The sequence below is a fragment of the Symphalangus syndactylus genome, chromosome 7, assembly GCF_028878055.3.
Source record: "Symphalangus syndactylus isolate Jambi chromosome 7, NHGRI_mSymSyn1-v2.1_pri, whole genome shotgun sequence".
NCBI classification, from domain to species: domain Eukaryota; kingdom Metazoa; phylum Chordata; class Mammalia; order Primates; family Hylobatidae; genus Symphalangus; species Symphalangus syndactylus.
In genome coordinates this window covers 145,019,688-145,091,776 of record NC_072429.2, presented here as the reverse complement: position 1 = coordinate 145,091,776, position 72,089 = coordinate 145,019,688, and positions in this window count along the sequence as shown.

Sequence of the window (72,089 nt, the reverse complement as noted above, 5' to 3'; positions counted from 1 at the left end):
ATGTCCAATTGCAGTTTCTACAGAAAGAGTGTTTCAGAACGGCTCAATCAAAAGTAAGGTTCAACTCTGTTAGTTGAATGCACAGAACAGAAAGTAGTTTCATACAATGCTTCTGTGTAGTTTATATTTGAACATATTCTTTTTTCCACTATTACCCACTTAGCGCTACGAATGTCCAGTTGCATTTTCTACAGACAGAGTGTTTCAAAACTGCTCAATCAAAAGTATGGTTTAACTCTGTTAGCTGAAAGCTCAGATCAGAAAGAATTTTCACAGAATGCTTCTGTGTAGTTTATGTTTGAATATATTCCTTTTTCCACTACTACGCTCTTAGCGCTCCAAATGTCCAGTTGCATTTTCTACAGAAAGAGTGTTCAGATCTGCTCAATCAAAAGTATGGTTTAACTCTGTTAGCTGAATGCACAGAACAGAAAGAAGTTTCACCGAATGATTCTGTGTAGTTTATATTTGAAGACATTCCTTTTTCCACTATTACCCTCTTAGCGCTCCGAATCTCCACTTGCATTTTCTACAAAAAGAGTGTTTCATAACTGCTCAATCAAAAATATGTTTTATCCCTGTTAACTGAATTTACAGATCAGAAATAAGTTTCACAGAATGCATCTGTGTAGTTTTTATTTGAAGATATTCTTTTTCCCAATGTAGGCCTCTTAGCGCTTAGCATGTCCAATTGCAGTTTTTACAGAAAGAGTGTTTCACAACGGCTCAATCAAAAGTAAGGTTCAACTCTGTTAGTTGAATGCACAGAACAGAAAGAAGTTTCATACAATGCTTCTGTGTAGTTTATATTTGAACATATTCTTTTTTCCTCTATTACCCACTTAGCGCTACGAATGTCCAGTTGCATTTTCTACAGACAGAGTGTTTCAAAACTGATCAATCAAAAGTATGGTTTAACTCTGTTAGCTGAATGCTCAGATCAGAAAGAAGTTTCACAGAATGCTTCTGTGTAGTTTATATTTGAATATATTCCTTTTTCCACTACTACGCTCTTAGCGCTCCAAATGTCCAGTTGCATTTTCTACAGAAAGAGTGTTCAGATCTGCTCAATCAAAAGTATGGTTTAACTCTGTTAGCTGAATGCACAGATCAGAAAGAAGTTTCACCGAATGATTCTGTGTAGTTTATATTTTAAGACATTCCTTTTTCCACTATTACCCTCTTAGCGCTCCGAATCTCCACTTGCATTTTCTACAAAAAGAGTGTTTCATAACTGCTCAATCAAAAATATGTTTTATCTCTGTTAACTGAATTTACAGATCAGAAATAAGTTTCACAGAATGCATCTGTGTAGTTTTTATTTGAAGATATTCTTTTTCCCAATGTAGGCCTCTTAGCGCTTAGCATGTCCAATTGCAGTTTCTACAGAAAGAGTGTTTCAGAACGGCTCAATCAAAAGTAGGGATCAACTCTGTTAGTTGAATGCACAGAACAGAAAGAATTTTCACAGAATGTTACTGTGTAGTTTATATTTGAATATATTACTTTTTCCACTATTACCCTCTTAGCGCTCCGAATGTCCACTTGCATTTTCTACAGAAAGAGTGTTCAGAACTGCGCAATCAAAAGTATGGTTTAACTCTGTTAGCTTAATGAAAATATCAGAAATAAGTTTCACACAATGCTTCTGTGTAGTTTTTATTTGAAGATATTATTTTTCCCAATAGAGTCCTCTTAGCGCTCAGAATGTCCAATTGCAGTTTCTACAGAAAGAGTGTTTCAGAAAGGCTCAATCAAAAGTAAGGTTCAACTCTGTTAGTTGAATGCACAGAACAGAAAGAAGTTTCATACAATGCTTCTGTGTAGCTTATATTTGAACATATTCTTTTTTCCACTATTACCCACTTAGCGCTACGGATGTCCAGTTGCATTTTCTACAGACAGAGTGTTTCAAACTGCTCAATCAAAAGTATGGTTTAACTCTGTTAGCTGAATGCTCAGATCAGAAAGAAGTTTCACAGAATGCTTCTGTGTAGTTTATATTTGAATATATTCCTTTTTCCACTACTACTCTCTTAGCGCTCCAAATGTCCAGTTGCATTTTCTACAGAAAGAGTGTTCAGATCTGCTCAATCAAAGGTATGGTTTAACTCTGTTAGCTGAATGCACAGATCAGAAAGAAGTTTCACAGAATGATTCTGTGTAGTTTATATTTGGAGACATTCCTTTTTCCACTATTACCCTCTTAGCGCTCCGAATCTCCACTTGCATTTTCTACAGAAAGAGTGTTTCAGAACGGCTCAATCAAAACTAAGGTTCAACTCTTTTAGTTGAACAAACAGAACAGAAAGAAGTTTCACACAATTCTTCTGTGTAGTTTTTATTTGTAGACATTCTTTTTCCCAATATAGGCCTCTTAGCGCTCAGAATGTCCAATTGCAGTTTCTACAGAAAGAGTGTTTCAGAACGGCTCAATCAAAAGTAAGGTTCAACTCTGTTAGTTGAATGCACAGAACAGAAAGAAGTTTCATACAATGCTTCTGTGTAGTTTATATTTGAACATATTCTTTTTTCCACTATTACCCACTTAGCGCTACGAATGTCCAGTTGCATTTTCTACAGACAGAGTGTTTCAAAACTGCTCAATCAAAAGTATGGTTTAACTCTGTTAGCTGAATGCTCAGATCAGAAAGAAGTTTCACAGAATGCTTCTGTGTAGTTTATATTTGAATATATTCCTTTTTCCACTACTACTCTCTTAGCGCTCCAAATGTCCAGTTGCATTTTCTACAGAAAGAGTGTTCAGATCTGCTCAATCAAAATTATGGTTTAACTCTGTTAGCTGAATGCACAGATCAGAAAGAAGTTTCACAGAATGATTCTGTGTAGTTTATATTTGGAGACATTCCTTTTTCCACTATTACCCTCTTAGCGCTCCGAATATCCACTTGCATTTTCTACAGAAAGAGTGTTTCAGAACGGCTCAATCAAAACTAAGGTTCAACTCTTTTAGTTGAACAAACAGAACAGAAAGTAGTTTCACACAATTCTTCTGTGTAGTTTTTATTTGTAGACATTCTTTTTCCCAATATAGGCCTCTTAGCGCTCAGAATGTCCAATTGCAGTTTTAACAGAAAGTGTGTTTCAGAACGGCTCAATCAAAAGTAAGGTTCAACTCTGTTAGTTGAATGCACAGAACAGAAAGAAGTTTCATACAATGCTTCTGTGTAGTTCATATTTGAACATATTCTTTTTTCCACTATTACCCACTTAGCGCTACGAATGTCCAGTTGCATTTTCTACAGACAGAGTGTTTCAAAACTGCTCAATCAAAAGTATGGTTTAACTCTGTTAGCTGAATGCTCAGATCAGAAAGAAGTTTCACAGAATGCTTCTGTGTAGTTTATATTTGAATATATTCCTTTTTCCACTACTACGCTCTTAGCGCTCCAAATGTCCAGTTGCATTTTCTACAGAAAGAGTGTTCAGATCTGCTCAATCAAAAGTATGGTTTAACTCTGTTAGCTGAATGCACAGATCAGAAAGAAGTTTCACCGAATGATTCTGTGTAGTTTATATTTGAAGACATTCCTTTTTCCACTATTACCCTCTTAGCGCTCCGAATCTCCACTTGCATTTTCTACAAAAAGAGTGTTTCATAACTGCTCAATCAAAAATATGTTTTATCTCTGTTAACTGAATTTACAGATCAGAAATAAGTTTCACAGAATGCATCTGTGTAGTTTTTATTTGAAGATATTCTTTTTCCCAATGTAGGCCTCTTAGCGCTTAGCATGTCCAATTGCAGTTTCTACAGAAAGAGTGTTTCACAACGGCTCAATCAAAAGTAAGGTTCAACTCTGTTAGTTGAATGCACAGAACAGAAAGAAGTTTCATACAATGCTTCTGTGTAGTTTATATTTGAACATATTCTTTTTTCCTCTATTACCCACTTAGCGCTACGAATGTCCAGTTGCATTTTCTACAGACAGAGTGTTTCAAAACTGCTCAATCAAAAGTATGCTTTAACTCTGTTAGCTGAATGCTCAGATCAGAAAGAAGTTTCACAGAATGCTTCTGTGTATTTTATATTTGAATATATTCCTTTTTCCACTACTACGCTCTTAGCGCTCCAAATGTCCAGTTGCATTTTCTACAGAAAGAGTGTTCAGATCTGCTCAATCAAAAGTATGGTTTAACTCTGTTAGCTGAATGCACAGATCAGAAAGAAGTTTCACCGAATGATTCTGTGTAGTTTATATTTGAAGACATTCCTTTTTCCACTATTACCCTCTTAGCGCTCCGAATCCCCACTTGCATTTTCTACAAAAAGAGTGTTTCATAACTGCTCAATCAAAAATATGTTTTATCTCTGTTAACTGAATTTACAGATCAGAAATAAGTTTCACAGAATGCATCTGTGTAGTTTTTATTTGAAGATATTCTTTTTCCCAATGTAGGCCTCTTAGCGCTTAGCATGTCCAATTGCAGTTTCTACAGAAAGAGTGTTTCAGAACGGCTCAATCAAAAGTAGGGATCAACTCTGTTAGTTGAATGCACAGAACAGAAAGAATTTTCACAGAATTTTACTGTGTAGTTTATATTTGAATATATTACTTTTTCCACTATTAGCCTCTTAGCGCTCCGAATGTCCACTTGCATTTTCTACAGAAAGAGTGTTCAGAACTGCGCAATCAAAAGTATGGTTTAACTCTGTTAGCTTAATGAAAATATCAGAAATAAGTTTCACACAATGCTTCTGTGTAGTTTTTATTTGAAGATATTATTTTTCCCAATAGAGGCCTCTTAGCGCTCAGAATGTCCAATTGCAGTTTCTACAGAAAGAGTGTTTCAGAAAGGCTCAATCAAAAGTAAGGTTCAACTCTGTTAGTTGAATGCACAGAACAGAAAGAAGTTTCATACAATGCTTCTGTGTAGCTTATATTTGAACATATTCTTTTTTCCACTATTACCCACTTAGCGCTACGGATGTCCAGTTGCATTTTCTACAGACAGAGTGTTTCAAAACTGCTCAATCAAAAGTATGGTTTAACTCTGTTAGCTGAATGCTCAGATAAGAAAGAAGTTTCACAGAATGCTTCTGTGTAGTTTATATTTGAATATATTCCTTTTTCCACTACTACTCTCTTAGCGCTCCAAATGTCCAGTTGCATTTTCTACAGAAAGAGTGTTCAGATCTGCTCAATCAAAGGTATGGTTTAACTCTGTTAGCTGAATGCACAGATCAGAAAGAAGTTTCACAGAATGATTCTGTGTAGTTTATATTTGGAGACATTCCTTTTTCCACTATTACCCTCTTAGCGCTCCGAATCTCCACTTGCATTTTCTACAGAAAGAGTGTTTCAGAACGGCTCAATCAAAACTAAGGTTCAACTCTTTAGTTGAACAAACAGAACAGAAAGAAGTTTCACACAATTCTTCTGTGTAGTTTTTATTTGTAGACATTCTTTTTCCCAATATAGGCCTCTTAGCGCTCAGAATGTCCAATTGCAGTTTCTACAGAAAGAGGGTTTCAGAACGGCTCAATCAAAAGTAAGGTTCAACTCTGTTAGTTGAATGCACAGAACAGAAAGAAGTTTCATACAATGCTTCTGTGTAGTTTATATTTGAACATATTCTTTTTTCCACTATTACCCACTTAGCGCTACGAATGTCCAGTTGCATTTTCTACAGACAGAGTGTTTCAAAACTGCTCAATCAAAAGTATGGTTTAACTCTGTTAGCTGAATGCTCAGATCAGAAAGAAGTTTCACAGAATGCTTCTGTGTAGTTTATATTTGAATATATTCCTTTTTCCACTACTACTCTCTTATCGCTCCAAATGTCCAGTTGCATTTTCTACAGAAAGAGTGTTCAGATCTGCTCAATCAAAAGTATGGTTTAACTCTGTTAGCTGAATGCACAGATCAGAAAGAAGTTTCACAGAATGATTCTGTGTAGTTTATATTTGGAGACATTCCTTTTTCCACTATTACCCTCTTAGCGCTCCGAATATCCACTTGCATTTTCTACAGAAAGAGTGTTTCAGAACGGCTCAATCAAAACTAAGGTTCAACTCTTTTAGTTGAACAAACAGAACAGAAAGTAGTTTCACACAATTCTTCTGTGTAGTTTTTATTTGTAGACATTCTTTTTCCCAATATAGGCCTCTTAGCGCTCAGAATGTCCAATTGCAGTTTTAACAGAAAGTGTGTTTCAGAACGGCTCAATCAAAAGTAAGGTTCAACTCTGTTAGTTGAATGCACAGAACAGAAAGAAGTTTCATACAGTGCTTCTGTGTAGTTCATATTTGAACATATTCTTTTTTCCACTATTACCCACTTAGCGCTACGAATGTCCAGTTGCATTTTCTACAGACAGAGTGTTTCAAAACTGCTCAATCAAAAGTATGGTTTAACTCTGTTAGCTGAATGCTCAGATCAGAAAGAAGTTTCACAGAATGCTTCTGTGTAGTTTATATTTGAATATATTCCTTTTTCCACTACTACGCTCTTAGCGCTCCAAATGTCCAGTTGCATTTTCTACAGAAAGAGTGTTCAGATCTGCTCAATCAAAAGTATGGTTTAACTCTGTTAGCTGAATGCACAGATCAGAAAGAAGTTTCACCGAATGATTCTGTGTAGTTTATATTTGAAGACATTCCTTTTTCCACTATTACCCTCTTAGCGCTCCGAATCTCCACTTGCATTTTCTACAGAAAGAGTGTTTCAGAACGGCTCAATCAAAACTAAGGTTCAACTCTTTTAGTTGAACAAACAGAACAGAAAGAAGTTTCACACAATTCTTCTGTGTAGTTTTTATTTGTAGACATTCTTTTTCCCAATATAGGCCTCTTAGCGCTCAGAATGTCCAATTGCAGTTTCTACAGAAAGAGTGTTTCAGAACGGCTCAATCAAAAGTAAGGTTCAACTCTGTTAGTTGAATGCACAGAACAGAAAGAAGTTTCATACAATGCTTCTGTGTAGTTTATATTTGAACATATTCTTTTTTCCACTATTACCCACTTAGCGCTACGAATGTCCAGTTGCATTTTCTACAGACAGAGTGTTTCAAAACTGCTCAATCAAAAGTATGGTTTAACTCTGTTAGCTGAATGCTCAGATCAGAAAGAAGTTTCACAGAATGCTTCTGTGTAGTTTATATTTGAATATATTCCTTTTTCCACTACTACTCTCTTAGCGCTCCAAATGTCCAGTTGCATTTTCTACAGAAAGAGTGTTCAGATCTGCTCAATCAAAATTATGGTTTAACTCTGTTAGCTGAATGCACAGATCAGAAAGAAGTTTCACAGAATGATTCTGTGTAGTTTATATTTGGAGACATTCCTTTTTCCACTATTACCCTCTTAGCGCTCCGAATATCCACTTGCATTTTCTACAGAAAGAGTGTTTCAGAACGGCTCAATCAAAACTAAGGTTCAACTCTTTTAGTTGAACAAACAGAACAGAAAGTAGTTTCACACATTTCTTCTGTGTAGTTTTTATTTGTAGACATTCTTTTTCCCAATATAGGCCTCTTAGCGCTCAGAATGTCCAATTGCAGTTTTAACAGAAAGTGTGTTTCAGAACGGCTCAATCAAAAGTAAGGTTCAACTCTGTTAGTTGAATGCACAGAACAGAAAGAAGTTTCATACAATGCTTCTGTGTAGTTCATATTTGAACATATTCTTTTTTCCACTATTACCCACTTAGCGCTACGAATGTCCAGTTGCATTTTCTACAGACAGAGTGTTTCAAAACTGCTCAATCAAAAGTATGGTTTAACTCTGTTACCTGAATGCTCAGATCAGAAAGAAGTTTCACAGAATGCTTCTGTGTAGTTTATATTTGAATATATTCCTTTTTCCACTACTACGCTCTTAGCGCTCCAAATGTCCAGTTGCATTTTCTACAGAAAGAGTGTTCAGATCTGCTCAATCAAAAGTATGGTTTAACTCTGTTAGCTGAATGCACAGATCAGAAAGAAGTTTCACCGAATGATTCTGTGTAGTTTATATTTGAAGACATTCTTTTTCCACTATTACCCTCTTAGCGCTCCGAATCTCCACTTGCATTTTCTACAAAAAGAGTGTTTCATAACTGCTCAATCAAAAATATGTTTTATCTCTGTTAACTGAATTTACAGATCAGAAATAAGTTTCACAGAATGCATCTGTGTAGTTTTTATTTGAAGATATTCTTTTTCCCAATGTAGGCCTCTTAGCGCTTAGCATGTCCAATTGCAGTTTCTACAGAAAGAGTGTTTCACAACGGCTCAATCAAAAGTAAGGTTCAACTCTGTTAGTTGAATGCACAGAACAGAAAGAAGTTTCATACAATGCTTCTGTGTAGTTCATATTTGAACATATTCTTTTTTCCACTATTACCCACTTAGCGCTACGAATGTCCAGTTGCATTTCCTACAGACAGAGTGTTTCAAAACTGCTCAATCAAAAGTATGGTTTAACTCTGTTAGCTGAATGCTCAGATCAGAAAGAAGTTTCACAGAATGCTTCTGTGTAGTTTATATTTGAATATATTCCTTTTTCCACTACTACGCTCTTAGCGCTCCAAATGTCCAGTTGCATTTTCTACAGAAAGAGTGTTCAGATCTGCTCAATCAAAAGTATGGTTTAACTCTGTTAGCTGAATGCACAGATCAGAAAGAAGTTTCACCGAATGATTCTGTGTAGTTTATATTTGAAGACATTCCTTTTTCCACTATTACCCTCTTAGCACTCCGAATCTCCACTTGCATTTTCTACAGAAAGAGTGTTTCAGAACGGCTCAATCAAAACTAAGGTTCAATTCTTTTAGTTGAACAAACAGAACAGAAAGAAGTTTCACACAATTCTTCTGTGTAGTTTTTATTTGTAGACATTCTTTTTCCCAATATAGGCCTCTTAGCGCTCAGAATGTCCAATTGCAGTTTCTACAGAAAGAGTGTTTCAGAACGGCTCAATCAAAAGTAAGGTTCAACTCTGTTAGTTGAATGCACAGAACAGAAAGAAGTTTCATACAATGCTTCTGTGTAGTTTATATTTGAACATATTCTTTTTTCCACTATTACCCACTTAGCGCTACGAATGTCCAGTTGCATTTTCTACAGACAGAGTGTTTCAAAACTGCTCAATCAAAAGTATGGTTTAACTCTGTTAGCTGAATGCTCAGATCAGAAAGAAGTTTCACAGAATGCTTCTGTGTAGTTTATATTTGAATATATTCCTTTTTCCACTACTACTCTCTTAGCGCTCCAAATGTCCAGTTGCATTTTCTACAGAAAGAGTGTTCAGATCTGCTCAATCAAAATTATGGTTTAACTCTGTTAGCTGAATGCACAGATCAGAAAGAAGTTTCACAGAATGATTCTGTGTAGTTTATATTTGGAGACATTCCTTTTTCCACTATTACCCTCTTAGCGCTCCGAATATCCACTTGCATTTTCTACAGAAAGAGTGTTTCAGAACGGCTCAATCAAAACTAAGGTTCAACTCTTTTAGTTGAACAAACAGAACAGAAAGTAGTTTCACACAATTCTTCTGTGTAGTTTTTATTTGTAGACATTCTTTTTCCCAATATAGGCCTCTTAGCGCTCAGAATGTCCAATTGCAGTTTTAACAGAAAGTGTGTTTCAGAACGGCTCAATCAAAAGTAAGGTTCAACTCTGTTAGTTGAATGCACAGAACAGAAAGAAGTTTCATACAATGCTTCTGTGTAGTTCATATTTGAACATATTCTTTTTTCCACTATTACCCACTTAGCGCTACGAATGTCCAGTTGCATTTTCTACAGACAGAGTGTTTCAAAACTGCTCAATCAAAAGTATGGTTTAACTCTGTTACCTGAATGCTCAGATCAGAAAGAAGTTTCACAGAATGCTTCTGTGTAGTTTATATTTGAATATATTCCTTTTTCCACTACTACTCTCTTAGCGCTCCAAATGTCCAGTTGCATTTTCTACAGAAAGAGTGTTCAGATCTGCTCAATCAAAAGTATGGTTTAACTCTGTTAGCTGAATGCACAGATCAGAAAGAAGTTTCACCGAATGATTCTGTGTAGTTTATATTTGAAGACATTCCTTTTTCCACTATTACCCTCTTAGCGCTCCGAATCTCCACTTGCATTTTCTACAAAAAGAGTGTTTCATAACTGCTCAATCAAAAATATGTTTTATCTCTGTTAACTGAATTTACAGATCAGAAATAAGTTTCACAGAATGCATCTGTGAAGTTTTTATTTGAAGATATTCTTTTTCCCAATGTAGGCCTCTTAGCGCTTAGCATGTCCAATTGCAGTTTCTACAGAAAGAGTGTTTCACAACGGCTCAATCAAAAGTAAGGTTCAACTCTGTTAGTTGAATGCACAGAACAGAAAGAAGTTTCATACAATGCTTCTGTGTAGTTTATATTTGAACATATTCTTTTTTCCTCTATTACCCACTTAGCGCTACGAATGTCCAGTTGCATTTTCTACAGACAGAGTGTTTCAAAACTGCTCAATCAAAAGTATGGTTTAACTCTGTTAGCTGAATGCTCAGATCAGAAAGAAGTTTCACAGAATGCTTCTGTGTAGTTTATATTTGAATATATTCCTTTTTCCACTACTACTCTCTTAGCGCTCCAAATGTCCAGTTGCATTTTCTACAGAAAGAGTGTTCAGATCTGCTCAATCAAAATTATGGTTTAACTCTGTTAGCTGAATGCACAGATCGGAAAGAAGTTTCACAGAATGATTCTGTGTAGTTTATATTTGTAGACATTCCTTTTTCCACTATTACGCTCTTAGCGCTCCGAATCTCCACTTGCATTTTCTACAGAAAGAGTGTTTCAGAACGGCTCAATCAAAACTAAGGTTCAACTCTTTTAGTTGAACAAACAGAACAGAAAGAAGTTTCACACAATTCTTCTGTGTAGTTTTTATTTGTAGACATTCTTTTTCCCAATATAGTCCTCTTAGCGCTCAGAATGTCCAATTGCAGTTTCTACAGAAAGAGTGTTTCAGAACGGCTCAATCAAAATTAAGGTTCAACTCTGTTAGTTGAATGCACAGAACAGAAAGAAGTTTCATACAGTGCTTCTGTGTAGTTCATATTTGAACATATTCTTTTTTCCACTATTACCCACTTAGCGCTACGAATGTCCAGTTGCATTTTCTACAGACAGAGTGTTTCAAAACTGCTCAATCAAAAGCACGGTTTAACTCTGTTAGCTGAATGCTCAGATCAGAAAGAAGTTTCACAGAATGCTTCTATGTAGTTTATATTTGAATATATTCCTTTTTCCACTACTACTCTCTTAGCGCTCCAAATGTCCAGTTGCATTTTCTACAGAAAGAGTGTTCAGATCTGCTGAATCAAAAGTATGGTTTAACTCTGTTAGCTGAATGCACAGATCAGAAAGAAGTTTCACAGAATGATTCTGTGTAGTTTATATTTGGAGACATTCCTTTTTCCACTATTACCCTCTTAGCGCTCCGAATCTCCACTTGCATTTTCTACAGAAAGAGTGTTTCAGAACGGCTCAATCAAAACTAAGGTTCAACTCTTTTAGTTGAACAAACAGAACAGAAAGAAGTTTCACACAATTCTTCTGTGTAGTTTTTATTTGTAGACATTCTTTTTCCCAATATAGGCCTCTTAGCGCTCAGAATGTCCAATTGCAGTTTCTACAGAAAGAGTGTTTCAGAACGGCTCAATCAAAAGTAAGGTTCAACTCTGTTAGTTGAATGCACAGAACAGAAAGAAGTTTCATACAATGCTTCTGTGTAGTTTATATTTGAACATATTCTTTTTTCCACTATTACCCACTTAGCGCTACGAATGTCCAGTTGCATTTTCTACCCACACAGTGTTTCAAAACTGCTCAATCAAAAGTATGGTTTAACTCTGTTAGCTGAATGCTCAGATCAGAAAGAAGTTTCACAGAATGCTTCTGTGTAGTTTATATTTGTATATATTCCTTTTTCCACTACTACGCTCTTAGCGCTCCAAATGTCCAGTTGCATTTTCTACAGAAAGAGTGTTCAGATCTGCTCAATCAAAAGTATGGTTTAACTCTGTTAGCTGAATGCACAGATCAAAAGAAGTTTCACCGAATGATTCTGTGTAGTTTATATTTGAAGACATTCCTTTTTCCACTATTACCCTCTTAGCGCTCCGAATCTCCACTTGCATTTTCTACAAAAAGAGTGTTTCATAACTGCTCAATCAAAAATATGTTTTATCTCTGTTAACTGAATTTACAGATCAGAAATAAGTTTCACAGAATGCATCTGTGTAGTTTTTATTTGAAGATATTCTTTTTCCCAATGTAGGCCTCTTAGCGCTTAGCATGTCCAATTGCAGTTTCTACAGAAAGAGTGTTTCAGAACGGCTCAATCAAAAGTAAGGTTCAACTCTGTTAGTTGAATGCACAGAACAGAAAGTAGTTTCATACAATGCTTCTGTGTAGTTTATATTTGAACATATTCTTTTTTCCACTATTACCCACTTAGCGCTACGAATGTCCAGTTGCATTTTCTACAGACAGAGTGTTTCAAAACTGCTCAATCAAAAGTATGGTTTAACTCTGTTAGCTGAATGCTCAGATCAGAAAGAATTTTCACAGAATGCTTCTGTGTAGTTTATGTTTGAATATATTCCTTTTTCCACTACTACGCTCTTAGCGCTCCAAATGTCCAGTTGCATTTTCTACAGCAAGAGTGTTCAGATCTGCTCAATCAAAAGTATGGTTTAACTCTGTTAGCTGAATGCACAGATCAGAAAGAAGTTTCACCGAATGATTCTGTGTAGTTTATATTTGAAGACATTCCTTTTTCCACTATTACCCTCTTAGCGCTCCGAATCTCCACTTGCATTTTCTACAAAAAGAGTGTTTCATAACTGCTCAATCAAAAATATGTTTTATCTCTGTTAACTGAATTTACAGATCAGAAATAAGTTTCACAGAATGCATCTGTGTAGTTTTTATTTGAAGATATTCTTTTTCCCAATGTAGGCCTCTTAGCGCTTAGCATGTCCAATTGCAGTTTCTACAGAAAGAGTGTTTCACAACGGCTCAATCAAAAGTAAGGTTCAACTCTGTTAGTTGAATGCACAGAACAGAAAGAAGTTTCATACAATGCTTCTGTGTAGTTTATATTTGAACATATTCTTTTTTCCACTATTACCCACTTAGCGCTACGAATGTCCAGTTGCATTTTCTACAGACAGAGTGTTTCAAAACTGCTCAATCAAAAGTATGGTTTAACTCTGTTAGCTGAATGCTCAGATCAGAAAGAAGTTTCACAGAATGCTTCTGTGTAGTTTATATTTGAATATATTCCTTTTTCCACTACTACGCTCTTAGCGCTCCAAATGTCCAGTTGCATTTTCTACAGAAAGAGTGTTCAGATCTGCTCAATCAAAAGTATGGTTTAACTCTGTTAGCTGAATGCACAGATCAGAAAGAAGTTTCACCGAATGATTCTGTGTAGTTTATATTTGAAGACATTCCTTTTTCCACTATTACCCTCTTAGCGCTCCGAATCTCCACTTGCATTTTCTACAAAAAGAGTGTTTCATAACTGCTCAATCAAAAATATGTTTTATCTCTGTTAACTGAATTTACAGATCAGAAATAAGTTTCACAGAATGCATCTGTGTAGTTTTTATTTGAAGATATTCTTTTTCCCAATGTAGGCCTCTTAGCGCTTAGCATGTCCAATTGCAGTTTCTACAGAAAGAGTGTTTCAGAACGGCTCAATCAAAAGTAGGGATCAACTCTGTTAGTTGAATGCACAGAACAGAAAGAATTTTCACAGAATGTTACTGTGTAGTTTATATTTGAATATATTACTTTTTCCACTATTACCCTCTTAGCGCTCCGAATGTCCACTTGCATTTTCTACAGAAAGAGTGTTCAGAACTGCGCAATCAAAAGTATGGTTTAACTCTGTTAGCTTAATGAAAATATCAGAAATAAGTTTCACACAATGCTTCTGTGTAGTTTTTATTTGAAGATATTATTTTTCCCAATAGAGGCCTCTTAGCGCTCAGAATGTCCAATTGCAGTTTCTACAGAAAGAGTGTTTCAGAAAGGCTCAATCAAAAGTAAGGTTCAACTCTGTTAGTTGAATGCACAGAACAGAAAGAAGTTTCATACAATGCTTCTGTGTAGCTTATATTTGAACATATTCTTTTTTTTACTATTACCCACTTAGCGCTACGGATGTCCAGTTGCATTTTCTACAGACAGAGTGTTTCAAACTGCTCAATCAAAAGTATGGTTTAACTCTGTTAGCTGAATGCTCAGATCAGAAAGAAGTTTCACAGAATGCTTCTGTGTAGTTTATATTTGAATATATTCCTTTTTCCACTACTACTCTCTTAGCGCTCCAAATGTCCAGTTGCATTTTCTACAGAAAGAGTGTTCAGATCTGCTCAATCAAAGGTATGGTTTAACTCTGTTAGCTGAATGCACAGATCAGAAAGAAGTTTCACAGAATGATTCTGTGTAGTTTATATTTGGAGACATTCCTTTTTCCACTATTACCCTCTTAGCGCTCCGAATCTCCACTTGCATTTTCTACAGAAAGAGTGTTTCAGAACGGCTCAATCAAAACTAAGGTTCAACTCTTTTAGTTGAACAAACAGAACAGAAAAAAGTTTCACACAATTCTTCTGTGTAGTTTTTATTTGTAGACATTCTTTTTCCCAATATAGGCCTCTTAGCGCTCAGAATGTCCAATTGCAGTTTCTACAGAAAGAGTGTTTCAGAACGGCTCAATCAAAAGTAAGGTTCAACTCTGTTAGTTGAATGCACAGAACAGAAAGAAGTTTCATACAATGCTTCTGTGTAGTTTATATTTGAACATATTCTTTTTTCCACTATTACCCACTTAGCGCTACGAATGTCCAGTTGCATTTTCTACAGACAGAGTGTTTCAAAACTGCTCAATCAAAAGTATGGTTTAACTCTGTTAGCTGAATGCTCAGATCAGAAAGAAGTTTCACAGAATGCTTCTGTGTAGTTTATATTTGAATATATTCCTTTTTCCACTACTACTCTCTTAGCGCTCCAAATGTCCAGTTGCATTTTCTACAGAAAGAGTGTTCAGATCTGCTCAATCAAAATTATGGTTTAACTCTGTTAGCTGAATGCACAGATCAGAAAGAAGTTTCACAGAATGATTCTGTGTAGTTTATATTTGGAGACATTCCTTTTTCCACTATTACCCTCTTAGCGCTCCGAATATCCACTTGCATTTTCTACAGAAAGAGTGTTTCAGAACGGCTCAATCAAAACTAAGGTTCAACTCTTTTAGTTGAACAAACAGAACAGAAAGTAGTTTCACACAATTCTTCTGTGTAGTTTTTATTTGTAGACATTCTTTTTCCCAATATAGGCCTCTTAGCGCTCAGAATGTCCAATTGCAGTTTTAACAGAAAGTGTGTTTCAGAACGGCTCAATCAAAAGTAAGGTTCAACTCTGTTAGTTGAATGCACAGAACAGAAAGAAGTTTCATACAATGCTTCTGTGTAGTTCATATTTGAACATATTCTTTTTTCCACTATTACCCACTTAGCGCTACGAATGTCCAGTTGCATTTTCTACAGACAGAGTGTTTCAAAACTGCTCAATCAAAAGTATGGTTTAACTCTGTTAGCTGAATGCTCAGATCAGAAAGAAGTTTCACAGAATGCTTCTGTGTAGTTTATATTTGAATATATTCCTTTTTCCACTACTACGCTCTTAGCGCTCCAAATGTCCAGTTGCATTTTCTACAGAAAGAGTGTTCAGATCTGCTCAATCAAAAGTATGGTTTAACTCTGTTAGCTGAATGCACAGATCAGAAAGAAGTTTCACCGAATGATTCTGTGTAGTTTATATTTGAAGACATTCCTTTTTCCACTATTACCCTCTTAGCGCTCCGAATCTCCACTTGCATTTTCTACAAAAAGAGTGTTTCATAACTGCTCAATCAAAAATATGTTTTATCTCTGTTAACTGAATTTACAGATCAGAAATAAGTTTCACAGAATGCATCTGTGTAGTTTTTATTTGAAGATATTCTTTTTCCCAATGTAGGCCTCTTAGCGCTTAGCATGTCCAATTGCAGTTTCTACAGAAAGAGTGTTTCACAACGGCTCAATCAAAAGTAAGGTTCAACTCTGTTAGTTGAATGCACAGAACAGAAAGAAGTTTCATACAATGCTTCTGTGTAGTTTATATTTGAACATATTCTTTTTTCCTCTATTACCCACTTAGCGCTACGAATGTCCAGTTGCATTTTCTACAGACAGAGTGTTTCAAAACTGCTCAATCAAAAGTATGGTTTAACTCTGTTAGCTGAATGCTCAGATCAGAAAGAAGTTTCACAGAATGCTTCTGTGTAGTTTATATTTGAATATATTCCTTTTTCCACTACTACGCTCTTAGCGCTCCAAATGTCCAGTTGCATTTTCTACAGAAAGAGTGTTCAGATCTGCTCAATCAAAAGTATGGTTTAACTCTGTTAGCTGAATGCACAGATCAGAAAGAAGTTTCACCGAATGATTCTGTGTAGTTTATATTTGAAGACATTCCTTTTTCCACTATTACCCTCTTAGCGCTCCGAATCTCCACTTGCATTTTCTACAAAAAGAGTGTTTCATAACTGCTCAATCAAAAATATGTTTTATCTCTGTTAACTGAATTTACAGATCAGAAATAAGTTTCACAGAATGCATCTGTGTAGTTTTTATTTGAAGATATTCTTTTTCCCAATGTAGGCCTCTTAGCGCTTAGCATGTCCAATTGCAGTTTCTACAGAAAGAGTGTTTCAGAACGGCTCAATCAAAAGTAGGGATCAACTCTGTTAGTTGAATGCACAGAACAGAAAGAATTTTCACAGAATGTTACTGTGTAGTTTATATTTGAATATATTAATTTTTCCACTATTACCCTCTTAGCGCTCCGAATGTCCACTTGCATTTTCTACAGAAAGAGTGTTCAGAACTGCGCAATCAAAAGTATGGTTTAACTCTGTTAGCTTAATGAAAATATCAGAAATAAGTTTCACACAATGCTTCTGTGTAGTTTTTATTTGAAGATATTATTTTTCCCAATAGAGGCCTCTTAGCGCTCAGAATGTCCAATTGCAGTTTCTACAGAAAGAGTGTTTCAGAAAGGCTCAATCAAAAGTAAGGTTCAACTCTGTTAGTTGAATGCACAGAACAGAAAGAAGTTTCATACAATGCTTCTGTGTAGCTTATATTTGAACATATTCTTTTTTCCACTATTACCCACTTAGCGCTACGGATGTCCAGTTGCATTTTCTACAGACAGAGTGTTTCAAAACTGCTCAATCAAAAGTATGGTTTAACTCTGTTAGCTGAATGCTCAGATCAGAAAGAAGTTTCACAGAATGCTTCTGTGTAGTTTATATTTGAATATATTCCTTTTTCCACTACTACTCTCTTAGCGCTCCAAATGTCCAGTTGCATTTTCTACAGAAAGAGTGTTCAGATCTGCTCAATCAAAGGTATGGTTTAACTCTGTTAGCTGAATGCACAGATCAGAAAGAAGTTTCACAGAATGATTCTGTGTAGTTTATATTTGGAGACATTCCTTTTTCCACTATTACCCTCTTAGCGCTCCGAATCTCCACTTGCATTTTCTACAGAAAAAGTGTTTCAGAACGGCTCAATCAAAACTAAGGTTCAACTCTTTAGTTGAACAAACAGAACAGAAAGAAGTTTCACACAATTCTTCTGTGTAGTTTTTATTTGTAGACATTCTTTTTCCCAATATAGGCCTCTTAGCGCTCAGAATGTCCAATTGCAGTTTCTACAGAAAGAGTGTTTCAGAACGGCTCAATCAAAAGTAAGGTTCAACTCTGTTAGTTGAATGCACAGAACAGAAAGAAGTTTCATACAATGCTTCTGTGTAGTTTATATTTGAACATATTCTTTTTTCCACTATTACCCACTTAGCGCTACGAATGTCCAGTTGCATTTTCTACAGACAGAGTGTTTCAAAACTGCTCAATCAAAAGTATTGTTTAACTCTGTTAGCTGAATGCTCAGATCAGAAAGAAGTTTCACAGAATGCTTCTGTGTAGTTTATATTTGAATATATTCCTTTTTCCACTACTACTCTCTTAGCGCTCCAAATGTCCAGTTGCATTTTCTACAGAAAGAGTGTTCAGATCTGCTCAATCAAAAGTATGGTTTAACTCTGTTAGCTGAATGCACAGATCAGAAAGAAGTTTCACAGAATGATTCTGTGTAGTTTATATTTGGAGACATTCCTTTTTCCACTATTACCCTCTTAGCGCTCCGAATATCCACTTGCATTTTCTACAGAAAGAGTGTTTCAGAACGGCTCAATCAAAACTAAGGTTCAACTCTTTTAGTTGAACAAACAGAACAGAAAGTAGTTTCACACAATTCTTCTGTGTAGTTTTTATTTGTAGACATTCTTTTTCCCAATATAGGCCTCTTAGCGCTCAGAATGTCCAATTGCAGTTTTAACAGAAAGTGTGTTTCAGAACGGCTCAATCAAAAGTAAGGTTCAACTCTGTTAGTTGAATGCACAGAACAGAAAGAAATTTCATACAGTGCTTCTGTGTAGTTCATATTTGAACATATTCTTTTTTCCACTATTACCCACTTAGCGCTACGAATGTCCAGTTGCATTTTCTACAGACAGAGTGTTTCAAAACTGCTCAATCAAAAGTATGGTTTAACTCTGTTAGCTGAATGCTCAGATCAGAAAGAAGTTTCACAGAATGCTTCTGTGTAGTTTATATTTGAATATATTCCTTTTTCCACTACTACGCTCTTAGCGCTCCAAATGTCCAGTTGCATTTTCTACAGAAAGAGTGTTCAGATCTGCTCAATCAAAAGTATGGTTTAACTCTGTTAGCTGAATGCACAGATCAGAAAGAAGTTTCACCGAATGATTCTGTGTAGTTTATATTTGAAGACATTCCTTTTTCCACTATTACCCTCTTAGCGCTCCGAATCTCCACTTGCATTTTCTACAGAAAGAGTGTTTCAGAACGGCTCAATCAAAACTAAGGTTCAACTCTTTTAGTTGAACAAACAGAACAGAAAGTAGTTTCACACAATTCTTCTGTGTAGTTTTTATTTGTAGACATTCTTTTTCCCAATATAGGCCTCTTAGCGCTCAGAATGTCCAATTGCAGTCTCTACAGAAAGAGTGTTTCAGAACGGCTCAATCAAAAGTAAGGTTCAACTCTGTTAGTTGAATGCACAGAACAGAAAGAAGTTTCATACAATGCTTCTGTGTAGTTCATATTTGAACATATTCTTTTTTCCACTATTACCCACTTAGCGCTACGAATGTCCAGTTGCATTTTCTACAGACAGAGTGTTTCAAAACTGCTCAATCAAAAGTATGGTTTAATTCTGTTAGCTGAATGCTCAGATCAGAAAGAAGTTTCACAGAATGCTTCTGTGTAGTTTATATTTGAATATATTCCTTTTTCCACTACTACGCTCTTAGCGCTCCAAATGTCCAGTTGCATTTTCTACAGAAAGAGTGTTCAGATCTGCTCAATCAAAAGTATGGTTTAACTCTGTTAGCTGAATGCACAGATCACAAAGAAGTTTCACCGAATGATTCTGTGTAGTTTATATTTGAAGACATTCCTTTTTCCACTATTACCCTCTTAGCGCTCCGAAACTCCACTTGCATTTTCTACAGAAAGAGTGTTTCAGAACGGCTCAATCAAAACTAAGGTTTAACTCTTTTAGTTGAACAAACAGAACAGAAAGAAGTTTCACGCAATTCTTCTGTGTAGTTTTTATTTGTAGACATTCTTTTTCCCAATATAGGCCTCTTAGCGCTCAGAATGTCCAATTGCAGTTTCTACAGAAAGAGTGTTTCAGAATGGCTCAATCAAAAGTAAGGTTCAACTCTGTTAGTTGAATGCACAGAACAGAAAGAAGTTTCATACAATGCTTCTGTGTAGTTCATACTTGAACATATTCTTTTTTCCACTATTACCCACTTAGCGCTACGAATGTCCAGTTGCATTTTCTTCAGACAGAGTGTTTCAAAACTGCTCAATCAAAAGTATGGTTTAAATCTGTTAGCTGAATGCTCAGATCAGAAAGAAGTTTCACAGAATGCTTCTGTGTAGTTTATATTTGAATATATTCCTTTTTCCACTACTACGCTCTTAGCGCTCCAAATGTCCAGTTGCATTTTCTACAGAAAGAGTGTTCAGATCTGCTCAATCAAAAGTATGGTTTAACTCTGTTAGCTGAATGCACAGATCAGAAAGAAGTTTCACCGAATGATTCTCTGTAGTTTATATTTGAAGACATTCCTTTTTCCACTATTACCCTCTTAGCGCTCCGAATCTCCACTTGCATTTTCTACAAAAAGAGTGTTTCATAACTGCTCAATCAAAAATATGTTTTATCTCTGTTAACTGAATTTACAGATCAGAAATAAGTTTCACAGAATGCATCTGTGTAGTTTTTATTTGAAGATATTCTTTTTCCCAATGTAGGCCTCTTAGCGCTTAGCATGTCCAAATGCAGTTTCTACAGAAAGAGTGTTTCAGAACGGCTCAATCAAAAGTAAGGTTCAACTCTGTTAGTTGAATGCACAGAACAGAAAGAATTTTCACAGAATGCTACTGTGTAGTTTATATTTGAATATATTCCTTTTTCCACTATTACCCTCTTAGCGCTCCGAATGTCCACTTGCATTTTCTACTGAAAGAGTGTTCAGAACTGTGCAATCCAAAGTATGGTTTAACTCTGTTAGCTTAATGAACATATCAGAAATAATTTTCACACAATGCTTCTGTGTAGTTTTTATCTGAAGATATTTTTTTTCCCAATAGAGGCCTCTTAGCGCTCAGAATGTCCAATTGCAGTTTCTACAGAAAGAGTGTTTCAGAAAGGCTCAATCAAAAGTAAGGTTCAACTCTGTTAGTTGAATGCACAGAACAGAAAGAAGTTTCATACAATGCTTCTGTGTAGTTTATATTTGAACATATTCTTTTTTCCACTATTACCCACTTAGCGCTACGAATGTCCAGTTGCATTTTCTACAGACAGAGTGTTTCAAAACTGCTCAATCAAAAGTATGGTTTAACTCTGTTAGCTGAATGCTCAGATCAGAAAGAAGTTTCACAGAATGCTTCTGTGTAGTTTATATTTGAATATATTCCTTTTTCCACTACTACTCTCTTAGCGCTCCAAATGTCCAGTTGCATTTTCTACAGAAAGAGTGTTCAGATCTGCTCAATCAAAAGTATGGTTTAACTCTGTTAGCTGAATGCACAGATCAGAAAGAAGTTTCACAGAATGATTCTGTGTAGTTTATATTTGGAGACATTCCTTTTTCCACTATTACCCTCTTAGCGCTCCGAATATCCACTTGCATTTTCTACAGAAAGAGTGTTTCAGAACGGCTCAATCAAAACTAAGGTTCAACTCTTTTAGTTGAACAAACAGAACAGAAAGTAGTTTCACACAATTCTTCTGTGTAGTTTTTATTTGTAGACATTCTTTTTCCCAATATAGGCCTCTTAGTGCTCAGAATGTCCAATTGCAGTTTTAACAGAAAGTGTGTTTCAGAACGGCTCAATCAAAAGTAAGGTTCAACTCTGTTAGTTGAATGCACAGAACAGAAAGAAGTTTCATACAGTGCTTCTGTGTAGTTCATATTTGAACATATTCTTTTTTCCACTATTACCCACTTAGCGCTACGAATGTCCAGTTGCATTTTCTACAGACAGAGTGTTTCAAAACTGCTCAATCAAAAGTATGGTTTAACTCTGTTAGCTGAATGCTCAGATCAGAAAGAAGTTTCACAGAATGCTTCTGTGTAGTTTATATTTGAATATATTCCTTTTTCCACTACTACGCTCTTAGCGCTCCAAATGTCCAGTTGCATTTTCTACAGAAAGAGTGTTCAGATCTGCTCAATCAAAAGTATGGTTTAACTCTGTTAGCTGAATGCACAGATCAGAAAGAAGTTTCACCGAATGATTCTGTGTAGTTTATATTTGAAGACATTCCTTTTTCCACTATTACCCTCTTAGCGCTCCGAATCTCCACTTGCATTTTCTACAGAAAGAGTGTTTCAGAACGGCTCAATCAAAACTAAGGTTCAACTCTTTTAGTTCAACAAACAGAACAGAAAGAAGTTTCACACAATTCTTCTGTGTAGTTTTTATTTGTAGACATTCTTTTTCCCAATATAGGCCTCTTAGCGCCCAGAATGTCCAATTGCAGTCTCTACAGAAAGAGTGTTTCAGAACGGCTCAATCAAAAGTAAGGTTCAACTCTGTTAGTTGAATGCACAGAACAGAAAGAAGTTTCATACAATGCTTCTGTGTAGTTCATATTTGAACATATTCTTTTTTCCACTATTACCCACTTAGCGCTACGAATGTCCAGTTGCATTTTCTAGAGACAGAGTGTCTCAAAACTGCTCAATCAAAAGTATGGTTTAACTCTGTTAGCTGAATGCTCAGATCAGAAAGAAGTTTCACAGAATGCTTCTGTGTAGTTTATATTTGAATATATTCCTTTTTCCACTACTACGCTCTTAGCGCTCCAAATGTCCAGTTGCATTTTCTACAGAAAGAGTGTTCAGATCTGCTCAATCAAAAGTATGGTTTAACTCTGTTAGCTGAATGCACAGATCAGAAAGAAGTTTCACCGAATTATTCTGTGTAGTTTATATTTGAAGACATTCCTTTTTCCACTATTACCCTCTTAGCGCTCCGAATCTCCACTTGCATTTTCTACAAAAAGAGTGTTTCATAACTGCTCAATCAAAAATATGTTTTATCTCTGTTAACTGAATTTACAGATCAGAAATAAGTTTCACAGAATGCATCTGTGTAGTTTTTATTTGAAGATATTCTTTTTCCCAATGTAGGCCTCTTAGCGCTTAGCATGTCCAATTGCAGTTTCTACAGAAAGAGTGTTTCAGAACGGCTCAATCAAAAGTAAGGTTCAACTCTGTTAGTTGAATGCACAGAACAGAAAGAATTTTCACAGAATGCTACTGTGTAGTTTATATTTGAATATATTCCTTTTTCCACTATTACCCTCTTAGCGCTCCGAATGTCCACTTGCATTTTCTACTGAAAGAGTGTTCAGAACTGCGCAATCCAAAGTATGGTTTAACTCTGTTAGCTTAATGAACATATCAGAAATAAGTTTCACACAATGCTTCTGTGTAGTTTTTATTTGTAGACATTCTTTTTCCCAATATAGACCTCTTAGCGCTCAGAATGTCCAATTGCAGTTTCTACAGAAAGAGTGTTTCAGAACGGCTCAATCAAAAGTAAGGTTCAACTCTGTTAGTTGAATGCACAGAACAGAAAGAAATTTCATACAATGCTTCTGTGTAGTTTATATTTGAACATATTCTTTTTTCCACTATTACCCACTTAGCGCTACGAATGTCCAGTTGCATTTTCTACAGACAGAGTGTTTCAAAACTGCTCAATCAAAAGTATGGTTTAACTCTGTTAGCTGAATGCTCAGATCAGAAAGAAGTTTCACAGAATGCTTCTGTGTAGTTTATATTTGAATATATTCCTTTTTCCACTACTACGCTCTTAGCACTCCAAATGTCCAGTTGCATTTTCTACAGAAAGAGTGTTCAGATCTGCTCAATCAAAAGTATGGTTTAACTCTGTTAGCTGAATGCACAGATCAGAAAGAAGTTTCACCGAATGATTCTGTGTAGTTTATATTTGAAGACATCCCTTTTTCCACTATTACCCTCTTAGCGCTCCGAATCTCCACTTGCATTTTCTACAAAAAGAGTGTTTCATAACTGCTCAATCAAAAATATGTTTTATCTCTGTTAACTGAATTTACAGATCAGAAATAAGTTTCACAGAATGCATCTGTGTAGTTTTTATTTGAAGATATTATTTTTCCCAATGTAGGCCTCTTAGCGCTTATCATGTGCAATTGCAGTTTCTACAGAAAGAGTGTTTCAGAACGGCTCAATCAAAAGTAGGGTTCAACTCTGTTAGTTGAATGCACAGAACAGAAAGAATTTTCACAGAATGCTACTGTGTAGTTTATATTTGAATATATTCCTTTTTCCACTATTACCCTCTTAGCGCTCCGAATGTCCACTTGCATTTTCTACAGAAAGAGTGTTCAGAACTGCGCAATCAAAAGTATGGTTTAACTCTGTTAGCTTAATGAACATATCAGAAATAAGTTTCACACAATGCTTCTGTGTAGTTTTTACTTGAAGATATTATTTTTCCCAATAGAGGCCTCTTAGCGCTCAGAATGTCCAATTGCAGTTTCTACAGAAAGAGTGTTTCAGAAAGGCTCAATCAAAAGTAAGGTTCAACTCTGTTAGTTGAATGCACAGAACAGAAAGAAGTTTCATACAATTCTTCTGTGTAGCTTATATTTGAACGTATTCTTTTTTCCACTATTACCCACTTAGCGCTACGAATGTCCAGTTGCATTTTCTACAGACAGATTGTTTCAAAACTGCTCAATCAAAAGTATGGTTTAACTCTGTTAGCTGAATGCTCAGATCAGAAAGAAGTTTCACAGAATGCTTCTGTGTAGTTTATATTTGAATATATTCCTTTTTCCACTACTACTCTCTTAGCGCTCCAAATGTCCAGTTGCATTTTCTACAGAAAGAGTGTTCAGATCTGCTCAATCAAAGGTATGGTTTAACTCTGTTAGCTGAATGCACAGATCAGAAAGAAGTTTCACAGAATGATTCTGTGTAGTTTATATTTGGAGACATTCCTTTTTCCACTATTACCCTCTTAGCGCTCCGAATCTCCACTTGCATTTTCTACAGAAAGAGTCTTTCAGAACGGCTCAATCAAAACTAAGGTTCAACTCTTTTAGTTGAACAAACAGAACAGAAAGAAGTTTCACACAATTCTTCTGTGTAGTTTTTATTTGTAGACATTCTTTTTCCCAATATAGGCCTCTTAGCGCTCAGAATGTCCAATTGCAGTTTCTACAGAAAGAGTGTTTCAGAAAGGCTCAATCAAAATTAAGGTTCAACTCTGTTAGTTGAATGCACAGAACAGAAAGAAGTTTCATACAATGTTTCTGTGTAGTTTATATTTGAACATATTCTTTTTTCCACTATTACCCACTTAGCGCTACGAATGTCCAGTTGCATTTTCTACAGACAGAGTGTTTCAAAACTGCTCAATCAAAAGTATGGTTTAACTCTGTTAGCTGAATGCTCAGATCAGAAAGAAGTTTCACAGAATGCTTCTGTGTAGTTTATATTTGAATATATTCCTTTTTCCACTACTACTCTCTTATCGCTCCAAATGTCCAGTTGCATTTTCTACAGAAAGAGTGTTCAGATCTGCTCAATCAAAAGTATGGTTTAACTCTGTTAGCTGAATGCACAGATCAGAAAGAAGTTTCACAGAATGATTCTGTGTAGTTTATATTTGGAGACATTCCTTTTTCCACTATTACCCTCTTAGCGCTCCGAATCTCCACTTGCATTTTCTACAGAAAGAGTGTTTCAGAACGGCTCAATCAAAACTAAGGTTCAACTCTTTTAGTTGAACAAACAGAACAGAAAGAAGTTTCACACTATTCTTCTGTGTAGTTTTTATTTGTAGACATTCTTTTTCCCAATATAGGCCTCTTAGCGCTCAGAATGTCCAATTGCAGTTTTAACAGAAAGTGTGTTTCAGAACGGCTCAATCAAAAGTAAGGTTCAACTCTGTTAATTGAAGGCACAGAACAGAAAGAAGTTTCATACAATGCTTCTGTGTAGTTCATATTTGAACATATTCTTTTTTCCACTATTACCCACTTAGCGCTACGAATGTCCAGTTGCATTTTCTACAGACAGAGTGTTTCAAAACTGCTCAATCAAAAGTATGGTTTAACTCTGTTAGCTGAATGCTCAGATCAGAAAGAAGTTTCACAGAATGCTTCTGTGTAGTTTATATATGAATATATTCCTTTTTCCACTACTACTCTCTTATCGCTCCAAATGTCCAGTTGCATTTTCTACAGAAAGAGTGTTCAGATCTGCTCAATCAAAAGTATGGTTTAACTCTGTTAGCTGAATGCACAGATCAGAAAGAAGTTTCACAGAATGATTCTGTGTAGTTTATATTTGGAGACATTCCTTTTTCCACTATTACCCTCTTAGCGCTCCGAATCTCCACTTGCATTTTCTACAGAAAGAGTGTTTCAGAACGGCTCAATCAAAACTAAGGTTCAACTCTTTTAGTTGAACAAACAGAACAGAAAGAAGTTTCACACAATTCTTCTGTGTAGTTTTTATTTGTAGACATTCTTTTTCCCAATATAGGCCTCTTAGCGCTCAGAATGTCCAATTGCAGTCTCTACAGAAAGAGTGTTTCAGAATGGCTCAATCAAAAGTAAGGTTCAACTCTGTTAGTTGAATGCACAGAACAGAAAGAAGTTTCATACAATGCTTCTGTGTAGTTCATATTTGAACATATTCTTTTTTCCACTATTACCCACTTAGCGCTACGAATGTCCAGTTGCATTTTCTACAGACAGAGTGTCTCAAAACGGCTCAATCAAAAGTATGGTTTAACTCTGTTAGCTGAATGCTCAGATCAGAAAGAAGTTTCACAGAATGCTTCTGTGTAGTTTATATTTGAATATATTCCTTTTTCCACTACTACGCTCTTAGCGCTCCAAATGTCCAGTTGCATTTTCTACAGAAAGAGTGTTCAGATCTGCTCAATCAAAAGTATGGTTTAACTCTGTTAGCTGAATGCACAGATCAGAAAGAAGTTTCACCGAATGATTCTGTGTAGTTTATATTTGAAGACATTCCTTTTTCCACTATTACCCTCTTAGCGCTCCGAATCTCCACTTGCATTTTCTACAAAAAGAGTGTTTCATAACTGCTCAATCAAAAATATGTTTTATCTCTGTTAACTGAATTTACAGATCAGAAATAAGTTTCACAGAATGCATCTGTGTAGTTTTTATTTGAAGATATTCTTTTTCCCAATGTAGGCCTCTTAGCGCTTAGCATGTGCAATTGCAGTTTCTACAGAAAGAGTGTTTCAGAACGGCTCAATCAAAAGTAGGGTTCAACTCTGTTAGTTGAATGCACAGAACAGAAAGAATTTTCACAGAATGCTACTGTGTAGTTTATATTTGAATATATTCCTTTTTCCACTATTACCCTCTTAGCGCTCCGAATGTCCACTTGCATTTTCTACAGAAAGAGTGTTCAGAACTGCGCAATCAAAAGTATGGTTTAACTCTGTTAGCTTAATGAACATATCAGAAATAAGTTTCACACAATGCTTCTGTGTAGTTTTTACTTGAAGATATTATTTTTCCCAATAGAGGCCTCTTAGCGCTCAGAATGTCCAATTGCAGTTTCTACAGAAAGAGTGTTTCAGAAAGGCTCAATCAAAAGTAAGGTTCAACTCTGTTAGTTGAATGCACAGAACAGAAAGAAGTTTCATACAATTCTTCTGTGTAGCTTATATTTGAACATATTCTTTTTTCCACTATTACCCACTTAGCGCTACGAATGTCCAGTTGCATTTTCTACAGACAGATTGTTTCAAAACTGCTCAATCAAAAGTATGGTTTAACTCTGTTAGCTGAATGCTCAGATCAGAAAGAAGTTTCACAGAATGCTTCTGTGTAGTTTATATTTGAATATATTCCTTTTTCCACTACTACTCTCTTAGCGCTCCAAATGTCCAGTTGCATTTTCTACAGAAAGAGTGTTCAGATCTGCTCAATCAAAGGTATGGTTTAACTCTGTTAGCTGAATGCACAGATCAGAAAGAAGTTTCACAGAATGATTCTGTGTAGTTTATATTTGGAGACATTCCTTTTTCCACTATTACCCTCTTAGCGCTCCGAATCTCCACTTGCATTTTCTACAGAAAGAGTCTTTCAGAACGGCTCAATCAAAACTAAGGTTCAACTCTTTTAGTTGAACAAACAGAACAGAAAGAAGTTTCACACAATTCTTCTGTGTAGTTTTTATTTGTAGACATTCTTTTTCCCAATATAGGCCTCTTAGCGCTCAGAATGTCCAATTGCAGTTTCTACAGAAAGAGTGTTTCAGAACGGCTCAATCAAAATTAAGGTTCAACTCTGTTAGTTGAATGCACAGAACAGAAAGAAGTTTCATACAATGCTTCTGTGTAGTTTATATTTGAACATATTCTTTTTTCCACTATTACCCACTTAGCGCTACGAATGTCCAGTTGCATTTTCTACAGACAGAGTGTTTCAAAACTGCTCAATCAAAAGTATGGTTTAACTCTGTTAGCTGAATGCTCAGATCAGAAAGAAGTTTCACAGAATGCTTCTGTGTAGTTTATATTTGAATATATTCCTTTTTCCACTACTACTCTCTTATCGCTCCAAATGTCCAGTTGCATTTTCTACAGAAAGAGTGTTCAGATCTGCTCAATCAAAAGTATGGTTTAACTCTGTTAGCTGAATGCACAGATCAGAAAGAAGTTTCACAGAATGATTCTGTGTAGTTTATATTTGGAGACATTCCTTTTTCCACTATTACCCTCTTAGCGCTCCGAATCTCCACTTGCATTTTCTACAGAAAGAGTGTTTCAGAACGGCTCAATCAAAACTAAGGTTCAACTCTTTTAGTTGAACAAACAGAACAGAAAGAAGTTTCACACTATTCTTCTGTGTAGTTTTTATTTGTAGACATTCTTTTTCCCAATATAGGCCTCTTAGCGCTCAGAATGTCCAATTGCAGTTTTAACAGAAAGTGTGTTTCAGAACGGCTCAATCAAAAGTAAGGTTCAACTCTGTTAGTTGAAGGCACAGAACAGAAAGAAGTTTCATACAATGCTTCTGTGTAGTTCATATTTGAACATATTCTTTTTTCCACTATTACCCACTTAGCGCTACGAATGTCCAGTTGCATTTTCTACAGACAGAGTGTTTCAAAACTGCTCAATCAAAAGTATGGTTTAACTCTGTTAGCTGAATGCTCAGATCAGAAAGAAGTTTCACAGAATGCTTCTGTGTAGTTTATATTTGAATATATTCCTTTTTCCACTACTACTCTCTTATCGCTCCAAATGTCCAGTTGCATTTTCTACAGAAAGAGTGTTCAGATCTGCTCAATCAAAAGTATGGTTTAACTCTGTTAGCTGAATGCACAGATCAGAAAGAAGTTTCACAGAATGATTCTGTGTAGTTTATATTTGGAGACATTCCTTTTTCCACTATTACCCTCTTAGCGCTCCGAATCTCCACTTGCATTTTCTACAGAAAGAGTGTTTCAGAACGGCTCAATCAAAACTAAGGTTCAAATCTTTTAGTTGAACAAACAGAACAGAAAGAAGTTTCACACAATTCTTCTGTGTAGTTTTTATTTGTAGACATTCTTTTTCCCAATATAGGCCTCTTAGCGCTCAGAATGTCCAATTGCAGTCTCTACAGAAAGAGTGTTTCAGAACGGCTCAATCAAAAGTAAGGTTCAACTCTGTTAGTTGAATGCACAGAACAGAAAGAAGTTTCATACAATGCTTCTGTGTAGTTCATATTTGAACATATTCTTTTTTCCACTATTACCCACTTAGCGCTACGAATGTCCAGTTGCATTTTCTACAGACAGAGTGTCTCAAAACTGCTCAATCAAAAGTATGGTTTAACTCTGTTAGCTGAATGCTCAGATCAGAAAGAAGTTTCACAGAATGCTTCTGTGTAGTTTATATTTGAATATATTCCTTTTTCCACTACTACGCTCTTAGCGCTCCAAATGTCCAGTTGCATTTTCTACAGAAAGAGTGTTCAGATCTGCTCAATCAAAAGTATGGTTTAACTCTGTTAGCTGAATGCACAGATCAGAAAGAAGTTTCAACGAATGATTCTGTGTAGTTTATATTTGAAGACATTCCTTTTTCCACTATTACCCTCTTAGCGCTCCGAATCTCCACTTGCATTTTCTACAAAAAGAGTGTTTCATAACTGCTCAATCAAAAATATGTTTTATCTCTGTTAACTGAATTTAAGGATCAGAAATAAGTTTCACAGAATGCATCTGTGTAGTTTTTATTTGAACATATTCTTTTTCCCAATGTAGGCCTCTTAGCGCTTAGCATGTCCAATTGCAGTTTCTACAGAAAGAGTGTTTCAGAACGGCTCAATCAAAAGTAAGGTTCAACTCTGTTAGTTGAATGCACAGAACAGAAAGAATTTTCACAGAATGCTACTGTGTAGTTTATATTTGAATATATTCCTTTTTCCACTATTACCCTCTTAGCGCTCCGAATGTCCACTTGCATTTTCTACAGAAAGAGTGTTCAGAACTGCGCAATCCAAAGTATGGTTTAACTCTGTTAGCTTAATGAACATATCAGATATAAGTTTCACACAATGCTTCTGTGTAGTTTTTATTTGAAGATATTATTTTTCCCAATAGAGGCCTCTTAGCGCTCAGAATGTCCAATTGCAGTTTTTACAGAAAGAGTGTTTCAGAAAGGCTCAATCAAAAGTAAGGTTCAACTCTGTTAGTTGAATGCACAGAACAGAAAGAAGTTTCATACAATGCTTCTGTGTAGTTTATATTTGAACATATTATTTTTTCCACTATTACCCACTTAGCGCTACGAATGTCCAGTTGCATTTTCTACAGACAGAGTGTTTCAAAACTGCTCAATCAAAAGTATGGTTTAACTCTGTTAGCTGAATGCTCAGATCAGAATAAAGTTTCACAGAATGCTTCTGTGTAGTTTATATTTGAATATATTCCTTTTTCCACTACTACTCTCTTAGCGCTCCAAATGTCCAGTTGCATTTTCTACAGAAAGAGTGTTCAGATCTGCTCAATCAAAATTATGGTTTAACTCTGTTAGCTGAATGCACAGATCGGAAAGAAGTTTCACAGAATGATTCTGTGTAGTTTATATTTGTAGACATTCCTTTTTCCACTATTACCCTCTTAGCGCTCCGAATCTCGACTTGCATTTTCTACAGAAAGAGTGTTTCAGAACGGCTCAATCAAAACTAAGGTTCAACTCTTTTAGTTGAACAAACAGAACAGAAAGAAGTTTCACACAATTCTTCTGTGTAGTTTTTATTTGTAGACATTCTTTTTCCCAATATAGGCCTCTTAGCGCTCAGAATGTCCAATTGCAGTTTCTACAGAAAGAGTGTTTCAGAACGGCTCAATCAAAAGTAAGGTTCAACTCTGTTAGTTGAATGCAAAGAACAGAAAGAAGTTTCATACAATGCTTCTGTGTAGTTCATATTTGAACATATTCTTTTTTCCACTATTACCCACTTAGCGCTACGAATGTCCAGTTGCATTTTCTACAGACAGAGTGTTTCAAAACTGCTCAATCAAAAGTATGGTTTAACTCTGTTAGCTGAATGCTCAGATCAGAAAGAAGTTTCACAGAATGCTTCTGTGTAGTTTATATTTGAATATATTCCTTTTTCCACTACTACGCTCTTAGCGCTCCAAATGTCCAGTTGCATGTTCTACAGAAAGAGTGTTCAGATCTGCTCAATCAAAAGTATGGTTTAACTCTGTTAGCTGAATGCACAGATCAGAAAGAAGTTTCACCGAATGATTCTGTGTAGTTTATATTTGAAGACATTCCTTTTTCCACTATTACCCTCTTAGCGCTCCGAATCTCCACTTGCATTTTCTACAAAAAGAGTGTTTCATAACTGCTCAATCAAAAATATGTTTTATCTCTGTTAACTGAATTTAAGGATCAGAAATAAGTTTCACAGAATGCATCTGTGTAGTTTTTATTTGAACATATTCTTTTTCCCAATGTAGGCCTCTTAGCGCTTAGCATGTCCAATTGCAGTTTCTACAGAAAGAGTGTTTCAGAACGGCTCAATCAAAAGTAAGGTTCAACTCTGTTAGTTGAATGCACAGAACAGAAAGAAATTTCATACAATGCTTCTGTGTAGTTTATATTTGAACATATTCTTTTTTCCACTATTACCCTCTTAGCGCTCCGAATCTCCACTTGCATTTTCTACAGAAAGAATGTTTCAGAACAGCTCAATCAAAACTAAGGTTCAACTCTTTTAGTTGAACAAACAGAACAGAAAGAAGTTTCACACAATTCTTCTGTGTACTTTTTATTTGTAGACATTCTTTTTCCCAATATAGGCCTCTTAGCGCTCAGAATGTCCAATTGCAGTTTCTACAGAAAGAGTGTTTCAGAACGGCTCAATCAAAAGTAAGGTTCAACTCTGTTAGTTGAATGCACAGAACAGAAAGAAATTTCATACAATGCTTCTGTGTAGTTTATATTTGAACATATTCTTTTTTCCACTATTACCCACTTAGCGCTACGAATGTCCAGTTGCATTTTCTACAGACAGAGTGTTTCAAAACTGCTCAATCAAAAGTATGGTTTAACTCTGTTAGCTGAATGCTCAGATCAGAAAGAAGTTTCACAGAATGCTTCTGTGTAGTTTATATTTGAATATATTCCTTTTTCCACTACTACGCTCTTAGCACTCCAAATGTCCAGTTGCATTTTCTACAGAAAGAGTGTTCAGATCTGCTCAATCAAAAGTATGGTTTAACTCTGTTAGCTGAATGCACAGATCAGAAAGAAGTTTCACCGAATGATTCTGTGTAGTTTATATTTGAAGACATCCCTTTTTCCACTATTACTCTCTTAGCGCTCCGAATCTCCACTTGCATTTTCTACAAAAAGAGTGTTTCATAACTGCTCAATCAAAAATATGTTTTATCTCTGTTAACTGAATTTACAGATCAGAAATAAGTTTCACAGAATGCATCTGTGTAGTTTTTATTTGAAGATATTATTTTTCCCAATGTAGGCCTCTTAGCGCTTAGCATGTGCAATTGCAGTTTCTACAGAAAGAGTGTTTCAGAACGGCTCAATCAAAAGTAGGGTTCAACTCTGTTAGTTGAATGCACAGAACAGAAAGAATTTTCACAGAATGCTACTGTGTAGTTTATATTTGAATATATTCCTTTTTCCACTCTTACCCTCTTAGCGCTCCGAATGTCCACTTGCATTTTCTACAGAAAGAGTGTTCAGAACTGCGCAATTAAAAGTATGGTTTAACTCTGTTAGCTTAATGAACATATCAGAAATAAGTTTCACACAATGCTTCTGTGTAGTTTTTACTTGAAGATATTATTTTTCCCAATAGAGGCCTCTTAGCGCTCAGAATGTCCAATTGCAGTTTCTACAGAAAGAGTGTTTCAGAAAGGCTCAATCAAAAGTAAGGTTCAACTCTGTTAGTTGAATGCACAGAACAGAAAGAAGTTTCATACAATTCTTCTGTGTAGCTTATATTTGAACATATTCTTTTTTCCACTATTACCCACTTAGCGCTACGAATGTCCAGTTGCATTTTCTACAGACAGATTGTTTCAAAACTGCTCAATCAAAAGTATGGTTTAACTCTGTTAGCTGAATGCTCAGATCAGAAAGAAGTTTCACAGAATGCTTCTGTGTAGTTTATATTTGAATATATTCCTTTTTCCACTACTACTCTCTTAGCGCTCCAAATGTCCAGTTGCATTTTCTACAGAAAGAGTGTTCAGATCTGCTCAATCAAAGGTATGGTTTAACTCTGTTAGCTGAATGCACAGATCAGAAAGAAGTTTCACAGAATGATTCTGTGTAGTTTATATTTGGAGACATTCCTTTTTCCACTATTACCCTCTTAGCGCTCCGAATCTCCACTTGCATTTTCTACAGAAAGAGTCTTTCAGAACGGCTCAATCAAAACTAAGGTTCAACTCTTTTAGTTGAACAAACAGAACAGAAAGAAGTTTCACACAATTCTTCTGTGTAGTTTTTATTTGTAGACATTCTTTTTCCCAATATAGGCCTCTTAGCGCTCAGAATGTCCAATTGCAGTTTCTACAGAAAGAGTGTTTCAGAACGGCTCAATCAAAATTAAGGTTCAACTCTGTTAGTTGAATGCACAGAACAGAAAGAAGTTTCATACAATGCTTCTGTGTAGTTTATATTTGAACATATTCTTTTTTCCACTATTACCCACTTAGCGCTACGAATGTCCAGTTGCATTTTCTACAGACAGAGTGTTTCAAAACTGCTCAATCAAAAGTATGGTTTAACTCTGTTAGCTGAATGCTCAGATCAGAAAGAAGTTTCACAGAATGCTTCTGTGTAGTTTATATTTGAATATATTCCTTTTTCCACTACTACTCTCTTATCGCTCCAAATGTCCAGTTGCATGTTCTACAGAAAGAGTGTTCAAATCTGCTCAATCAAAAGTATGGTTTAACTCTGTTAGCTGAATGCACAGATCAGAAAGAAGTTTCACAGAATGATTCTGTGTAGTTTATATTTGGAGACATTCCTTTTTCCACTATTACCCTCTTAGCGCTCCGAATCTCCACTTGCATTTTCTACAGAAAGAGTGTTTCAGAACGGCTCAATCAAAACTAAGGTTCAACTCTTTTAGTTGAACAAACAGAACAGAAAAAAGTTTCACACAATTCTTCTGTGTAGTTTTTATTTGTAGACATTCTTTTTCCCAATATAGGCCTCTTAGCGCTCAGAATGTCCAATTGCAGTTTTAACAGAAAGTGTGTTTCAGAACGGCTCAATCAAAAGTAAGGTTCAACTCTGTTAGTTGAAGGCACAGAACAGAAAGAAGTTTCATACAATGCTTCTGTGTAGTTCGTATTTGAACATATTCTTTTTTCCACTATTACCCACTTAGCGCTACGAATGTCCAGTTGCATTTTCTACAGACAGAGTGTTTCAAAACTGCTCAATCAAAAGTATGGTTTAACTCTGTTAGCTGAATGCTCAGATCAGAAAGAAGTTTCACAGAATGCTTCTGTGTAGTTTATATTTGAATATATTCCTTTTTCCACTACTACTCTCTTATCGCTCCAAATGTCCAGTTGCATTTTCTACAGAAAGAGTGTTCAGATCTGCTCAATCAAAAGTATGGTTTAACTCTGTTAGCTGAATGCACAGATCAGAAAGAAGTTTCACAGAATGATTCTGTGTAGTTTATATTTGGAGACATTCCTTTTTCCACTATTACCCTCTTAGCGCTCCGAATCTCCACTTGCATTTCCTACAGAAAGAGTGTTTCAGAACGGCTCAATCAAAACTAAGGTTCAACTCTTTTAGTTGAACAAACAGAACAGAAAGTAGTTTCACACAATTCTTCTGTGTAGTTTTTATTTGTAGACATTCTTTTTCCCAATATAGGCCTCTTAGCGCTCAGAATGTCCAATTGCAGTTTCTACAGAAAGAGTGTTTCAGAACGGCTCAATCAAAAGTAAGTTTCAACTCTGTTAGTTGAATGCACAGAACAGAAAGAAGTTTCATACAATGCTTCTGTGTAGTTCATATTTGAACATATTCTTTTTTCCACTATTACCCACTTAGCGCTACGAATGTCCAGTTGCATTTTCTACAGACAGAGTGTTTCAAAACTGCTCAATCAAAAGTATGGTTTAATTCTGTTAGCTGAATGCTCAGATCAGAAAGAAGTTTCACAGAATGCTTCTGTGTAGTTTATATATGAATATATTCCTTTTTCCACTACTACGCTCTTAGCGCTCCAAATGTCCAGTTGCATTTTCTACAGAAAGAGTGTTCAGATCTGCTCAATCAAAAGTATGGTTTAACTCTGTTAGCTGAATGCACAGATCACAAAGAAGTTTCACCGAATGATTCTGTGTAGTTTATATTTGAAGACATTCCTTTTTCCACTATTACCCTCTTAGCGCTCCGAATCTCCACTTGCATTTTCTACAGAAAGAGTGTTTCAGAACGGCTCAATCAAAACTAAGGTTCAACTCTTTTAGTTGAACAAACAGAACAGAAAGAAGTTTCACACAATTCTTCTGTGTAGTTTTTATTTGTAGACATTCTTTTTCCCAATATAGGCCTCTTAGCGCTCAGAATGTCCAATTGCAGTTTCTACAGAAAGACTGTTTCAGAATGGCTCAATCAAAAGTAAGGTTCAACTCTGTTAGTTGAATGCACAGAACAGAAAGAAGTTTCATACAATGCTTCTGTGTAGTTTATATTTGAACATATTCTTTTTTCCACTATTACCCACTTAGCGCTACAAATGTCCAGTTGCATTTTCTTCAGACAGAGTGTTTCAAAACTGCTCAATCAAAAGTATGGTTTAACTCTGTTAGCTGAATGCTCAGATCAGAAAGAAGTTTCACAGAATGCTTCTGTGTAGTTTATATTTGAATATATTCCTTTTTCCACTACTACGCTCTTAGCGCTCCAAATGTCCAGTTGCATTTTCTACAGAAAGAGTGTTCAGATCTGCTCAATCAAAAGTATGGTTTAACTCTGTTAGCTGAATGCACAGATCAGAAAGAAGTTTCACCGAATGATTCTGTGTAGTTTATATTTGAAGACATTCCTTTTTCCACTATTACCCTCTTAGCGCTCCGAATCTCCACTTGCATTTTCTACAAAAAGAGTGTTTCATAACTGCTCAATCAAAAATATGTTTTATCTCTGTTAACTGAATTTACAGATCAGAAATAAGTTTCACAGAACGCATCTGTGTAGTTTTTATTTGAAGATATTCTTTTTCCCAATGTAGGCCTCTTAGCGCTTAGCATGTCCAAATGCAGTTTCTACAGAAAGAGTGTTTCAGAACGGCTCAATCAAAAGTAAGGTTCAACTCTGTTAGTTGAATGCACAGAACAGAAAGAATTTTCACAGAATGCTACTGTGTAGTTTATATTTGAATATATTCCTTTTTCCACTATTACCCTCTTAGCGCTCCGAATGTCCACTTGCATTTTCTACTGAAAGAGTGTTCAGAACTGTGCAATCCAAAGTATGGTTTAACTCTGTTAGCTTAATGAACATATCAGAAATAAGTTTCACACAATGCTTCTGTGTAGTTTTTATCTGAAGATATTATTTTTCCCAATAGAGGCCTCTTAGCGCTCAGAATGTCCAATTGCTGTTTCTACAGAAAGAGTGTTTCAGAAAGGCTCAATCAAAAGTAAGGTTCAACTCTGTTAGTTGAATGCACAGAACAGAAAGAAGTTTCATACAATGCTTCTGTGTAGTTCATATTTGAACATATTCTTTTTTCCACTATTACCCACTTAGCGCTACGAATGTCCAGTTGCATTTTCTACAGACAGAGTGTTTCAAAACTGCTCAATCAAAAGTATGGTTTAATTCTGTTAGCTGAATGCTCAGATCAGAAAGAAGTTTCACAGAATGCTTCTGTGTAGTTTATATTTGAATATATTCCTTTTTCCACTACTACGCTCTTAGCGCTCCAAATGTCCAGTTGCATTTTCTACAGAAAGAGTGTTCAGATCTGCTCAATCAAAAGTATGGTTTAACTCTGTTAGCTGAATGCACAGATCACAAAGAAGTTTCACCGAATGATTCTGTGTAGTTTATATTTGAAGACATTCCTTTTTCCACTATTACCCTCTTAGCGCTCCGAATCTCCACTTGCATTTTCTACAGAAAGAGTGTTTCAGAACGGCTCAATCAAAACTAAGGTTCAACTCTTTTAGTTGAACAAACAGAACAGAAAGAAGTTTCACACAATTCTTCTGTGTAGTTTTTATTTGTAGACATTCTTTTTCCCAATATAGGCCTCTTAGCGCTCAGAATGTCCAATTGCAGTTTCTACAGAAAGAGTGTTTCAGAATGGCTCAATCAAAAGTAAGGTTCAACTCTGTTAGTTGAATGCACAGAACAGAAAGAAGTTTCATACAATGCTTCTGTGTAGTTCATATTTGAACATATTCTTTTTTCCACTATTACCCACTTAGCGCTACGAATGTCCAGTTGCATTTTCTTCAGACAGAGTGTTTCAAAACTGCTCAATCAAAAGTATGGTTTAAATCTGTTAGCTGAATGCTCAGATCAGAAAGAAGTTTCACAGAATGCTTCTGTGTAGTTTATATTTGAATATATTCCTTTTTCCACTACTACGCTCTTAGCGCTCCAAATGTCCAGTTGCATTTTCTACAGAAAGAGTGTTCAGATCTGCTCAATCAAAAGTATGGTTTAACTCTGTTAGCTGAATGCACAGATCAGAAAGAAGTTTCACCGAATGATTCTGTGTAGTTTATATTTGAAGACATTCCTTTTTCCACTATTACCCTCTTAGCGCTCCGAATCTCCACTTGCATTTTCTACAAAAAGAGTGTTTCATAACTGCTCAATCAAAAATATGTTTTATCTCTGTTAACTGAATTTACAGATCAGAAATAAGTTTCACAGAATGCATCTGTGTAGTTTTTATTTGAAGATATTCTTTTTCCCAATGTAGGCCTCTTAGCGCTTAGCATGTCCAAATGCAGTTTCTACAGAAAGAGTGTTTCAGAACGGCTCAATCAAAAGTAAGGTTCAACTCTGTTAGTAGAATGCACAGAACAGAAAGAATTTTCACAGAATGCTACTGTGTAGTTTATATTTGAATATATTCCTTTTTCCACTCTTACCCTCTTAGCGCTCCGAATGTCCACTTGCATTTTCTACTGAAAGAGTGTTCAGAACTGTGCAATCCAAAGTATGGTTTAACTCTGTTAGCTTAATGAACATATCAGAAATAAGTTTCACACAATGCTTCTGTGTAGTTTTTATCTGAAGATATTATTTTTCCCAATAGAGGCCTCTTAGCGCTCAGAATGTCCAATTGCAGTTTCTACAGAAAGAGTGTTTCAGAAAGGCTCAATCAAAAGTAAGGTTCAACTCTGTTAGTTGAATGCACAGAACAGAAAGAAGTTTCATACAATGCTTCTGTGTAGTTTATATTTGAACATATTCTTTTTTCCACTATTACCCACTTAGCGCTACGAATGTCCAGTTGCATTTTCTACAGACAGAGTGTTTCAAAACTGCTCAATCAAAAGTATGTTTTAACTCTGTTAGCTGAATGCTCAGATCAGAAAGAAGTTTCACATAATGCTTCTGTGTAGTTTATATTTGAATATATTCCTTTTTCCACTACTACTCTCTTAGCGCTCCAAATGTCCAGTTGCATTTTCTACAGAAAGAGTGTTCAGATCTGCTCAATCAAAAGTATGGTTTAACTCTGTTAGCTGAATGCACAGATCAGAAAGAAGTTTCACAGAATGATTCTGTGTAGTTTATATTTGGAGACATTCCTTTTTCCACTATTAATCTCTTAGCGCTCCGAATCTCCACTTGCATTTTCTACAGAAAGAGTGTTTCAGAACGGCTCAATCAAAACTAAGGTTCAACTCTTTTAGTTGAACAAACAGAACAGAAAGAAGTTTCACACAATTCTTCTGTGTAGTTTTTATTTGTAGACATTCTTTTTCCCAATATAGGCCTCTTAGCGCTCAGAATGTCCAATTGCAGTTTCTACAGAAAGAGTGTTTCAGAACGGCTCAATCAAAAGTAAGGTTCAACTCTGTTAGTTGAATGCACAGAACAGAAAGAAGTTTCATACAATGCTTCTGTGTAGTTTATATTTGAACATATTCTTTTTTCCACTATTACCCACTTAGCGCTACGAATGTCCAGTTGCATTTTCTACAGACAGAGTGTTTCAAAACTGCTCAATCAAAAGTATGGTTTAACTCTGTTACCTGAATGCTCAGATCAGAAAGAAGTTTCACAGAATGCTTCTGTGTAGTTTATATTTGAATATATTCCTTTTTCCACTACTACGCTCTTAGCGCTCCAAATGTCCAGTTGCATTTTCTACAGAAAGAGTGTTCAGATCTGCTCAATCAAAAGTATGGTTTAACTCTGTTAGCTGAATGCACAGATCAGAAAGAAGTTTCAACGAATGATTCTGTGTAGTTTATATTTGAAGACATTCCTTTTTCCACTATTACCCTCTTAGCGCTCCGAATCTCCACTTGCATTTTCTACAAAAAGAGTGTTTCATAACTGCTCAATCAAAAATATGTTTTATCTCTGTTAACTGAATTTAAGGATCAGAAATAAGTTTCACAGAATGCATCTGTGTAGTTTTTATTTGAACATATTCTTTTTCCCAATGTAGGCCTCTTAGCGCTTAGCATGTCCAATTGCAGTTTCTACAGAAAGAGTGTTTCAGAACGGCTCAATCAAAAGTAAGGTTCAACTCTGTTAGTTGAATGCACAGAACAGAAAGAATTTTCACAGAATGCTACTGTGTAGTTTATATTTGAATATATTCCTTTTTCCACTATTACCCTCTTAGCGCTCCGAATGTCCACTTGCATTTTCTACAGAAAGAGTGTTCAGAACTGCGCAATCCAAAGTATGGTTTAACTCTGTTAGCTTAATGAACATATCAGATATAAGTTTCACACAATGCTTCTGTGTAGTTTTTATTTGAAGATATTATTTTTCCCAATAGAGGCCTCTTAGCGCTCAGAATGTCCAATTGCAGTTTTTACAGAAAGAGTGTTTCAGAAAGGCTCAATCAAAAGTAAGGTTCAACTCTGTTAGTTGAATGCACAGAACAGAAAGAAGTTTCATACAATGCTTCTGTGTAGTTTATATTTGAACATATTATTTTTTCCACTATTACCCACTTAGCGCTACGAATGTCCAGTTGCATTTTCTACAGACAGAGTGTTTCAAAACTGCTCAATCAAAAGTATGGTTTAACTCTGTTAGCTGAATGCTCAGATCAGAATAAAGTTTCACAGAATGCTTCTGTGTAGTTTATATTTGAATATATTCCTTTTTCCACTACTACTCTCTTAGCGCTCCAAATGTCCAGTTGCATTTTCTACAGAAAGAGTGTTCAGATCTGCTCAATCAAAATTATGGTTTAACTCTGTTAGCTGAATGCACAGATCGGAAAGAAGTTTCACAGAATGATTCTGTGTAGTTTATATTTGTAGACATTCCTTTTTCCACTATTACCCTCTTAGCGCTCCGAATCTCGACTTGCATTTTCTACAGAAAGAGTGTTTCAGAACGGCTCAATCAAAACTAAGGTTCAACTCTTTTAGTTGAACAAACAGAACAGAAAGAAGTTTCACACAATTCTTCTGTGTAGTTTTTATTTGTAGACATTCTTTTTCCCAATATAGTCCTCTTAGCGCTCAGAATGTCCAATTGCAGTTTCTACAGAAAGAGTGTTTCAGAACGGCTCAATCAAAAGTAAGGTTCAACTCTGTTAGTTGAATGCACAGAACAGAAAGAAGTTTCATACAGTGCTTCTGTGTAGTTCATATTTGAACATATTTTTTTTCCACTATTACCCACTTAGCGCTACGAATGTCCAGTTGCATTTTCTACAGACAGAGTGTTTCAAAACTGCTCAATCAAAAGCATGGTATAACTCTGTTAGCTGAATGCTCAGATCAGAAAGAAGTTTCACAGAATGCTTCTGTGTAGTTTATATTTGAATATATTCCTTTTTCCACAACTACTCTCTTAGCGCTCCAAATGTCCAGTTGCATTTTCTACAGAAAGAGTGTTCAGATCTGCTGAATCAAAAGTATGGTTTAACTCTGTTAGCTGAATGCACAGATCAGAAAGAAGTTTCACAGAATGATTCTGTGTAGTTTATATTTGGAGACATTCCTTTTTCCACTATTACCCTCTTAGCGCTCCAAATCTCCACTTGCATTTTCTACAGAAAGAATGTTTCAGAACGGCTCAATCAAAACTAAGGTTCAACTCTTTTAGTTGAACAAACAGAACAGAAAGAAGTTTCACACAATTCTTCTGTGTAGTTTTTATTTGTAGACATTCTTTTTCCCAATATAGGCCTCTTAGCGCTCAGAATGTCCAATTGCAGTTTCTACAGAAAGAGTGTTTCAGAACGGCTCAATCAAAAGTAAGGTTCAACTCTGTTAGTTGAATGCACAGAACAGAAAGAAATTTCATACAATGATTCTGTGTAGTTTATATTTGAACATATTCTTTTTTCCACTATTACCCACTTAGCGCTACGAATGTCCAGTTGCATTTTCTACAGACAGAGTGTTTCAAAACTGCTCAATCAAAAGTATGGTTTAACTCTGTTAGCTGAATGCTCAGATCAGAAAGAAGTTTCACAGAATTCTTCTGTGTAGTTTATATTTGAATATATTCCTTTTTCCACTACTACGCTCTTAGCACTCCAAATGTCCAGTTGCATTTTCTACAGAAAGAGTGTTCAGATCTGCTCAATCAAAAGTATGGTTTAACTCTGTTAGCTGAATGCACAGATCAGAAAGAAGTTTCACCGAATGATTCTGTGTAGTTTATATTTGAAGACATCCCTTTTTCCACTATTACTCTCTTAGCGCTCCGAATCTCCACTTGCATTTTCTACAAAAAGAGTGTTTCATAACTGCTCAATCAAAAATATGTTTTATCTCTCTTAACTGAATTTACAGATCAGAAATAAGTTTCACAGAATGCATCTGTGTAGTTTTTATTTGAAGATATTATTTTTCCCAATGTAGGCCTCTTAGCGCTTAGCATGTGCAATTGCAGTTTCTACAGAAAGAGTGTTTCAGAACGGCTCAATCAAAAGTAGGGTTCAACTCTGTTAGTTGAATGCACAGAACAGAAAGAATTTTCACAGAATGCTACTGTGTAGTTTATATTTGAATATATTCCTTTTTCCACTATTACCCTCTTAGCGCTCCGAATGTCCACTTGCATTTTCTACAGAAAGAGTGTTCAGAACTGCGCAATCAAAAGTATGGTTTAACTCTGTTAGCTTAATGAACATATCAGAAATAAGTTTCACACAATGCTTCTGTGTAGTTTTTATTTGAAGATATTATTTTTCCCAATAGAGGCCTCTTAGCGCTCAGAATGTCCAATTGCAGTTTCTACAGAAAGAGTGTTTCAGAAAGGCTCAATCAAAAGTAAGGTTCAACTCTGTTAGTTGAATGCACAGAACAGAAAGAAGTTTCATACAATGCTTCTGTGTAGCTTATATTTGAACATATTCTTTTTTCCACTATTACCCACTTAGCGCTACGAATGTCCAGTTGCATTTTCTACAGACAGATTGTTTCAAAACTGCTCAATCAAAAGTATGGTTTAACTCTGTTAGCTGAATGCTCAGATCAGAAAGAAGTTTCACAGAATGCTTCTGTGTAGTTTATATTTGAATATATTCCTTTTTCCACTACTACTCTCTTAGCGCTCAAAATGTCCAGTTGCATTTTCTACAGAAAGAGTGTTCAGATCTGCTCAATCAAAGGTATGGTTTAACTCTGTTAGCTGAATGCACAGATCAGAAAGAAGTTTCACAGAATGATTCTGTGTAGTTTATATTTGGAGACATTCCTTTTTCCACTATTACCCTCTTAGCGCTCCGAATCTCCACTTGCATTTTCTACAGAAAGAGTGTTTCAGAACGGCTCAATCTAAACTAAGGTTCAACTCTTTTAGTTGAACAAACAGAACAGAAAGAAGTTTCACACAATTCTTCTGTGTAGTTTTTATTTGTAGACATTCTTTTTCCCAATATAGGCCTCTTAGCGCTCAGAATGTCCAATTGCAGTTTCTACAGAAAGAGTGTTTCAGAACGGCTCAATCAAAATTAAGGTTCAACTCTGTTAGTTGAATGCACAGAACAGAAAGAAGTTTCATACAATGCTTCTGTGTAGTTTATATTTGAACATATTCTTTTTTCCACTATTACCCACTTAGCGCTACGAATGTCCAGTTGCATTTTCTACAGACAGAGTGTTTCAAAACTGCTCAATCAAAAGTATGGTTTAACTCTGTTAGCTGAATGCTCAGATCAGAAAGAAGTTTCACAGAATGCTTCTGTGTAGTTTATATTTGAATATATTCCTTTTTCCACTACTAATCTCTTAGCGATCCAAATGTCCAGTTGCATTTTCTACAGAAAGAGTGTTCAGATCTGCTCAATCAAAAGTATGGTTTAACTCTGTTAGCTGAATGCACAGATCAGAAAGAAGTTTCACAGAATGATTCTGTGTAGTTTATCTTTGGAGACATTCCTTTTTCCACTATTACCCTCTTAGCGCTCCGAATCTCCACTTGCATTTTCTACAGAAAGAGTGTTTCAGAACGGCTCAATCAAAACTAAGGTTCAACTCTTTTAGTTGAGCAAACAGAACAGAAAGAAGTTTCACACAATTCTTCTGTGTAGTTTTTATTTGTAGACATTCATTTTCCCAATATAGGCCTCTTAGAGCTCAGAATGTCCAATTGCAGTCTCTACAGAAAGAGTGTTTCAGAACGGCTCAATCAAAAGTAAGGTTCAACTCTGTTAGTTGAATGCACAGAACAGAAAGAAGTTTCATACAATGCTTCTGTGTAGTTCATATTTGAACATATTCTTTTTTCCACTATTACCCACTTAGCGCTACGAATGTCCAGTTGCATTTTCTACAGACAGAGTGTTTCAAAACTGCTCAATCAAAAGTATGGTTTAACTCTGTTAGCTGAATGCTCAGATCAGAAAGAAGTTTCACAGAATGCTTCTGTGTAGTTTATATTTGAATATATTCCTTTTTCCACTACTACGCTCTTAGCGCTCCAAATGTCCAGTTGCATTTTCTACAGAAAGAGTGTTCAGATCTGCTCAATCAAAAGTATGGTTTAACTCTGTTAGCTGAATGCACAGAACAGAAAGAAGTTTCACCGAATGATTCTGTGTAGTTTATATTTGAAGACATTACTTTTTCCACTATTACCCTCTTAACGCTCCGAATCTCCGCTTGCATTTTCTACAAAAAGAGTGTTTCATAACTGCTCAATCAAAAATATGTTTTATCTCTGTTAACTGAATTTACAGATCAGAAATAAGTTTCACAGAATGCATCTGTGTAGTTTTTATTTGAAGATATTCTTTTTCCCAATGTAGGCCTCTTAGCGCTTCGCATGTCCAATTGCAGTTTCTACAGAAAGAGTGTTTCAGAACGGCTCAATCAACAGTAAGGTTCAACTCTGTTAGTTGAATGCACAGAACAGAAAGAATTTTCACAGAATGCTACTGTGTAGTTTATATTTGAATATATTCCTTTTTCCACTATTACCCTCTTAGCGCTCCGAATGTCCACTTGCATTTTCCACTAAAAGAGTGTTCAGAACTGCGCAATCCAAAGTATGGTTTAACTCTGTTAGCTTAATGAACATATCAGAAATAAGTTTCACACAATGCTTCTGTGTAGTTTTTATTTGAAGATATTATTTTTCCCAATAGAGGCCTCTTAGCGCTCAGAATGTCCAATTGCAGTTTCTACAGAAAGAGTGTTTCAGAAAGGCTCAATCAAAAGTAAGGTTCAACTCTGTTAGTTGAATGCACAGAACAGAAATAAGTTTCATACAATGCTTCTGTGTAGTTTATATTTGAACATATTCTTTTTTCCACTATTACCCACTTAGCGCTACGAATGTCCAGTTGCATTTTCTACAGACAGAGTGTTTCAAAACTGCTCAATCAAAAGTATGGTTTAACTCTGTTAGCTGAATGCTCAGATCAGAAAGAAGTTTCACAGAATGCTTCTGTGTCGTTTATATTTGAATATATTCCTTTTTCCACTACTAATCTCTTAGCGATCCAAATGTCCAGTTGCATTTTCTACAGAAAGAGTGTTCAGATCTGCTCAATCAAAAGTATGGTTTAACTCTGTTAGCTGAATGCACAGATCAGAAAGAAGTTTCACAGAATGATTCTGTGTAGTTTATCTTTGGAGACATTCCTTTTTCCACTATTACCCTCTTAGCGCTCCGAATCTCCACTTGCATTTTCTACAGAAAGAGTGTTTCAGAACGGCTCAATCAAAACTAAGGTTCAACTCTTTTAGTTGAGCAAACAGAACAGAAAGAAGTTTCACACAATTCTTCTGTGTAGTTTTTATTTGTAGACATTCATTTTCCCAATATAGGCCTCTTAGCGCTCAGAATGTCCAATTGCAGTCTCTACAGAAAGAGTGTTTCAGAACGGCTCAATCAAAAGTAAGGTTCAACTCTGTTAGTTGAATGCACAGAACAGAAAGAAGTTTCATACAATGCTTCTGTGTAGTTCATATTTGAACATATTCTTTTTTCCACTATTACCCACTTAGCGCTACGAATGTCCAGTTGCATTTTCTACAGACAGAGTGTTTCAAAACTGCTCAATCAAAAGTATGGTTTAACTCTGTTAGCTGAATGCTCAGATCAGAAAGAAGTTTCACAGAATGCTTCTGTGTAGTTTATATTTGAATATATTCCTTTTTCCACTACTACGCTCTTAGCGCTCCAAATGTCCAGTTGCATTTTCTACAGAAAGAGTGTTCAGATCTGCTCAATCAAAAGTATGGTTTAACTCTGTTAGCTGAATGCACAGAACAGAAAGAAGTTTCACCGAATGATTCTGTGTAGTTTATATTTGAAGACATTACTTTTTCCACTATTACCCTCTTAGCGCTCCGAATCTCCGCTTGCATTTTCTACAAAAAGAGTGTTTCATAACTGCTCAATCAAAAATATGTTTTATCTCTGTTAACTGAATTTACAGATCAGAAATAAGTTTCACAGAATGCATCTGTGTAGTTTTTATTTGAAGATATTCTTTTTCCCAATGTAGGCCTCTTAGCGCTTCGCATGTCCAATTGCAGTTTCTACAGAAAGAGTGTTTCAGAACGGCTCAATCAACAGTAAGGTTCAACTCTGTTAGTTGAATGCACAGAACAGAAAGAATTTTCACAGAATGCTACTGTGTAGTTTATATTTGAATATATTCCTTTTTCCACTATTACCCTCTTAGCGCTCCGAATGTCCACTTGCATTTTCCACTAAAAGAGTGTTCAGAACTGCGCAATCCAAAGTATGGTTTAACTCTGTTAGCTTAATGAACATATCAGAAATAAGTTTCACACAATGCTTCTGTGTAGTTTTTATTTGAAGATATTATTTTTCCCAATAGAGGCCTCTTAGCGCTCAGAATGTCCAATTGCAGTTTCTACAGAAAGAGTGTTTCAGAAAGGCTCAATCAAAAGTAAGGTTCAACTCTGTTAGTTGAATGCACAGAACAGAAATAAGTTTCATACAATGCTTCTGTGTAGTTTATATTTGAACATATTCTTTTTTCCACTATTACCCACTTAGCGCTACGAATGTCCAGTTGCATTTTCTACAGACAGAGTGTTTCAAAACTGCTCAATCAAAAGTATGGTTTAACTCTGTTAGCTGAATGCTCAGATCAGAAAGAAGTTTCACAGAATGCTTCTGTGTCGTTTATATTTGAATATATTCCTTTTTCCACTACTACTCTCTTAGCGCTCCAAATGTCCAGTTGCATTTTCTACAGAAAGAGTGTTCAGATCTGCTCAATCAAAAGTATGGTTTAACTCTGTTAGCTGAATGCACAGATCAGAAAGAAGTTTCACAGAATGATTCTGTATAGTTTATATTTGGAGACATTCCTTTTTCCACTATTACCCTCTTAGCGCTCCGAATCTCCACTTGCATTTTCTACAGAAAGAGTGTTTCAGAACGGCTCAATCAAAACTAAGGTTCAACACTTTTAGTTGAACAAACAGAACAGAAAGAAGTTTCACACAATTCTTCTGTGTAGTTTTTATTTGTAGACATTCTTTTTCCCAATATAGGCCTCTTAGCACTCAGAATGTCCAATTGCAGTTTCTACAGAAAGTGTGTTTCAGAACAGCTCAATCAAAAGTAAGGTTCAACTCTGTTAGTTGAATGCACAGAACAGAAAGAAGTCTCATATAATGCTTCTGTGTAGTTCATATTTGAACATATTCTTTTTTCCACTATTACCCACTTAGCGCTACGAATTTCCAGTTGCATTTTCTACAGACAGAGTGTTTCAAAACTGCTCAATCAAAAGTATGGTTTAACTCTGTTAGCTGAATGCTCAGATCAGAAAGAAGTTTCACAGAATGCTTCTGTGTAGTTTATATTTGAATATATTCCTTTTTCCACTACTACGCTCTTAGCGCTCCAAATGTCCAGTTGCATTTTCTACAGAAAGAGTGTTCAGATCTGCTCAATCAAAAGTATGGTTTAACTCTGTTAGCTGAATGCACAGATCACAAAGAAGTTTCACCGAATGATTCTGTGTAGTTTATATTTGAAGACATTCCTTTTTCCACTATTACCCTCTTAGCGCTCCGAATCTCCACTTGCATTTTCTACAGAAAGAGTGTTTCAGAACGGCTCAATCAACACTAAGGTTCAACTCTTTTAGTTGAACAAACAGAACAGAAAGAAGTTTCACACAATTCTTCTCTGTAGTTTTTATTTGTAGACATTCTTTTTCCCAATATAGGCCTCTTAGCGCTCAGAATGTCCAATTGCAGTTTCTACAGAAAGAGTGTTTCAGAACGGCTCAATCAAAAGTAAGGTTCAACTCTGTTAGTTGAATGCACAGAACAGAAAGAAGTTTCATACAATGCTTCTGTGTAGTTCATATTTGAACATATTCTTTTTTCCACTATTACCCACTTAGCGCTACGAATGTCCAGTTGCATTTTCTACAGACAGAGTGATTCAAAACTGCTCAATCGAAAGTATGGTTTAACTCTGTTAGCTGAATGCTCAGATCAGAAAGAAGTTTCACAGAATGCTTCTGTGTAGTTTATATTTGAATATATTCCTTTTTCCACTACTACGCTCTTAGCGCTCCAAATGTCCAGTTGCATTTTCTACAGAAAGAGTGTTCAGATCTGCTCAATCAAAAGTATGGTTTAACTCTGTTAGCTGAATGCACAGATCAGAAAGAAGTTTCACCGAATGATTCTGTGTAGTTTCTATTTGAAGACATTCCTTTTTCCACTATTACCCTCTTAGCGCTCCGAATCTCCACTTGCATTTTCTACAAAAAGAGTGTTTCATAACTGCTCAATCAAAAATATGTTTTATCTCTGTTAACTGAATTTACAGATCAGAAATAAGTTTCACAGAATGCATCTGTGTAGTTTTTATTTGAAGATATTCTTTTTCCCAATGTAGGCCTCTTAGCGCTTAGCATGTCCAATTGCAGTTTCTACAGAAAGAGTGTTTCAGAACGGCTCAATGAAAAGTAAGGTTCAACTCTGTTAGTTGAATGCACATAACAGAAAGAATTTTCACAGAATGCTACTGTGTAGTTTATATTTGAATATATTCCTTTTTCCACTATTACCATCTTAGTGCTCCGAATGTCCACTTGCATTTTCTACTGAAAGAGTGTTCAGAACTGCGCAATCCAAAGTATGGTTTAACTCTGTTAGCTTAATGAACATATCAGAAATAAGTTTCACACAATGCTTCTGTGAAGTTTTTATTTGAAGATATTATTTTTCCCAATAGAGGACTCTTAGCGCTCAGAATGTCCAATTGCAGTTTCTACAGAAAGAGTGTTTCAGAAAGGCTCAATCAAAAGTAAGGTTCAACTCTGTTAGTTGAATGCACAGAACAGAAAGAAGTTTCATACAATGCTTCTGTGTAGTTTATATTTGAAAATATTCTTTTTTCCACTATTACCCACTTAGCGCTACGAATGTCCAGTTGCATTTTCTACAGACAGAGTGTTTCAAAACTGCTCAATCAAAAATATGTTTTAACTCTGTTAGCTGAATGCTCAGATCAGAAAGAAGTTTCACAGAATGCTTCTGTGCAGTTTATATTTGAATATATTCCTTTTTCCACTACTACTCTCTTAGCGCTCCAAATGTCCAGTTGCAATTTCTACAGAAAGAGTGTTCAGATCTGCTCAATCAAAAGTATGGTTTAACTCTGTTAGCTGAATGCACAGATCAGAAAGAAGTTTCACAGAATGATTCTGTGTAGTTTATATTTGGAGACATTCCTTTTTCCACTATTACCCTCTTAGCGCTCCGAATCTCCACTTGCATTTTCTACAGAAAGAGTGTTTCAGAACGGCTCAATCAAAACTAAGGTTCAACTCTTTTAGATGAACAAACAGAACAGAAAGAAGTTTCACACAATTCTTCTGTGTAGTTTTTATTTGTAGACATTCTTTTTCCCAATATAGGCCTCTTAGCGCTCAGAATGTCCAATTGCAGTTTCTACAGAAAGAGTGTTTCAGAACGGCTCAATCAAAAGTAAGGTTCAACTCTGTTAGTTGAATGCACAGAACAGAAAGAAGTTTCATACAATGCTTCTGTGTAGTTCATATTTGAACATATTCTTTTTTCCACTATTACCCACTTAGCGCTACGAATGTCCAGTTGCATTTTCTACAGACAGAGTGTTTCAAAACTGCTCAATCAAAAGTATGGTTTAACTCTGTTAGCTGAATGCTCAGATCAGAAAGAAGTTTCACAGAATGCTTCTGTGTAGTTTATATTTGAATATATTCCTTTTTCCACTACTACTCTCTTAGCGCTCCAAATGTCCAGTTGCATTTTATACAGAAAGAGTGTTCAGATCTGCTCAATCAAAAGTATGGTTTAACTCTGTTAGCTGAATGCACAGATCATAAAGAAGTTTCACAGAATGATTGTGTGTAGTTTATATTTGGAGACATTCCTTTTTCCACTATTGCCCTCTTAGCGCTCCGAATCTCCACTTGCATTTTCTACAGAAAGAGTGTTTCAGAACGGCTCAATCAAAACTAAAGTTCAAATCTTTTAGTTGAACAAACAGAACAGAAAGAAGTTTCACACAATTCTTCTGTGTAGTTTTTATTTGTAGACATTCTTTTTCCCAATATAGGCCTCTTAGCGCTCAGAATGTCCAATTGCAGTTTCTACAGAAAGAGTGTTTCAGAACGGCTCAATCAAAAGTAAGGTTCAACTCTGTTAGTTGAATGCACAGAACAGAAAGAAGTTTCATACAATGCTTCTGTGTTGTTCATATTTGAACATATTCTTTTTTCCACTATTACCCACTTAGCGCTACGAATGTCCAGTTGCATTTTCTACAGACAGAGTGTTTCAAAACTGCTCAATCAAAAGTATGGTTTAACTCTGTTAGCTGAATGCTCAGATCAGAAAGAAGTTTCACAGAATGCTTCTGTGTAGTTTATATTTGAATATATTCCTTTTTCCACTACTACGCTCTTAGCGCTCCAAATGTCCAGTTGCATTTTCTACAGAAAGAGTGTTCAGATCTGCTCAATCAAAAGTATGGTTTAACTCTGTTAGCTGAATGCACAGATCAGAAATAAGTTTCACCGAATGATTCTGTGTAGTTTATATTTGAAGACATTCCATTTTCCACTATTACCCTCTTAGCGCTCCGAATCTCCACTTGCATTTTCTACAAAAAGAGTGTTTCATAACTGCTCAATCAAAAATATGTTTTATCTCTGTTAACTGAATTTACAGATCAGAAATAAGTTTCACAGAATGCATCTGTGTAGTTTTTATTTGAAGATATTCTTTTTCCCAATGTAGGCCTCTTAGCGCTTAGCATGTCCAATTGCAGTTTCTACAGAAAGAGAGTTTCAGAACGGCTCAATCAAAAGTAAGGTTCAACTCTGTTAGTTGAATGCACAGAACAGAAAGAATTTTCACAGAATGCTACTGTGTAGTTTATATTTGAATATATTCCTTTTTCCACTCTTACCCTCTTAGCGCTCCGAATGTCCACTTGCATTTTCCACTAAAAGAGTGTTCAGAACTGCGCAATCCAAAGTATGGTTTAACTCTGTTAGCTTAATGAACATATCAGAAATAAGTTTCACACAATGCTTCTGTGTAGTTTTTATTTGAAGATATTATTTTTCCCAATAGAGGCCTCTTAGCGCTCAGAATGTCCAATTGCAGTTTCTACAGAAAGAGTGTTTCAGAAAGGCTCAATCCAAAGTAAGGTTCAACTCTGTTAGTTGAATGCCCAGAACAGAAAGAAGTTTCATACAATGCTTCTGTGTAGTTTATATTTGAACATATTCTTTTTTCCACTATTACCCACTTAGCGCTACGAATGTCCAGTTGCATTTTCTACAGACAGAGTGTTTCAAAACTGCTCAATCAAAAGTATGGTTTAACTCTGTTAGCTGAATGCTCAGATCAGAAAGAAGTTTCACAGAATGCTTCTGTGTAGTTTATATTTGAATATATTCCTTTTTCCACTACTACTCTCTTAGCGCTCCAAATGTCCAGTTGCATTTTCTACAGAAAGTGTGTTCAGATCTGCTCAATCAAAAGTATGGTTTAACTCTGTTAGCTGAATGCACAGATCAGAAAGAAGTTTCACAGAATGATTCTGTGTAGTTTATATTTGGAGACATTCCTTTTTCCACTATTACCCTCTTAGCGCTCCGAATCTCCACTTGCATTTTCTACAGAAAGAGTGTTTCAGAACGGCTCAATCAAAACTAAGGTTCAACTCTTTTAGTTGAACAAACAGAACAGAAAGAAGTTTCACACAATTCTTCTGTGTAGTTTTTATTTGTAGACATTCTTTTTCCCAATATAGGCCTCTTAGCGCTCAGAATGTCCAATTGCAGTTTCTACAGAAAGAGTGTTTCAGAACGGCTCAATCAAAAGTAAGGTTCAACTCTGTTAGTTGAATGCACAGAACAGAAAGAAGTTTCATACAATGCTTCTGTGTAGTTCATATTTGAACATATTCTTTTTTCCACTATTACCCACTTAGCGCTACGAATGTCCAGTTGCATTTTCTACAGACAGAGTGTTTCAAAACTGCTCAATCAAAAGTATGGTTTAACTCTGTTAGCTGAATGCTCAGATCAGAAAGAAGTTTCACAGAATGCTTCTGTGTAGTTTATATTTGAATATATTCCTTTTTCCACTACTACGCTCTTAGGGCTCCAAATGTCCAGTTGCATTTTCTACAGAAAGAGTGTTCAGATCTGCTCAATCAAAAGTATGGTTTAACTCTGTTAGCTGAATGCACAGATCAGAAAGAAGTTTCACCGAATGATTCTGTGTAGTTTATATTTGAAGACATTCCTTTTTCCACTATTACCCTCTAGCGCTCCGAATCTCCACTTGCATTTTCTACAAAAAGAGTGTTTCATAACTGCTCAATCAAAAATATGTTTTATCTCTGTTAACTGAATTTACAGATCAGAAATAAGTTTCACAGAATGCATCTGTGTAGTTTTTATTTGAAGATATTCTTTTTCCCAATGTAGGCCTCTTAGCGCTTAGCATTTCCAATTGCAGTTTCTACAGAAAGAGAGTTTCAGAACGGCTCAATCAAAAGTAAGGTTCAACTCTGTTAGTTGAATGCACAGAACAGAAAGAATTTTCACAGAATGCTACTGTGTAGTTTATATTTGAATATATTCCTTTTTCCACTATTACCCTCTTAGCGCTCCTAATGTCCACTTGCATTTTCTACAGAAAGAGTGTTCAGAACTGCGCAATCCAAAGTATGGTTTAACTCTGTTAGCTTAATGAACATATCAGAAATAAGTTTCACACAATGCTTCTGTGTAGTTTTTATTTGAAGATATTATTTTTCCCAATAGAGGCCTCTTAGCGCTCAGAATGTCCAATTGCAGTTTCTACAGAAAGAGTGTTTCAGAAAGGCTCAATCCAAAGTAAGGTTCAACTCTGTTAGTTGAAATTACAGAACAGAAAGAAGTTTCATACAATGCTTCTGTGTAGTTTATATTTGAACATATTCTTTTTTCCACTATTACCCACTTAGCGCTACGAATGTCCAGTTGCATTTTCTACAGACAGAGTGTTTCAAAACTGCTCAATCAAAAGTATGGTTTAACTCTGTTAGCTGAATGCTCAGATCAGAAATAAGTTTCACAGAATGCTTCTGTGTAGTTTATATTTGAATATATTCCTTTTTCCACTACTACTCTCTTAGCGCTCCAAATGTCCAGTTGCATTTTCTACAGAAAGAGTGTTCAGATCTGCTCAATCAAAAGTATGGTTTAACTCTGTTAGCTGAATGCACAGATCAGAAAGAAGTTTCACAGAATGATTCTGTGTAGTTTATATTTGGAGACATTCCTTTTTCCACTATTACCCTCTTAGCCCTCCGAATCTCCACTTGCATTTTCTACAGAAAGAGTGTTTCAGAACGGCTCAATCAAAACTAAGGTTCAACTCTTTTAGTTGAACAAACAGAACAGAGAGAAGTTTCACACAATTCTTCTGTGTAGTTTTTATTTGTAGACATTCTTTTTCCCAATATAGGCCTCTTAGCGCTCAGAATGTCCAATTGCAGTTTCTACAGAAAGAGTGTTTCAGAACGGCTCAATCAAAAGTAAGGTTCAACTCTGTTAGTTGAATGCACAGAACAGAAATAAGTTTCATACAATGCTTCTGTGTAGTTTATATTTGAACATATTCTTTTTTCCACTATTACCCACTTAGAGCTACGAATGTCCAGTTGCATTTTCTACAGACAGAGTGTTTCAAAACTGCTCAATCAAAAGTATGGTTTAACTCTGTTAGCTGAATGCTCAGATCAGAAAGAAGTTTCACAGAATGCTTCTGTGTAGTTTATATTTGAATATATTCCTTTTTCCACTACTACGCTCTTAGCGCTCCAAATGTCCAGTTGCATTTTCTACAGAAAGAGTGTTCAGATCTGCTCAATCAAAACTATGGTTTAACTCTGTTAGCTGAATGCACAGATCAGAAATAAGTTTCACCAAATGATTCTGTGTAGTTTATATTTGAAGACATTCGTTTTTCCACTATTACCCTCTTAGCGCTCCGAATCTCCACTTGCATTTTCTACAAAAAGAGTGTTTCATAACTGCTCAATCAAAAATATGTTTTATCTCTGTTAACTGAATTTACAGATCAGAAATAAGTTTCACAGAATGCATCTGTGTAGTTTTTTTTGGAAGATATTCTTTTTCCCAATGTAGGCCTCTTAGCGCTTAGCATGTCCAATTGCAGTTTCTACAGAAAGAGTGTTTCAGAACGGCTCAAACAAAAGTAAGTTTCAACTCTGTTAGTTGAATGCACAGAACAGAAAGAACTTTCACAGAATGCTACTGTGTAGTTTATATTTGAATATATTCCTTTTTCCACTATTACCCTCTTAGCGCTCCGAATGTCCACTTGCATTTTCTACAGAAAGAGTTTTCAGAACTGCGCAATCCAAAGTATGGTATAACTCTGTTAGCTTAATGAACATATCAGAAATAAGTTTCACACAATGCTTCTGTGTAGTTTTTATTTGAAGATATTATTTTTCCCAATAGAGGCCTCTTAGCGCTCAGAATGTCCAATTGCAGTTTCTACAGAAAGAGTGTTTCAGAAAGGCTCAATCAAAAGTAAGGTTCAACTCTGTTAGTTGAATGCACAGAACAGAAAGAAGTATCATACAATGCTTCTGTGTAGTTTATATTTGAACATATTCTTTTTTCCACTATTACACACTTAGCGCTACGAATGTCCAGTTGCATTTTCTACAGACAGAGTGTTTCAATACTGCTCAATCAAAAGTATGGTTTAACTCTGTTAGCTGAATGCTCAGATCAGAATGAAGTTTCACAGAATGCTTCTGTGTAGTTTATATTTGAATGTATTCCTTTTTCCACTACTACTCTCTTAGCGCTCCAAATGTCCAGTTGCATTTTCTACAGAAAGAGTGTTCAGATCTGCTCAATCAAAAGTATGGTTTAACTCTGTTAGCTGAATGCACAGATCAGAAAGAAGTTTCACAGAATGATTCTGTGTAGTTTATATTTGGAGACATTCCTTTTTCCACTATTACCCTCTTAGCGCTCCGAATCTCCACTTGCATTTTCTACAGAAAGAGTCTTTCAGAACGGCTCAATCAAAACTAAGGTTCAACTCTTTTAGTTGAACAAACAGAACAGAAAGAAGTTTCACACAATTCTTCTGTGCAGTTTTTATTTGTAGACATTCTTTTTCCCAATATAGGCCTCTTAGCGCTCAGAAAGTCCAATTTCAGTTTCTACAGAAAGAGTGTTTCAGAACGGCTCAATCAAAAGTAAGGTTCAACTCTGTTAGTTGAATGCACAGAACAGAAAGAAATTTCATACAATGCTTCTGTGTAGTTTATATTTGAACATATTCTTTTTTCCACTATTACCCACTTAGCGCTACGAATGTCCAATTGCATTTTCTACAGACAGAGTGTTTCAAAACTGCTCAATCAAAAGTATGGTTTAACTCTGTTAGCTGAATGCTCAGAACAGAAAGAAGTTTCACAGAATGCTTCTGTGTAGTTTATATTTGAATATATTCATTTTTCCACTACTACGCTCTTAGCGCTCCAAATGTCCAGTTGCATTTTCTACAGAAAGAATGTTCAGATCTGCTCCATCAAAAGTATGGTTTAACTCTGTTAGCTGAATGCACAGATCATAAAGAAGTTTCACCGAATGATTCTGTGTAGTTTATATTTGAAGACATTCCTTTTTCCACTATTACCCTCTTAGCGCTCCGAATCTCCACTTGCATTTTCTACAAAAAGAGTGTTTCATAACTGCTCAATCAAAAATATGTTTTATCTCTGTTAACTGAATTTACAGATCAGAATTAAGTTTCACAGAATGCATCTGTGTAGTTCTTATTTGAAGATATTCTTTTTCCCAATGTAGGCCTCTTAGCGCTTAGCATGTCCAATTGCAGTTTCTACAGAAAGAGTGTTTCAGAACGGCTCTATCAAAAGTAAGGTTCAACTCTGTTAGTTGAATGCACAGAACAGAAAGAATTTTCACAGAATGCTACTGTGTAGTTTATATTTGTATATATTCCTTTTTCCACTATTACCCTCTTAGCGCTCCGAATGTCCACTTGCATTTTCTACAGAAAGAGTGTTCAGAACTGCGCAATCAAAAGTATGGTTTAACTCTGTTAGCTTAATGAACATATCAGAAATAAGTTTCACACAATGCTTCGGTGTAGTTTTTATTTGAAGATATTATTTTTCCCAATAGAGGCCTCTTAGCGCTCAGAATGTCCAATTGCAGTTTCTACAGAAAGAGTGTTTCAGAAAGGCTCAATCAAAAGTAAGGTTCAACTCTGTTAGTTGAATGCACAGAACAGAAAGAAGTTTCATACAATGCTTCTGTGTAGTTTATATTTGAACATATTCTTTTTTCCACTATTACCCACTTAGCGCTACGAATGTCCAGTTGCATTTGCTACAGACAGAGTGTTTCAAAACTGCTCAATCAAAAGTATGGTTTAACTCTGTTAGCTGAATGCTCAGATCAGAAAGAAATTTCACAGAATGCTTCTGTGTAGTTTATATTTGAATATATTCCTTTTTCCACTACTACTCTCTTAGCGCTCCAAATGTCCAGTTGCATTTTCTATAGAAAGAGTGTTCAGATCTGCTCAATCAAAAGTATTTCTTAACTCTGTTAGCTGAATGCACAGATCAGAAAGAAGTTTCACAGAATGATTCTGTGTAGTTTATATTTGGAGACATTCCTTTTTCCACTATTACCCTCTTAACGCTCCGAATCTCCACTTGCATTTTCTACAGAAAGAGTGTTTCAGAACGGCTCAATCAAACTAAGGTTCAACTCTTTTAGTTGAACAAACAGAACAGAAAGAAGTTTCACACAATTCTTCTGTGTAGTGTTTATTTGTAGACATTCTTTTTCCCAATATAGGCCTCTTAGCGCTCAGAATGTCCAATTGCAGTTTCTACAGAAAGAGTGTTTCAGAACGGCTCAATCAAAAGTAAGGTTCAACTCTGTTAGTTGAATGCACAGAACAGCAAGTAGTTTCACAGAATGCTTCTGTGTAGTTTATATTTGAACATATTCTTTTTTCCACTATTACCCACTTAGCGCTACGAATGTCCAGTTGCATTTTCTACAGACAGAGTGTTTCAAAAGTGCTCAATCAAAAGCATGGTTTAACTCTGTTAGCTGAATGCTCAGATCAGAAAGAAGTTTCACAGAATGCTTCTGTGTAGTTTATATTTGAATATATTCCTTTTTCCACTACTACGCTCTTAGCGCTCCAAAGGTCCAGTTGCATTTTCTACAGAAAGAGTGTTCAGATCTGCTCAATCAAAAGTATGGTTTAACTCTGTTAGCTGAATGCACAGATCAGAAAGAAGTTTCACCGAATGATTCTGTGTAGTTTATATTTGAAGACACTCCTTTTTCCACTATTACCCTCTTAGCGCTCCGAATCTCCACTTGCATTTTCTACAAAAAGAGTGTTTCATAACTGCTCAATCAAAAATATGTTTTATCTCTGTTAACTGAATTTACAGATCAGAAATAAGTTTCACAGAATGCATCTGTGTAGTTTTTATTTGAAGATATTCTTTTTCCCAATGTAGGCCTCTTAGCGCTTAGCATGTCCAATTGCAGTTTCTACAGAAAGAGTGTTTCAGAACGGCTCAATCAAAAGTAAGGTTCAACTCTGTTAGCTGAATGCACAGAACAGAAAGAGTTTTCACAGAATGCTACTGTGTAGTTTATATTTGAATATATTCCTTTTTCCACTATTACCCTCTTAGCGCTCCGAAAGTCCACTTGCATTTTCTACAGAAAGAGTGTTCAGAACTGCGCAATCAAAAGTATGGTTTAACTCTGTTAGCTTAATGAACATATCAGAAATAAGTTTCTCACAATGCTTCTGTGTATTTTTTATTTGAAGATATTATTTTTCCCAATAGAGTCCTCTTAGCGCTCAGAATGTCCAATTGCAATTTCTACAGAAAGAGTGTTTCAGAAAGGCTCAATCAAAAGTAAGGTTCAACTCTGTTAGTTGAATGCACAGAACAGAAAGAAGTTTCATACAATGCTTCTGTGTAGTTTACATTTGAACATATTCTTTTCTCCACTATTACCCACTTAGCGCTACGAATGTCCAGTTGCATTTTCTACAGACAGAGTGTTTCAAAACTGCTCAATCAAAAGTGTGGTTTAACTCTGTTAGCTGAATGCTCAGATCAGAAAGAAGTTTCACAGAATGCTTCTGTGTAGTTTATATTTGAATATATTCCTTTTTCCACTACTACTCTCTTAGCGCTAAAAATGTCCAGTTGCATTTTCTACAGAAAGAGTGTTCAGATCTCCTCAATCAAATGTATGGTTTAACTCTGTTAGCTGAATGCACAGATCAGAAAGAAGTTTCACAGAATGATTCTGTGTAGTTTATATTTGGAGACATTCCTTTTTCCACTATTACCCTCTTAGCGCTCCGAATCTCCACTTGCATTTTCTACAGAAAGAGTGTTTCAGAACGGCTCAATCAAAACTAAGGTTCAACCCTTTTAATTGAACAAACAGAACAGAAAGAAGTTTCACACAATTCTTCTGTGTAGTTTTTATTTGTAGACATTCTTTTTCCCAATATAGGCCTCTTAGCGCTCAGAATGTCCAATTGCAGTTTCTACAGAAAGAGTGTTTCAGAACGGCTCAATCAAAAGTAAGGTTCAACTCTGTTAGTTGAATGCACAGAACAGAAAGAAATTTCATACAATGCTTCTGTGTAGTTTATATTTGAACATATTCTTTTTTCCACTATTACCCACTTAGCGCTACGAATGTCCAGTTGCATTTTCTACAGACAGAGTGTTTCAAAACTGCTCAATCAAAAGTATGGTTTAACTCTGTTAGCTGAATGCTCAGATCAGAAAGAAGTTTCACAGAATGCTTCTGTGTAGTTTATATTTGAATATATTCCTTTTTCCACTACTACGCTCTTAGCGCTCCAAATGTCCAGTTGCATTTTCTACAGAAAGAGTGTTCAGATCTGCTCAATCAAAAGTATGGTTTAACTCTGTTAGCTGAATGCACAGATCAGAAAGAAGTTTCACCGAATGATTCTGTGTAGTTTATATTTGAAGACATTCCTTTTTCCACTATTACCCGCTTAGCGCTCCGAATCTCCACTTGCATTTTCTACAAAAAGAGTGTTTCATAACTGCTCAATCAAAAATATGTTTTATCTCTGTTAACTGAATTTACAGATCAGAATTAAGTTTCACAGAATGCATCTGTGTAGTTTTTATTTGAAGATATTCTTTTTCCCAATGTAGGCCTCTTAGCGCTTAGCATGTCCAATTGCAGTTTCTACAGAAAGAGTGTTTCAGAACGGCTCAATCAAAAGTAAGGTTCAACTCTGTTAGCTGAATGCACAGAACAGAAAGAGTTTTCACAGAATGCTACTGTGTAGTTTATATTTGAATATATTCCTTTTTCCACTATTACCCTCTTAGCGCTCCGAATGTCACTTGCATTTTCTACAGAAAGAGTGTTCAGAACTGCGCAATCAAAAGTATGGTTTAACTCTGTTAGCTTAATGAACATATCAGAAATAAGTTTCACACAATGCTTCTGTGTAGTTTTTATTTGAAGATATTATTTTTCCCAATAGAGGCCTCTTAGCGCTCAGAATGTCCAATTGCAGTTTCTACAGAAAGAGTGTTTCAGAAAGGCTCAATCCAAAGTAAGGTTCAACTCTGTTAGTTGAATGCACAGAACAGAAAGAAGTTTCATACAATGCTTCTGTGTAGTTTATATTTGAACATATTCTTTTTTCCACTATTACCCACTTAGCGCTACGAATGTCCAGTTGCATTTTCTACAGACAGAGTGTTTCAAAACTGCTCAATCAAAAGTATGGTTTAACTCTGTTAGCTGAATGCTCAGATCAGAAAGAAGTTTCACAGAATGCTTCTGTGTAGTTTATATTTGAATATATTCCTTTTTCCACTACTACTCTCTTAGCGCTCCAAATGTCCAGTTGCATTTTCTACAGAAAGTGTGTTCAGATCTGCTCAATCAAAAGTATGGTTTAACTCTGTTAGCTGAATGCACAGATCAGAAAGAAGTTTCACAGAATGATTCTGTGTAGTTTATATTTGGAGACATTCCTTTTTCCACTATTACCCTCCTAGCGCTCCGAATCTCCACTTGCATTTTCTACAGAAAGAGTGTTTCCGAACGGCTCAATCAAAACTAAGGTTCAACTCTTTTAGTTGAACAAACAGAACAGAAAGAAGTTTCACACAATTCTTCTGTGTAGTTTTTATTTGTAGACATTCTTTTTCCCAATATAGGCCTCTTAGCGCTCAGAATGTCCAATTGCAGTTTCTACAGAAAGAGTGTTTCAGAACGGCTCAATCAAAAGTAAGGTTCAACTCTGTTAGTTGAATGCACAGAACAGAAAGAAGTTTCATACAATGCTTCTGTGTAGTTCATATTTGAACATATTCTTTTTTCCACTATTACCCACTTAGCGCTACGAATGTCCAGTTGCATTTTCTACAGACAGAGTGTTTCAAAACTGCTCAATCAAATGTATGGTTTAACTCTGTTAGCTGAATGCTCAGATCAGAAAGAAGTTTCACAGAATGCTTCTGTGTAGTTTATATTTGAATATATTCCTTTTTCCACTACTACGCTCTTAGCGCTCCAAATGTCCAGTTGCATTTTCTACAGAAAGAGTGTTCAGATCTGCTCAATCAAAAGTATGGTTTAACTCTGTTAGCTGAATGCACAGATCAGAAAGAAGTTTCACCGAATGATTCTGTGTAGTTTATATTTGAAGACATTCCTTTTTCCACTATTACCCTCTAGCGCTCCGAATCTCCACTTGCATTTTCTACAAAAAGAGTGTTTCATAACTGCTCAATCAAAAATATGTTTTATCTCTGTTAACTGAATTTACAGATCAGAAATAAGTTTCACAGAATGCATCTGTGTAGTTTTTATTTGAAGATATTCTTTTTCCCAATGTAGGCCTCTTAGCGCTTAGCATGTCCAATTGCAGTTTCTACAGAAAGAGAGTTTCAGAACGGCTCAATCAAAAGTAAGGTTCAACTCTGTTAGTTGAATGCACAGAACAGAAAGAATTTTCACAGAATGCTACTGTGTAGTTTATATTTGAATATATTCCTTTTTCCACTATTACCCTCTTAGCGCTCCTAATGTCCACTTGCATTTTCTACAGAAAGAGTGTTCAGAACTGCGCAATCCAAAGTATGGTTTAACTCTGTTAGCTTAATGAACATATCAGAAATAAGTTTCACACAATGCTTCTGTGTAGTTTTTATTTGAAGATATTATTTTTCCCAATAGAGGCCTCTTAGCGCTCAGAATGTCCAATTGCAGTTTCTACAGAAAGAGTGTTTCAGAAAGGCTCAATCCAAAGTAAGGTTCAACTCTGTTAGTTGAAATTACAGAACAGAAAGAAGTTTCATACAATGCTTCTGTGTAGTTTATATTTGAACATATTCTTTTTTCCACTATTACCCACTTAGCGCTACGAATGTCCAGTTGCATTTTCTACAGACAGAGTGTTTCAAAACTGCTCAATCAAAAGTATGGTTTAACTCTGTTAGCTGAATGCTCAGATCAGAAATAAGTTTCACAGAATGCTTCTGTGTAGTTTATATTTGAATATATTCCTTTTTCCACTACTACTCTCTTAGCGCTCCAAATGTCCAGTTGCATTTTCTACAGATAGAGTGTTCAGATCTGCTCAATCAAAAGTATGGTTTAACTCTGTTAGCTGAATGCACAGATCAGAAAGAAGTTTCACAGAATGATTCTGTGTAGTTTATATTTGGAGACATTCCTTTTTCCACTATTACCCTCTTAGCCCTCCGAATCTCCACTTGCATTTTCTACAGAAAGAGTGTTTCAGAACGGCTCAATCAAAACTAAGGTTCAACTCTTTTAGTTGAACAAACAGAACAGAGAGAAGTTTCACACAATTCTTCTGTGTAGTTTTTATTTTTAGACATTCTTTTTCCCAATATAGGCCTCTTAGCGCTCAGAATGTCCAATTGCAGTTTCTACAGAAAGAGTGTTTCAGAACGGCTCAATCAAAAGTAAGGTTCAACTCTGTTAGTTGAATGCACAGAACAGAAATAAGTTTCATACAATGCTTCTGTGTAGTTTATATTTGAACATATTCTTTTTTCCACTATTACCAACTTAGAGCTACGAATGTCCAGTTGCATTTTCTACAGACAGAGTGTTTCAAAACTGCTCAATCAAAAGTATGGTTTAACTCTGTTAGCTGAATGCTCAGATCAGAAAGAAGTTTCACAGAATGCTTCTGTGTAGTTTATATTTGAATATATTCCTTTTTCCACTACTACGCTCTTAGCGCTCCAAATGTCCAGTTGCATTTTCTACAGAAAGAGTGTTCAGATCTGCTCAATCAAAACTATGGTTTAACTCTGTTAGCTGAATGCACAGATCAGAAAGAAGTTTCACCAAATGATTCTGTGTAGTTTATATTTGAAGACATTCGTTTTTCCACTATTACCCTCTTAGCGCTCCGAATCTCCACTTGCATTTTCTACAAAAAGAGTGTTTCATAACTGCTCAATCAAAAATATGTTTTATCTCTGTTAACTGAATTTACAGATCAGAAATAAGTTTCACAGAATGCATCTGTGTAGTTTTTTTTGGAAGATATTCTTTTTCCCAATGTAGGCCTCTTAGCGCTTAGCATGTCCAATTGCAGTTTCTACAGAAAGAGTGTTTCAGAACGGCTCAATCAAAAGTAAGGTTCAACTCTGTTAGTTGAATGCACAGAACAGAAAGAATTTTCACAGAATGCTACTGTGTAGTTTATATTTGAATATATTCCTTTTTCCACTATTACCCTCTTAGCGCTCCGAATGTCCACTTGCATTTTCTACTGAAAGAGTGTTCAGAACTGCGCAATCCAAAGTATGGTTTAACTCTGTTAGCTTAATGAACATATCAGAAATAAGTTTCACACAATGCTTCTGTGTAGTTTTTATCTGAAGATATTATTTTTCCCAATAGAGGCCTCTTAGCGCTCAGAATGTCCAATTGCAGTTTCTACAGAAAGAGTGTTTCAGAAAGGCTCAATCAAAAGTAAGGTTCAACTCTGTTAGTTGAATGCACAGAACAGAAAGAAGTTTCATACAATGCTTCTGTGTAGTTTATATTTGAAAATATTCTTTTTTCCACTATTACCCACTTAGCGCTACGAATGTCCAGTTGCATTTTCTACAGACAGAGTGTTTCAAAACTGCTCAATCAAAAGTATGTTTTAACTCTGTTAGCTGAATGCTCAGATCAGAAAGAAGTTTCACAGAATGCTTCTGTGCAGTTTATATTTGAATATATTCCTTTTTCCACTACTACTCTCTTAGCGCTCCAAATGTCCAGTTGCAATTTCTACAGAAAGAGTGTTCAGATCTGCTCAATCAAAAGTATGGTTTAACTCTGTTAGCTGAATGCACAGATCAGAAAGAAGTTTCACAGAATGATTCTGTGTAGTTTATATTTGGAGACATTCCTTTTTCCACTATTACCCTCTTAGCGCTCCGAATCTCCACTTGCATTTTCTACAGAAAGAGTGTTTCAGAACGGCTCAATCAAAACTAAGGTTCAACTCTTTTAGATGAACAAACAGAACAGAAAGTAGTTTCACACAATTCTTCTGTGTAGTTTTTATTTGTAAACATTCTTTTTCCCAATATAGGCCTCTTAGCGCTCAGAATGTCCAATTGCAGTTTCTACAGAAAGAGTGTTTCAGAACGGCTCAATCAAAAGTAAGGTTCAACTCTGTTAGTTGAATGCACAGAACAGAAAGAAGTTTCATACAATGCTTCTGTGTAGTTCATATTTGAACATATTCTTTTTTCCACTATTACCCACTTAGCGCTACGAATGTCCAGTTGCATTTTCTACAGACAGAGTGTTTCAAAACTGCTCAATCAAAAGTATGGTTTAACTCTGTTAGCTGAATGCTCAGATCAGAAAGAAGTTTCACAGAATGCTTCTGTGTAGTTTATATTTGAATATATTCCTTTTTCCACTACTACTCTCTTAGCGCTCCAAATGTCCAGTTGCATTTTATACAGAAAGAGTGTTCAGATCTGCTCAATCAAAAGTATGGTTTAACTCTGTTAGCTGAATGCACAGATCAGAAAGAAGTTTCACAGAATGATTCTGTGTAGTTTATATTTGGAGACATTCCTTTTTCCACTATTACCCTCTTAGCGCTCCGAATCTCCACTTGCATTTTCTACAGAAAGAGTGTTTCAGAACGGCTCAATCAAAACTAAGGTTCAAATCTTTTAGTTGAACAAACAGAACAGAAAGAAGTTTCACACAATTCTTCTGTGTAGTTTTTATTTGTAGACATTCTTTTTCCCAATATAGGCCTCTTAGCGCTCAGAATGTCCAATTGCAGTTTCTACAGAAAGAGTGTTTCAGAACGGCTCAATCAAAAGTAAGGTTCAACTCTGTTAGTTGAATGCACAGAACAGAAAGAAGTTTCATACAATGCTTCTGTGTTGTTCATATTTGAACATATTCTTTTTTCCACTATTACCCACTTAGCGCTACGAATGTCCAGTTGCATTTTCTACAGACAGAGTGTTTCAAAACTGCTCAATCAAAAGTATGGTTTAACTCTGTTAGCTGAATGCTCAGATCAGAAAGAAGTTTCACAGAATGCTTCTGTGTAGTTTATATTTGAATATATTCCTTTTTCCACTACTACGCTCTTAGCGCTCCAAATGTCCAGTTGCATTTTCTACAGAAAGAGTGTTCAGATCTGCTCAATCAAAAGTATGGTTTAACTCTGTTAGCTGAATGCACAGATCAGAAATAAGTTTCACCGAATGATTCTGTGTAGTTTATATTTGAAGACATTCCATTTTCCACTATTACCCTCTTAGCGCTCCGAATCTCCACTTGCATTTTCTACAAAAAGAGTGTTTCATAACTGCTCAATCAAAAATATGTTTTATCTCTGTTAACTGAATTTACAGATCAGAAATAAGTTTCACAGAATGCATCTGTGTAGTTTTTATTTGAAGATATTCTTTTTCCCAATGTAGGCCTCTTAGCGCTTAGCATGTCCAATTGCAGTTTCTACAGAAAGAGAGTTTCAGAACGGCTCAATCAAAAGTAAGGTTCAACTCTGTTAGTTGAATGCACAGAACAGAAAGAATTTTCACAGAATGCTACTGTGTAGTTTATATTTGAATATATTCCTTTTTCCACTCTTACCCTCTTAGCGCTCCGAATGTCCACTTGCATTTTCCACTAAAAGAGTGTTCAGAACTGCGCAATCCAAAGTATGGTTTAACTCTGTTAGCTTAATGAACATATCAGAAATAAGTTTCACACAATGCTTCTGTGTAGTTTTTATTTGAAGATATTATTTTTCCCAATAGAGGCCTCTTAGCGCTCAGAATGTCCAATTGCAGTTTCTACAGAAAGAGTGTTTCAGAAAGGCTCAATCCAAAGTAAGGTTCAACTCTGTTAGTTGAATGCACAGAACAGAAAGAAGTTTCATACAATGCTTCTGTGTAGTTTATATTTGAACATATTCTTTTTTCCACTATTACACACTTAGCGCTACGAATGTCCAGTTGCATTTTCTACAGACAGAGTGTTTCAAAACTGCTCAATCAAAAGTATGGTTTAACTCTGTTAGCTGAATGCTCAGATCAGAAAGAAGTTTCACAGAATGCTTCTGTGTAGTTTATATTTGAATATATTCCTTTTTCCACTACTACTCTCTTAGCGCTCCAAATGTCCAGTTGCATTTTCTACAGAAAGTGTGTTCAGATCTGCTCAATCAAAAGTATGGTTTAACTCTGTTAGCTGAATGCACAGATCAGAAAGAAGTTTCACAGAATGATTCTGTGTAGTTTATATTTGGAGACATTCCTTTTTCCACTATTACCCTCTTAGCGCTCCGAATCTCCACTTGCATTTTCTACAGAAAGAGTGTTTCAGAACGGCTCAATCAAAACTAAGGTTCAACTCTTTTAGTTGAACAAACAGAACAGAAAGAAGTTTCACACAATTCTTCTGTGTAGTTTTTATTTGTAGACATTCTTTTTCCCAATATAGGCCTCTTAGCGCTCAGAATGTCCAATTGCAGTTTCTACAGAAAGAGTGTTTCAGAACGGCTCAATCAAAAGTAAGGTTCAACTCTGTTAGTTGAATGCACAGAACAGAAAGAAGTTTCATACAATGCTTCTGTGTAGTTCATATTTGAACATATTCTTTTTTCCACTATTACCCACTTAGCGCTACGAATGTCCAGTTGCATTTTCTACAGACAGAGTGTTTCAAAACTGCTCAATCAAAAGTATGGTTTAACTCTGTTAGCTGAATGCTCAGATCAGAAAGAAGTTTCACAGAATGCTTCTGTGTAGTTTATATTTGAATATATTCCTTTTTCCACTACTACGCTCTTAGCGCTCCAAATGTCCAGTTGCATTTTCTACAGAAAGAGTGTTCAGATCTGCTCAATCAAAAGTATGGTTTAACTCTGTTAGCTGAATGCACAGATCAGAAAGAAGTTTCACCGAATGATTCTGTGTAGTTTATATTTGAAGACATTCCTTTTTCCACTATTACCCTCTAGCGCTCCGAATCTCCACTTGCATTTTCTACAAAAAGAGTGTTTCATAACTGCTCAATCAAAAATATGTTTTATCTCTGTTAACTGAATTTACAGATCAGAAATAAGTTTCACAGAATGCATCTGTGTAGTTTTTATTTGAAGATATTCTTTTTCCCAATGTAGGCCTCTTAGCGCTTAGCATGTCCAATTGCAGTTTCTACAGAAAGAGAGTTTCAGAACGGCTCAATCAAAAGTAAGGTTCAACTCTGTTAGTTGAATGCACAGAACAGAAAGAATTTTCACAGAATGCTACTGTGTAGTTTATATTTGAATATATTCCTTTTTCCACTATTACCCTCTTAGCGCTCCTAATGTCCACTTGCATTTTCTACAGAAAGAGTGTTCAGAACTGCGCAATCCAAAGTATGGTTTAACTCTGTTAGCTTAATGAACATATCAGAAATAAGTTTCACACAATGCTTCTGTGTAGTTTTTATTTGAAGATATTATTTTTCCCAATAGAGGCCTCTTAGCGCTCAGAATGTCCAATTGCAGTTTCTACAGAAAGAGTGTTTCAGAAAGGCTCAATCCAAAGTAAGGTTCAACTCTGTTAGTTGAAATTACAGAACAGAAAGAAGTTTCATACAATGCTTCTGTGTAGTTTATATTTGAACATATTCTTTTTTCCACTATTACCCACTTAGCGCTACGAATGTCCAGTTGCATTTTCTACAGACAGAGTGTTTCAAAACTGCTCAATCAAAAGTATGGTTTAACTCTGTTAGCTGAATGCTCAGATCAGAAATAAGTTTCACAGAATGCTTCTGTGTAGTTTATATTTGAATATATTCCTTTTTCCACTACTACTCTCTTAGCGCTCCAAATGTCCAGTTGCATTTTCTACAGAAAGAGTGTTCAGATCTGCTCAATCAAAAGTATGGTTTAACTCTGTTAGCTGAATGCACAGATCAGAAAGAAGTTTCACAGAATGATTCTGTGTAGTTTATATTTGGAGACATTCCTTTTTCCACTATTACCCTCTTAGCCCTCCGAATCTCCACTTGCATTTTCTACAGAAAGAGTGTTTCAGAACGGCTCAATCAAAACTAAGGTTCAACTCTTTTAGTTGAACAAACAGAACAGAGAGAAGTTTCACACAATTCTTCTGTGTAGTTTTTATTTGTAGACATTCTTTTTCCCAATATAGGCCTCTTAGCGCTCAGAATGTCCAATTGCAGTTTCTACAGAAAGAGTGTTTCAGAACGGCTCAATCAAAAGTAAGGTTCAACTCTGTTAGTTGAATGCACAGAACAGAAATAAGTTTCATACAATGCTTCTGTGTAGTTTATATTTGAACATATTCTTTTTTCCACTATTACCCACTTAGAGCTACGAATGTCCAGTTGCATTTTCTACAGACAGAGTGTTTCAAAACTGCTCAATCAAAAGTATGGTTTAACTCTGTTAGCTGAATGCTCAGATCAGAAAGAAGTTTCACAGAATGCTTCTGTGTAGTTTATATTTGAATATATTCCTTTTTCCACTACTACGCTCTTAGCGCTCCAAATGTCCAGTTGCATTTTCTACAGAAAGAGTGTTCAGATCTGCTCAATCAAAACTATGGTTTAACTCTGTTAGCTGAATGCACAGATCAGAAAGAAGTTTCACCAAATGATTCTGTGTAGTTTATATTTGAAGACATTCGTTTTTCCACTATTACCCTCTTAGCGCTCCGAATCTCCACTTGCATTTTCTACAAAAAGAGTGTTTCATAACTGCTCAATCAAAAATATGTTTTATCTCTGTTAACTGAATTTACAGATCAGAAATAAGTTTCACAGAATGCATCTGTGTAGTTTTTTTTGGAAGATATTCTTTTTCCCAATGTAGGCCTCTTAGCGCTTAGCATGTCGAATTGCAGTTTCTACAGAAAGAGTGTTTCAGAACGGCTCAATCAAAAGTAAGGTTCAACTCTGTTAGTTGAATGCACAGAACAGAAAGAATTTTCACAGAATGCTACTGTGTAGTTTATATTTGAATATATTCCTTTTTCCACTATTACCCTCTTAGCGCTCCGAATGTCCACTTGCATTTTCTACAGAAAGAGTTTTCAGAACTGCGCAATCCAAAGTATGGTATAACTCTGTTAGCTTAATGAACATATCAGAAATAAGTTTCACACAATGCTTCTGTGTAGTTTTTATTTGAAGATATTATTTTTCCCAATAGAGGCCTCTTAGCGCTCAGAATGTCCAATTGCAGTTTCTACAGAAAGAGTGTTTCAGAAAGGCTCAATCAAAAGTAAGGTTCAACTCTGTTAGTTGAATGCACAGAACAGAAAGAAGTATCATACAATGCTTCTGTGTAGTTTATATTTGAACATATTCTTTTTTCCACTATTACACACTTAGCGCTACGAATGTCCAGTTGCATTTTCTACAGACAGAGTGTTTCAATACTGCTCAATCAAAAGTATGGTTTAACTCTGTTAGCTGAATGCTCAGATCAGAATGAAGTTTCACAGAATGCTTCTGTGTAGTTTATATTTGAATGTATTCCTTTTTCCACTACTACTCTCTTAGCGCTCCAAATGTCCAGTTGCATTTTCTACAGAAAGAGTGTTCAGATCTGCTCAATCAAAAGTATGGTTTAACTCTGTTAGCTGAATGCACAGATCAGAAAGAAGTTTCACAGAATGATTCTGTGTAGTTTATATTTGGAGACATTCCTTTTTCCACTATTACCCTCTTAGCGCTCCGAATCTCCACTTGCATTTTCTACAGAAAGAGTGTTTCAGAACGGCTCAATCAAAACTAAGGTTCAACTCTTTTAGTTGAACAAACAGAACAGAAAGAAGTTTCACACAATTCTTCTGTGCAGTTTTTATTTGTAGACATTCTTTTTCCCAATATAGGCCTCTTAGCGCTCAGAAAGTCCAATTTCAGTTTCTACAGAAAGAGTGTTTCAGAACGGCTCAATCAAAAGTAAGGTTCAACTCTGTTAGTTGAATGCACAGAACAGAAAGAAGTTTCATACAATGCTTCTGTGTAGTTTATATTTGAACATATTCTTTTTTCCACTATTACCCACTTAGCGCTACGAATGTCCAGTTGCATTTGCTACAGACAGAGTGTTTCAAAACTGCTCAATCAAAAGTATGGTTTAACTCTGTTAGCTGAATGCTCAGATCAGAAAGAAGTTTCACAGAATGCTTCTGTGTAGTTTATATTTGAATATATTCCTTTTTCCACTACTACTCTCTTAGCGCTCCAAATGTCCAGTTGCATTTTCTATAGAAAGAGTGTTCAGATCTGCTCAATCAAAAGTATTTCTTAACTCTGTTAGCTGAATGCACAGATCAGAAAGAAGTTTCACAGAATGATTCTGTGTAGTTTATATTTGGAGACATTCCTTTTTCCACTATTACCCTCTTAACGCTCCGAATCTCCACTTGCATTTTCTACAGAAAGAGTGTTTCAGAACGGCTCAATCAAACTAAGGTTCAACTCTTTTAGTTGAACAAACAGAACAGAAAGAAGTTTCACACAATTCTTCTGTGTAGTGTTTATTTGTAGACATTCTTTTTCCCAATATAGGCCTCTTAGCGCTCAGAATGTCCAATTGCAGTTTCTACAGAAAGAGTGTTTCAGAACGGCTCAATCAAAAGTAAGGTTCAACTCTGTTAGTTGAATGCACAGAACAGCAAGGAGTTTCACAGAATGCTTCTGTGTAGTTTATATTTGAACATATTCTTTTTTCCACTATTACCCACTTAGCGCTACGAATGTCCAGTTGCATTTTCTACAGACAGAGTGTTTCAAAAGTGCTCAATCAAAAGCATGGTTTAACTCTGTTAGCTGAATGCTCAGATCAGAAAGAAGTTTCACAGAATGCTTCTGTGTAGTTTATATTTGAATATATTCCTTTTTCCACTACTACGCTCTTAGCGCTCCAAAGGTCCAGTTGCATTTTCTACAGAAAGAGTGTTCAGATCTGCTCAATCAAAAGTATGGTTTAACTCTGTTAGCTAAATGCACAGATCAGAAAGAAGTTTCACCGAATGATTCTGTGTAGTTTATATTTGAAGACACTCCTTTTTCCACTATTACCCTCTTAGCGCTCCGAATCTCCACTTGCATTTTCTACAAAAAGAGTGTTTCATAACTGCTCAATCAAAAATATGTTTTATCTCTTAACTGAATTTACAGATCAGAAATAAGTTTCACAGAATGCATCTGTGTAGTTTTTATTTGAAGATATTCTTTTTCCCAATGTAGGCCTCTTAGCGCTTAGCATGTCCAATTGCAGTTTCTACAGAAAGAGTGTTTCAGAACGGCTCAATCAAAAGTAAGGTTCAACTCGGTTAGCTGAATGCACAGAACAGAAAGAGTTTTCACAGAATGCTACTGTGTAGTTTATATTTGAATATATTCCTTTTTCCACTATTACCCTCTTAGCGCTCCGAAAGTCCACTTGCATTTTCGACAGAAAGAGTGTTCAGAACTGCGCAATCAAAAGTATGGTTTAACTCTGTTAGCTTAATGAACATATCAGAAATAAGTTTCTCACAATGCTTCTGTGTATTTTTTATTTGAAGATATTATTTTTCCCAATAGAGTCCTCTTAGCGCTCAGAATGTCCAATTGCAATTTCTACAGAAAGAGTGTTTCAGAAAGGCTCAATCAAAAGTAAGGTTCAACTCTGTTAGTTGAAATTACAGAACAGAAAGAAGTTTCATACAATGCTTCTGTGTAGTTTATATTTGAACATATTCTTTTCTCCACTATTACCCACTTAGCGCTACGAATGTCCAGTTGCATTTTCTACAGACAGAGTGTTTCAAAACTGCTCAATCAAAAGTGTGGTTTAACTCTGTTAGCTGAATGCTCAGATCAGAAAGAAGTTTCACAGAATGCTTCTGTGTAGTTTATATTTGAATATATTCCTTTTTCCACTACTACTCTCTTAGCGCTAAAAATGTCCAGTTGCATTTTCTACAGAAAGAGTGTTCAGATCTCCTCAATCAAATGTATGGTTT